The sequence below is a fragment of the Bos taurus genome, chromosome 5 (genome assembly GCF_002263795.3).
Source record: "Bos taurus isolate L1 Dominette 01449 registration number 42190680 breed Hereford chromosome 5, ARS-UCD2.0, whole genome shotgun sequence".
NCBI lineage: Eukaryota > Metazoa > Chordata > Mammalia > Artiodactyla > Bovidae > Bos > Bos taurus.
This window is the reverse complement of record NC_037332.1, coordinates 113515467-113585683: the sequence shown is the minus strand read 5'-3', so window position 1 is coordinate 113585683 and position 70217 is coordinate 113515467. Positions and strand designations below refer to the sequence as shown.

General features: G+C 49.3%; 2 protein-coding genes and 1 long non-coding RNA gene across 17 annotated transcripts; 1 reads left to right on the top strand and 2 right to left on the bottom strand.

Moving 5' to 3' along the window:
• Window positions 1–16124: 16124 nt before the first annotated feature.
• Window positions 16125–21901, bottom strand: LOC132345364 (large ribosomal subunit protein uL22-like). The gene has a single exon (XM_059887188.1). It carries the CDS (start codon window positions 21858–21860, stop codon window positions 21291–21293), a length of 570 nt encoding a protein of 189 aa, XP_059743171.1. The 5' UTR covers window positions 21861–21901; the 3' UTR covers window positions 16125–21290.
• A 3300-nt stretch (window positions 21902–25201) lies between these two features.
• On the top strand, window positions 25202–50418 carry A4GALT (alpha 1,4-galactosyltransferase). 14 transcript variants are annotated; one of them, XM_059887184.1, is made up of 5 exons: window positions 26639–26712; window positions 27446–28895; window positions 37516–46811; window positions 46966–47107; window positions 48563–50418. In XM_059887184.1, the coding sequence occupies exon 5, from the start codon at window positions 48603–48605 to the stop codon at window positions 49668–49670; it is 1068 nt and encodes a 355-aa protein (XP_059743167.1). In that variant the 5' UTR covers window positions 26639–26712; window positions 27446–28895; window positions 37516–46811; window positions 46966–47107; window positions 48563–48602; the 3' UTR covers window positions 49671–50418. The 14 variants fall into 14 exon arrangements, with proteins under 14 accessions (XP_059743170.1, XP_059743167.1, XP_059743165.1 ...); XM_059887182.1 differs by lacking the exon at window positions 37516–46811 and adding an exon at window positions 31928–32005 and having other exon boundaries at window positions 46966–47040; XM_059887183.1 differs by lacking the exon at window positions 27446–28895.
• A 1731-nt stretch (window positions 50419–52149) lies between these two features.
• LOC104972597 (uncharacterized) lies at window positions 52150–68046 on the bottom strand. Of its 2 annotated transcripts, none has more exons than XR_001500423.3 (3): window positions 67854–68046; window positions 57314–57408; window positions 52150–53844 (listed from the first exon to the last, which is right to left on the bottom strand). It is a non-coding gene; the product is annotated as an uncharacterized lncRNA (long non-coding RNA). The 2 variants fall into 2 exon arrangements; XR_001500424.3 differs by lacking the exon at window positions 67854–68046 and adding an exon at window positions 59315–63625.
• Between the last annotated feature and the right edge of the window lie 2171 nt (window positions 68047–70217).

Genomic DNA, 70217 nt, shown 5'->3' with positions numbered 1-70217 from the left:
GCCAACAAAGGTCCGTCTAGTCAAAGCTATGGTTTTTCCAGTGGTCATGTATGGATTTGAGAGTTGGACTGTGAAGAAGGCTGAGTGCCAAAGAATTGATGCTTTTGAACTGTGGTGTTGGAGAAGACTCTTGAGAGTCCCTAGGTCTGCAAGGATATCCAACCAGTCAATCTTAAAGGAAATCAACCCTGAGTATTCATTGGAAAGACTGATGCTGAAGCTGAAGTTCCAATACTTTGGCCACCTGATGCAAAGAACTGACTCCTTAGAAAAGACCCTGATGCTAGTAAAGATTGAAGGCAGGAGGAGAAGGGGACAACAGAGGACGAGATGATTGGATGGCATCACTGACTCAGTGGACATGAGTTTGAGCAAGCTCTGGGAGATAGTGAAGGACAGAGAAGCCTGGCATGCTGCAGCCCATGGAGTTGCAAAGAGTTGGACACGACTGAGTGACTGAACATTTCAGTTCTCAGAGTGTGTGCGTGTGTGTGTGGTTTAAAGTCACATGTTGTTGAACTTAATCTGGAAATCCAGAGAGCTCACACTGGGGACTTTTCCCTCTAAAGAGGACGTGTGCCTGCTTCTGCCAGGAGCCGGGTTCTTGGATCGTCACTAACCTGGGACTTCAGTGCCCTTTGAAAAGCCCAGCTTTAAGGGCCTTTGTTGCTGTTGATTTTTTTGTTTTGTTTTTTTTTTTTAAACTGTTTATTTATTTTTGGCTGTGCTGGGTCTTCATTGCTGCGTGGGCTTTTTCTCTAGCTGCAGCAAGTGGGCTTCTCATTGCAGGGGCTTCTCTTGCTGTGGACAACAGGCTCTAGGACCCAGGGCTTCAGTAGTTGTGGCGTATAGACTTAGTTGCTCTGAGGCTCATGGGATCTTCCCCTACCAGAGATCTTTCTGGGGGAGCAAACAAAGACCAAATGACAGAAAGAAGAGGGGCCCCAAGAGTGGAGGGGCCAGGTGGGTCTCCAGCCAGGCTGTTTCCCGGGGCCAGGCCTGAGCCTGGCTCCAGATGTCTGCCCCCCACCTCACCAGGGGCTTCCTACCCCAGCCTCTGGGGGTCTGTATCAGTCAAGGGGCCCCAGTGCCCTCCCCAATCCCTGTGGAACCCCAGTAGGAGAAGTGAGAGGCAGCAGGTCAGGGGGCAGAGCTGGAGTTCCCTGGAGGCACTGACATAACCAAAAATGAGTGTCTGTCCTCTGAGAGGTTGGTCAGCAGCCTGGGACTGAGGTCATTCTGGCCCCAGCACCATCTGAGGGTCCCTGCCCGAGACCCTTACGGCTTTTCCACTTCCTGCCACACTAGATGGTCACTGATGGGGAGGGTCTTCCCAGAAGGAGGGGACACTCTGATCAGCCATCGTGTGTCCAAACCACAGACAACTGGCCAGGAGGACCAGTCAGGACCTGCATCGGGGATTTTGCAAACTGGAGCCAAGGAAGAGAATGCAATGTTTCCCTGGGGCAAGAAATGTCCCAGGTGGAAATGGAAGCCTTTGGCAGGGCCGTTTCTGACCACATGAAAGGACTTGATCTACAGGACGGGGAGTATGGGGTGGGGGATGAGAGAAAAGTCAGAGGGGTGGGGGGAGAGCCCTCTGCTCCTGATGGGCAGGGGGTGGCATGGGGCGGCACGTGAGCCCCAGGCTCAGGGCATTTTTGCCTTCCCCAAGATTTGTTTTTGTTTTGTTTTGTTTTGTTTTATGAAAGTGATTTTTATTATCTTGGCAGTGGTGTCCTATTATAGGTAATTACAGATATAGAATTTTTAAAATTTGGTATATCAAACAAATGCTATGTCCCCACAAATCTATTTCGTTACAACCAAGTATTATAGTTGCTGTGTACAGATGGAAAGCATACATGATAAATTACAAAAGCAAGAAAAGGTTAAATAAGAGGTTATCCTTGAAAAGATTTGGTTTTGAAGGGGTTCAGAACATGCTACCCCCAAATACACTGCTTTGGAACATTGATTACTCTGAGCTGAAGATATTTGAGAAATAGAAGATGCAGGAAGGGCTCTCCCCTTCCCACCTAAAGGCAAGTCACACATTTCCCAAGAGAAGCGTGCCCTTCTGCACCAGGAAGAGAGCGTCTTGTCACCAGAGACTGGGTGGAGAGAAGAGAGGGGGGTAATGCTGAAAGGGATCTGTACAAGCAAGCTGCTAAAACTATCCTGATTTTCTATTAGTTTCTCCCACGTATTTCCTAGTCACTGACCCACAATTTACTGCCCCAGCCCCAGCCCCTTCATCCCATCACATCTCCATAAAGTTCATGTAAAAAGATATATAAACTTTGGGACCTAAGATCTTCCTGGGGTCATCATTTTCCTTTTGAAAACTCCTGTGAACATGTAAAAATATTAAACAAAGCATGAGTGCTTCTCTCCTATTGATCTGCCATTGGTCAGTTTAATTCTCAGGCCAGCCACAGAGCCTAAGAGGGAACCAAGATATTTTTCCTTCCCTACAATTTGGAATCTTCTACCTACTCCATTGGTTTTCCCGGTGAGTCAGCGGCAAAGAATCTGCCTGCCAAGCAGGGGACTCGGGCTCAATCTCTTGGTCGAGAAGATCTCCTGAAGATGGAAATGGCAACCCACTCCAATATTCTGGCTGGGAAAACCCACGGACAGAGGATCCCAGTGGGCTACAGTCTACAGGGTCGCAAAGAGTGGGACACAACTTAGCAACTAAACAACAGCACAGTAACCTATTCCACCAGCCAACAAAGCCCCTGTGTCTATGGGAATGTGAATTGGGTTTCTGACACTTAGAACCCAAAAATCAACCTGAAAACAAACCAAACAAGAAACAAAGCTTGCTCATCCCCTTCTGGCTCCAGGTCATCCCTACTCCCCTTTGCTAGCCACACTTTTCAGGAGAGCTGTGGTCTACACTTCCTGTCCCCTCTTCCTCCCTCCAGCCTCTCATCTTGGGTCCCATGCTTCTGGGATCCCTCCTGGACCCCTGCAGGGTCCGATGCTGCCCACAGCCTCCTTGCCGCCTCTTTTCCGCAGACCTCTCCCCTGGTCTGTTTCTGCATCACAGGAGGGCTGTCAGCTCCCCCAGCCCGGCCTGGCCCGGAATGTTGCAGGGCCCTGGAGCTCAGTCCAACCTCTCATCTTCACAGGGAGAACTGCTCCACACCATTTCCAGGGCAACAGCATCCCCACGTCCTTGTCTCCAGCCCAGTGACTCTGCTGACCTCCGTGGACCTCTCCCACAGGAGGTACCCCAGGTGTGACATGTCAAGACCGAGCTCATTCCTTCCCCAGAGCCCTGCCTCCGGGCCTCTGGACTGGCTGTCCCCTCTGCCAGGCGCATCCTTGCCACTCTGGCCCCTCAAGATGAAACGCCTTTCATGCTTCGAAACCGGTCCTAGAGGAAAGATGGTCACTCCCTCCTTTGTTATCGTTCGGATTTCAGCATTGCTGGAATTCACCAACTCAGGCCAGGCTTTTGTGGGAGCTGGAGAAGCCGAGTGCAGGGAGTGGCAGGAACCCCGCAGGCCTGAGTCAGTCACACCCCATCCCCACCTCCATCCTGGGACAGTCTGTAGCGCGGAGACAGTGACCTCCAGCTCACCTGCCTCCTGGGCTGACCTGCAGGTCAGGTGAGAGGTAAGACTCCATCATTTCATAGGAGCAGCGTGGTTTCTCTTTCTTGGACACCTTCAAGTGAAGCGAAGTCGTTCAGTCATGTCTGACTCTTTGCAACCCCATGGACTGTAGCCTACCAGGCTCCTCTGCCCATGGGATTTTCCAGGCAAGAGTACTGGAGTGGGTTGCCATTTCTTTCTCCAGTTGGACACTGTAACGGGGGTCAAAACCAAACCACTTAGAGGTAAAAAGGCACTTTGAGCTGAGATTTTTGGAGAAGCCTCACTTCATTTATTCACTCATTCATTCATTTATTATTCGGTCATCCAACACTGCCTGAGTGTCCAGCACCTTCCAGGCCCTGGGTTTGAATGAAGCCTGGGCCTGCCCTCCAGAAGCCCTTGGTCAGTGGGGCCAAGAGGGAGAAAAGTGGACTAAATCCCTACCCTGTCACCAGGCCGAGTTGGGGCAGGTAGAGGCCAGGCAGGGCAGAGAACAAAAACCCCCAGGCATCCCAAGAACTTGGGTGCTGGCCCACTGCCATCCGCATATTGGGAGGCAGAGCCGGAACACAGAGCCAAGCTTCACCTCCTGACCCAGAGCTGCCCGAGGCAGGGGCCTCCTCAGCACTGTCCAGCAGCGGCCCATCTCCTGGGGCCAGGAGCTCTCTAGGCAGAAGAGGATCACGAGGCTACAAGGCCTCAAGGTTACAGCAGAAGAGGATTCAAGCTTCCGGGACCCATCTGATGGGGAAGCATCCACACCAGGCAGCAGCCAGGACAGGGTAAGGGTGGAAGCTGCCAGTCCCGTGTGTTGCCCACTACCCTCCTCGGACAGAGCAAACAGGTGCCCCAGGAATGGGCCCCATCCTCATCTCTATTTCTGGGGTGGCCAAGGTCATCGTGAGCTGAGGGCAGGCTTTTGAGACCAGAGTTCATGCATGGGCACTCAGTCACTTCAGTCATGTCTGACACTTTGTGACCCTACAGACTGTAGCCTGCCAGGCTCCTCTGTCCATGGCAATTCTCCAGGCAAAAATGCTGAAGTGGGTTGCCATGCCCTTGTCTAGGGGATCTTTCTGACCCAGGGATCAAACCCACATCTCCTGTGTCTCCTGCATTGCAGGTGGATTCTTTGCCCACTGAGCCACCTCGGAAGCCCCAGGCCAGAGCCCAGCATTGCCCAGTGCCAGGCCGCTGATGCCGGTACGAACCAAAAGATCCTCCCCAGGGCTTCTCAAAGTCGGCTTCTCAGATCAGCAGCAGCAGCACCTCCTGTGGGAAATGCAGGTACTCAGGCCCCACCCCAGACCTGTCAGAAACTCCAGGGATGGAGTCCAGCCACCTGTGTTGTTACAAGCCCACCCAGGGATCCTGGTGTCCTCTCGTCCTAGAGTCCACAGGACTGTCCATGGAGATGGTAATCAATGTCTGGCATGTGCTGGGTGCTCTGCCTGCGTTATCTCAGACAACTCCTCCGACAACACACGCAGAGGGGCCGTGTGTGGCCTCCAGCATGGCCCGCAGAGGCTGGGGAGAGTCACGTAGTCAGCCCAGGGCTGTGTGATCACTCAAGTCAGGTGGCTGGTGGCTTCAACTACCAGACCAAACTCTGTGCAGGACTCAACATGCACGCAGCAATGGGCAGGCTTGCAAAGGCCCTTTGCATGCCTCTGCTGCTGTTCCCAACACCTCTAGGTGCTCCAGCGAGGCAGACACCTCTATGCTCTGCTGGGTTGGTTAACAAATTAGTCCTAACTAGGGGCTGCTGAGCAAACTCAAAAAAGGAAGGCAGATAAATTTGGTACTGTATCTGGTACACTGTGCAATCTCAAAACCACAGAATGATCTCTGTTCGTTCCCAAGGCAAACCATTCGATATGACAGTAATCCAAGCCTATGCCCCAACCAGTAACGCTGAAGAAGCTGAAGTTGAACAGTTCTATGAAGACCTACAAGACCTTTTAGAACTAACACCCAAAAAAGACGTCCTTTCCATTATAGGGGTCTGCAATGCAAAAGTAGGAAGTCAAGAAACACCTGGAGTAACAGGCAAATTTGGCCTTGGAATACGGAATGAAGCAGGGCAAAGGCTAATAGAGTTTTGCCAAGAGGATGCACTCGTCATAGCAAACACCCTCTTCCAACAACACAAGAGAAGACTCTACACATGGACATCACCAGATGGTCAACAGCGAAATCAGATTGATTATGTTCTTTGCAGCCAAAGATGGAGAAGCTCTATACAGTCAGCAAAAGCAAGACTGGGAGCTGATTGTGGCTCAGATCATGAACTCCTTATTGCCAAATTCAGACTTAAATTGAAGAAAGTAGGGAAAACCACTAGACCATTCAGGTATTACCTAAATCAATCCCTTATGATTATACAGTGGAAGTGAGAAATAGATTTAAGGGACTAGATCTGATAGACAGAGTGCCTGATGAACTACGGACAGAGGTTCATGACATTGTACAGCAGACAGGGCTCAAGACCATCCCCATGGAAAAGAAATGCAAAATAGCAAAATGGCTGTCTGGGGAGGCCTTACAAATAGCTGTGAAAAGAAGAGAAGTGAAAAGCAAAGGATAAAAGGAAAGATATAAGCATCTGAATGCAGAGTTCCAAAGAATAGCAAGGAGAGATAAGAAAGCCTTCCTCACTGATCAATGCAAAGAAATAGAGGAAAACAACAGAATGGGAAAGACTAGAGATCTCTTCAAGAAAATTAGAAATACCAAGGGAGCATTTCATGCAAAGCTGGGCTCGATAAAGGACAGAAATGGTATGGACCTAACAGAAGCAGAAGATATTAAGAAGAGGTGGCAAGAATACACAGAAGAACTGTACAAAAAAGATCTTCACGACCAAGATAATCACGATGGTGTGATCAATCACCTAGAGCCAGACATCCTGGAATGTAAAGTCAAGTGGGCCTTAGAAAGCATCACTACGAACAAAGCTAATGGAGGTGATGGAATTCCAGTTGAGCTCTTTCAAATCCTGAAAGATGATGCTGTGAAAGTGCTGCACTCCATATGCCAGCAAATTTGGAAAACTCAGCAGTGGCCACAGGGTTGGAAAAGGTCAGTTTTCATTGCAATCCCAAAGAAAGGCAATGCCAAAGAATGCTCAAACCACCGCAGAATTGCACTCATCTCACATGCTAGTAAAGTAATGCTCAAAATTCTGCAAGCCAGGCTTCAGCAATACGTGAACCATGAACTTCCTGATGTTCAAGCTGGTTTTAGAAAAGGCAGAGGAACCAGAGATCAAATTGCCAACATCCGCTGGATCATGGAAAAAGCAAGAGAGTTCCAGAAAAACATCTATTTCTGCTTTATTGACTATGCCAAAACCTTTGACTGTGTGGATCACAATAAACTGTGGAAAATTCTGAAAGAGATGGGAATACCAGACCACCTGACCTGCCTCTTGAGAAACCTATACGCAGGTCAGGAAGCAACAGTTAGAACTGGGCATGGAACAACAGACTGGTTCCAAACAGGAAAAGGAGTACGTCAAGGCTGTATATTGTCACCCTGCTTATTTAACTTCTATGCAGAGTACATCATGAGAAATGCTGGGCTGGAAGAAGCACAAGCTGGAATCAAGATTGCCGGGAGAAATATCAATAACCTCAGATATGCAGATGATACCACCCTTATGGCAGAAAGTGAAGAGGAACTAAAAAGCCTCTTGATGAAAGTGAATGTGGAGAGTGAAAAAGTTGGCTTAAAGCTCAACATTCAGAAAACGAAGATCATGGCATCTGGTCCCATCACTTCATGGGAAATAGATGGGGAAACAGTGGCTGACTTTCTTTTTCTGGGCTCCAAAATCACTGCAGATGGTGATTTCAGCCATGAAATTAAAAGTCGCTTACTCCTTGGAAGGAAAGTTATGACCAACCTAGGTAGCATATTGAAAAGCAGAGACATTACTTTGCCAACAAAGGTCCATCTAGTCAAGACTATGGTTTTTCCAGTGGTCATGTATGGATGTGAGAGTTGGACTGTGAAGAAAGCTGAGTGCCGAAAAATTGATGCTTTTGAACTGTGGTGTTGGAGAAGACTCTTGAGAGTCCCTTGGACTGCAAGGAGGTCCAACCGGTCCATCCTAAAGGAAATCAGTCCTGGGTGTTCTTTGGAAGGAATGATGCTAAAGCTGAAACTCCAATACTTTGGCCACCTGCAGCGAAGAGTTGACTCATTGGAAAAGACCCTGATGCTGGGAGAGATTGGGAGCAGGAGGAGAAGGGGACGACAGAGGATGAGATGGCTGGATGGCATCACCGACTCAATGGACATGAGTTTGAGTGAACTCCGGGAGTTGGTGATGGACAGGGAGGCAATTCATGGGGTCGCAAAGAGTCAGACACGACTGAGCGGCTGAAATGAACTGAACTGAACTGGTACACTGACCTCAACATGTCCAGCAATTTCTTTGAGGTTCAATTTCTTTATCTGTAAAACAAGATGCTAATCCTTCCTACACAGCCTGGCAGCGAGGTTGAGATCTTATGTTGAAGAACCACCTCTCCCTTCTTACAAATCTCAACCAAAATGACAGAAAACAGAAGTTTTTAGAGGCGTTAATTCTCAAGGACAGAAGGGAAAATAGGAAAGAGATGGTGATAACACTTTGGAAGCTGAATGGCAGATAGATGAGAGGAACTCATCGAACAGACCCAGAGAAGATGAACCCTAAGCGGATGTGGCCAGGTCCAGAAGCTGCAGAATCCAGAGAGATTGACACCTCAGAAAAAACTTAGGGGACAGTGGTTGGATGTCCACTTGACAAGGAGTTGTGGGGATTTCTCTCTCTAGCTCTGATAGGGAAGTTTACAGAGCATCAGTGATACTACCAAGATCTGTGATCTGGAAAAGCCGGATGTAATGCCCAGTCAAACAACAGAACCACAAAAGCAATGTGTTTGAAGGCATTAAAAGCTTTGGAAGAAATCAAGTTTAAGGGGGACTTCCCTGGCAGTCCAGGGGGTAAGATTTTGTCTTCCAGTGCAAGGGGCTCAGGTTCAGTTCCTGGCCAGGGAGCGAAGATCCTGCATGCTCTTAGGTGCAGGGGAACCACCTCCGAGAGAAGCTTTGCCCTCTGGCCATCTGCTCATTTGGGAGTCTGGCTAGAAGCTGGGAATTGGGACAGCTGGAACAGACGGCCTCGGCAGAGGGCTACAGAGAAGACAGCAAAGCTTCTGACCATCTTGTGAGGCTGGTGAGCAAAACTTAGAGCCACAAGGGCTAGGATCTCAGAGAGAAGGGAAGGATAGAGAACTGAGCCCAACATCCCCTATCTGCCCCAAATATTTGCAGAATTCTGCATACAGGATATGAGGTGGAGAACCTCTGATAAACAGAGCAGAGGTTGGGTAGGCAGGGGAAAGGAGACTGGGTATTGGGGGGGACTAAGGAAGAGAGCTAAATCCTCAGCTTCCAAAAGTTATCTGTAACTTAAAAAATGGCAGTATTTATTTATAATTTTAAGTTATAAGGGATGTATCAGTTAGAAAAACCTTTGCCTTTAAAAAAAAACTGTAACAACAAAATCATAAACGCTAATTTCAAAGGCTTAAACTGTTTCTCTTCCTTTCTCTGCTCCATATAACAAGAATTACGGAAGTATGTAGCTGCTAGGATTAGTTTAGAGGCTCGATGCTGTGACAGCCAATGTCTTGAGATTCTCCTTGCCCTTTAAGCTTGATACCTCGAGCTACAAAATGACAGGTGCAGCTCCAGCCACCACATCCATATTCCAGCAGGAAGAAAGGAGAGAGGTAACATCTGTATCAGGAAATAAACCATCTTTTCAGGAACGTCATGGCAGACTTCTCTCTGTGTCTGCTGGCCACTTGCCCACCCTAGCTGGAGTGCTGTGAAAGAAAAGAGAGTTAGAAATGGGAGTTGGGTGGGCTGGCCACAGTATTTACCACAGAGCCACAGAGATAAATACCAAAGGAAACAGTTGAAAATGTCTGCTTCTGGGGAGCGACTACAGGTGACTGGTGTTTTAAATTATAAGTCTTATAGGACTAGTTTCCTTTAAGCTATGTATACATGTAACTTATGTATGTAACATGTAACTTAAAAAATGAAAATTAAATTTCACAAAAGAAAGGGCACACACGCACACATGCACACACACAAAAGAAAGAGTAAATTGTGTCCTGGGAAAAACTGATGCAGAATTCTCATCTTACTAATGTTACTGAAGTTTAATAAAAGAATTCTTTGAACATCCTGGCAAAAGGCTAATGTCACCCATAAGGATGACCTCAGAATTCTCCATAGCAACATCTGGTGCTGGAGCGAGCTGACGTTGTCCTCCAGGAAAGAAAGCAGGATCCAATAATATTATAGCCAGCCTGAGTGATTTAAAGTGTAAAGGCCATGGACACATATTCTGAAGCATGCTAGAACGCAAGGAATACGGTTTCCATGGTCTCTTCTTGTGTGTGTGTGTATGTCATTTATTGAAGTAAAGTTGATTTACAATGTTGGGTCAGTCTCTGCCGTACAGCAAATTGACTCAGTTATACACATATATAGATTCTTCTTAAATATTTTTTTCCGTTATGATATATCCCAGGAGATCTGATATAGTTCCCTGGGCTGTATCGCAGGACCTTGTTGTTTATCCATTCTAAATGTAATAGCTTGCATCCACCAACCCCAAACTCCAGGTCCATCCCTCTCCCTCCCCCCTTCCCCGTGGCAACCACACATCTGATCTCTATGTTGCTGTTGTTATTAAGTCACTAAGTTGTGTCTGACTCTTTGCGACCCCATGGACTGCGGCATGCCAGGCTCCTGTGCCCTCCACTACCTCCTGGAGTTTGCTTAAATTCAAGCCTATGGAGTCAGTGATGCTATCTCACTACCTCATCCTCTGCCACCCCCTTCTCCTTCTGCCTGATCTCTATGAGTGTGGGTCTGTTTCTGTTTTGTAGGCACGTTCATTTGTGCCGTGTTTTAGATTCTACCTATAAGCAATATCATGCGGTATTTGTCTTTCTCTTTCTGACTTAGTTCACTTAGTACGGTAATCTCTAGTGGCATCCACGTTTGTGCAAATGGCATTATTTCATCTTTTTTGTCTTGATGATTCAGTGTTCCATTGTATGCATGTACCACATCTTCTTTATCCGTTCCCCCAACGATGGACATTTGAGTTGCTCGCATGTCTTGGCTGTTGTGAATAGTACTGCTGTGAGCCTGGAGGTGTGTGCATCTTCTTGGATTACAGTTTTAATTCTGTGTAATACATACATGTCCCAGTATATGCCCAGGGGTGGGGTTACTGGATCATATGACAATTCCATTTTTAGTTTTCTGCGGAACCTCCATACTGTTTTCCATAGTGGCTGCAACAACTCACATTCCCACCAAGAGTATAGGAGCATTTCCTCTTTTCCACACCCTCTCCAACATTTGTTATATGTAGACTTTTTAGTGATGGCCATTCTTTTTCATTTTTAACTTTTTATTCTGTATTGGGACATAGTCGATTAACAATGTCGTGATAGTTCTAGGTGAACAGCAAGGGGACTCAGCCATACAAGGATGGCCATGCTGACCAGTGTGAGCTGGCACCTCACTGTGGTTGTCATTTGCATTTCTCTAATAATTAGTGATACTGAGCATCTTTTCATGTGTGTCTTCTTTGGAGAAATGTCCATTAAAGTCTTCTACCCACTTTTCAATTGAATTGGTTGGTTTCTTTTGTTATTATTGTTGAGTTGTATGAGTGGACTGCATATTTTGGAGATTAAGCCCTTGTTAGTCACATCATTGGAAAAGACCCTGATGCTGGGAGGGATTGCGGGCAGGAGGAGAAGGGGACGACAGAGGATGAGACGGCTGGATGGCATCACCGACTCGATGGACGTGAGTTTGAGTGAACTCCGGGAGTTGGTGATGGACAGGGAGGCCTGGCATGCTGCGATTCATGGGGTCGCAAAGAGTCGGACATGACTGAGATACTGAACTGAACTGAACTGAACTGAGTCACATCATTTGCAAATGTTTTCTCCCATTTCTTTCCTTTCCTTTTTTTTTTTTTTTATGGTTTCCTTTGCTGCTCAAAAGCTTGTAAGTTTACTTAGATCCCATTTGTTTATTTTTGGTTTTATTTCCATTGCCTTGGGGGACAGTAAATCACATCCCTCAAAGGTCCTTTCAGAAAAGTTTAAACAATACTCGAGGGAAACGAGGCCTTCTCCGATGACTCGGCAGTTGAGATCCTCCTGCAATGCAGGAGATGCAGGTTCGATCCCCGGGTTGGGAAGATCCCCTGGAGAGGGAAATGGAAACCCACTCCACTATTCTTGCTTGGAGAATCCTATGGACAGAAGAGCCTGACGGGCTGCAGTCCATGAGGTCGCTTAAGAGTTGGACATGACTAAGCAGATGACCGGAGAAGGCAATGGCACCCCACTCCAGTACTCTTGCCTGGAAAATCCCATGGACAGAGGAGCCTGGTAGGCTGCAGTCCATGGGGTCGCTAGGAGTCAGACATGACTGAGCGACTTCACTTTGACTTTTCACTTTCATGCATTGGAGAAGGAAACGGCAACCCACTCCAGTGTTCTTGCCTGGAGAATCCCAGGGACGGGGGAGCCTGGTGGGCTGCCGTCTATGGGGTCGCACAGAGTCAGACACGACTGAAGTGACTTAGCAGCAGTAGCAGCTGTTTATCCCAACTCCTAACTTATCTTTCCATAGTAGCTGTATCAATTTACATTCCTACCAACAGAGTAGGAGGGTTCATTTTTCTCCACACCCTCTCTAGCATTTATTATTTGTAGACTTTCTGATGACGGCTATTCTGACTGGAGTGAGGTGATACTGATAGGAATCGAATAGGATAGTTATACAGATAGTTGTAGCAGTCCCAGTAGAGGACTATAGATAGAGCAGGAAACCTAGGAGACTTTTTGGGAACCACTCTAAGCTAATGATCGCTCAAGAAAGCTATTGGAACACTGTTCAGTGAAGTAGGCTTGCTTAATGATAAAACCCTAAGCCAAACCACAAGATATGCCCGAAGCCATCAGATGGAAGAAAAACGTCACGACCCTTCTACTAATACAATAATCCTAGTTTGACCTCATAGGGTCAGACACTTTCCTGCCTAATATGAAGTGGGAGCAAGTGATGTATGTCTGCACCTGCGGCCACTTGAAAGCGAGACTGGAAAGAATTGGTGCCATTTCTTCTCCAAATGATTGGTAGAATCCACCAGTGATACACTCTGGGCCCAGGGCTTCCTGTCTGGGGAGGTTAGGAAGGAGAAACTTTCTACAAGCTTTTATTTAAATCTCTATGGTTGTTTTTATTTTTGGTAAGCCAGAGTCCCTGGGCTGTGACCTTCAGAAGAGTTTCATAGCCTGTTTTTCTCCCCTTTTGTAGGACCAGAAGGTTAGAGTGAGTGGAATTGACTACTTTCCCTTTCCTAGGTGGGATAAGGCTCTGGTTCCCCGGCCGAGGGCTGCCTTTGTTACTGAAGGGGCTCAGAACATCCCCCCACCCCCACACCTCACCACCAAACTTGCCACCCTGACATGCTATTTTGACTTCAAAGCACTTGAGAAACAGCATTTGAATGAAGGGCACATTCTGACTTCCTTTTTCTTTCTGAAAACAGGAGGCAAAATTTCCAAGTGAAAGATGTCCTCTCTGTTCCAGGAAGAGAAAGCATTCCTATCACCAGGGGCAGGGAATTAAGAGAAATCTGTGCAAACAGACCCTATTATCAATACAATATCTCTCATCTCCCTATAGTCCTCTCCGGAGAAGGCAATGGCACCCCACTCCAGTACTCTTGCCTGGAGAATCCAATGGACGGAGGAGCCTGGTAGGCTGCAGTCCATGGGGTCGCTAAGGGTCGGACACGACTGATCGACTTCACTTTGACTTTTCACTTTCATGCATTGGAGAAGGAAATGGCAACCCACTCCAGTGTTCTTGCCTGGAGAATCCCAGGGACGGGGGAGCCTGGTGGGCTGCCGTCTACGGGGTCGCACAGAGTCGGACACGACTGAAGTGACTCAGCAGCAGCAGCGTCAGCGGCATAGTCCTCCGGAGTAATTTCGCTGTGCTTTGTTGCTCAGTGGTATCCGACTCTTTGCGACCCCAAGGACGATAGCCCGCCAGGCTCCTCTGTCCATGGAGATTCTTCAGGCAAGAATTCCTGGGTTACTTGTCCACAACTGCTGCTCTTTCTTTGATTGAGTATGTAGAGCACTTCGGTCTCATCACTTCTCTGGGCCTTTTTGCTGTGAGAGCTCCCACTTCTATGTAAATAAAACTCGTCTGCTTTGCTACTGTTACTGTTTTATGTCAGTTCGGCTGGCAACCTTAAGAGGGTAGATGGGCCATTCTTACTTTCCCTACACTACAGACGGAATGTATTTCAACATGGCTCGTCTTTTTCAGAATGTGTTTCAAAATGGTTGGTTTCCTCTCTCCTTGCCCAAAGCGCCATGTGAGTTCCTTTGAGTCTTTAACTCCCAGGCTCGGCTACGCTGAGCTGCCTGCAGTGTAATTGTCTGGCTCCAGCTGCGGGCTTCTGTTCAGATACAGCTGTGATCCTCTGTATCCACCTCTCCCTCCGGTTTTCAGGCTGCTGCTTTGCCCTGCGACCTCAGTTCTCTGACGGATCTGAGAAGAGTTACTGATTTTCAGCTTGTTCAGATATTTTTTCTTATTGTGAGAATGGGAATGATGACTTCCAAGTTCTTTACATGCTTGACCCCCAAACTGGAAGTTCTCATTATTTCTAAGAGAGAAAAAAAAAAAAAACAAGTTACCACCCTGATGGCAAACATCCGGCAACTCTCCTGACGGACCTTGAACCTGATGTCCCTTAGGGTTAGGCCCGGATGTCCATCACTCTAAGCCAGTGACCTCTGACAGCCCAGACCCATGCGTGGGGCTCTACACCAATGTTCTTCTGCCTTTGCCCCCCACCTGGATGGCACCGGTGCCTCAAACACGCCTCACACACGAGTTAACTCAAATTCACCAGCTCTCTCCCCCAAACTAATCCACAGCTCGGGATTCCTGTCTCAAGCAGCCGGCACAAATCCCAGCTTCCTTTTGGATGCTCGTCTCTCCCCATCCCCACAGTACCTGTGAGCCACCGGGTTTCATCGAGTTTGCAGAGGCTGGTTCTCCCCCAGCCACCCCCAGGCGGCTCTCTTAGAGTCCTCAACGCCTCTTCAGTGGGTCGTCTCAGACACCTCCTCATCGACCCCTCTCAGACATACTCTACTGCTACTCACTGCTCCCTTCAGAGAGGGGAGATTTTCAGGGGAGATCTGCCCCCCAAAATGTTCAGTGGGTGCCTCTCCTGCCTGCGCACAGCCAGTGGCCTCCAAGTGTATGCGGGATGAGCTCTGTTTCTCCTGGCTGGCCACACAAGGTCAGGTGACCCTTGCACCTGCTCGGTCCTCCCACCAGAATCCCTTCTGCACTCCCAGCATTCTTCTCCTCTGAAACCTCTTACTTCCTTTCTAGGATAGACCAAGGGTTCTTGCTCACTTTTGAGTGAGCTGTAAGCAGAAGGCAGGTCGAATGTTCCAGATGAAGCTAACATTCACCCATCTCTCCCCCCACTCATTCTGCCAGGGTCAGCTAGGAAGTTGTCTCCTCCAGGAGGCTGTCTCCATCTCCCAGACCTGGATGAGCTGCAGCCGCGTGTTAACCACTTGCTCTGCAGGGAGTGCTGATTTGCAGCGTTTGCCAATTTCCTTGGTGTAAATATTCCCAGCATAGCCAATTTCACGCTACCAATGTGGTGTCACTGAACTTGAGCTGGGAAGAGATGCTGACATCCGTCAGCTCAAGCTTGTACCAGGTGGATAAGCCTCTTGGGGGTTCACATCACACCTTGTATAACCCTCCATCAAAGTAGGGCTCACCGGCTTCCCCAGTGGCTCAGTGGTAAAGAATCCTCCTGTAGTGTAGGAGACCCTGGTTCCATCCCTGGGTTGGGAAGATCCCCTGGAGGAAGGTATGACAACCCACTTGTTTTCTTGCCTGGAGAATCCCACGGACAGAGGACCCTCGAAGGTTACAGTTCATAGGGTCGCAAAGAGTCAGACACGGCTGAGCAAATGAACATACATGCATGCTAAGTCGCTCAGTCGTGTCCGACTCTTTGCAACCCTGTGGACTGTAGCCTGCCAGGGTCCTCTGTCGATGGGATTCTCCAGGCAGGAATACACACACACACACACACACACACACACACACACACACAAAGTATGGCTCACAAGAAAATGCTCAAAAACAAAAACTCTGGTGGTCCAACAGAAGGATAGGTCGAAAGGCTTAGCTCTAATCCCCACTCAATGCCTTCCTGGCTGTGTGACCAGAGGTAAGTGACCAAGCCTCTCTGAGCCTCAGATTTGTTGTCTATAAAATGGACAACATAACATGCTCTTCCTGTAGAAATTAAAACCTGTATAGAAATAAAATGAATGTAAACATGTAAAATCCTAAGAAGTTAGAGGGTCAGTCGAGGAATAGGGAGGGACATTCAGGGGGTGACGCCCTGCAGGAGAGCAGAGAAGCAGGATGTACTATCTTAGTTGGAGGCGACCTGGGAACCCTGGGTGGGAAGGCAGTGGGGAAGCCTGGGAGGGTGGTCTTTGGAGGGCAGTGTAAAGGGGCTGGGATTCATCCTCAGCCCTGGGAGCTTTGGGAAGCTCAGAAGAAAATTAAATCGGCCGTCTTAGAAGCAGGAGACCATTCGGGAGCTGCAGGTGGGCGAGGGGCACGGGGCTGGCCAGGCCAAGGCCCTTTCAGAGGTTGGGGTAAATGCCATGAGAGGGAAAGGGGTTGAGGCCGCTGCGCTTTTTCTTCTCCGGAAATGGGGTAAAGGCCTCGCACATCTTAGTTATCAAGTTCAGGAGGCAAGAGGCTCACTAAGCATCATGGGAAATTCCCCTATCCAGCCAGGAATAGGAGAAGAACCCTGTCGTAGGGAAGATCATTTGATGAAAGAACCCAGATGACTGCATTTGTCCTGGAGACCTTAACTGGGTCAGAAGAACTCTCCACCCCGGGCCCTCCATGGCCCTCTGCCCACACTCTTTGGCAAGACTCAAAACCCCTGTGTAACCCGGGACCTTGTTAGTCAAAGAATAGGTCTGGAATCACTAGCAGCAGCAGCAGTACCTGGGAGCCTCTTAGAAATGCAGAGTCACAGGCCCCAACTCAGACCTGTAGCACCAAAATTTGCATTTTAACCTGTCCCCAGGAACTGGTGTGCTCAGCGAAGTTTGAGAAGGGCTGGCATAGGCTCCGAATGGCAGGACCTGGTCCATCTTGTGTTTCTAGGACCTTAAACACTGTGAGGGCTCACAGAGTACCGAGGGATGGACTGACAGCTGTCTGAGGGCTGTTGTAGGGGGACAGAAAGGAGAAGGCTTGTTTGAAAGAGTGAGAAGGTGAGTTCAGCGAGACTGAGTGAGAGACGAGGGCCCAGGGGGTTGATGCTGCCTTTTCACGAGGCTGACCAAGCGGATGCTCTGAGTACCTACAACTCCTTTGCGGTCTGAACAAGGTTTCAGCTTTGGAAGGAGGCCAGGGTGAGATGGAGGTCCGGCCACAGCTGTAGGAGACACCTGGCCAATGCGCAAGGCCAAGGGAGAAGGGGCCAGAAAAGGGCCCAGGGGCTCCGGTGTGTGGCAGGGGTAGATTGAGAAAGAAAAGTCCACCAGAAGATGACCAGTCCAAGGGGCAGGAGGCCAAGGGTACAGAAAATTCATGGTCAGCTATCAAATGCCACCAGGAGAATCAGAGAGGCAGCCTATAAACCACCCACTGCATTTATTGATGCAATTGTTGCTATCAAGACGTCTCATTCCCCAGATCTAGGCAGACGTGAAAGCTCTTCTATCTCACAAATAAAGTTTAAAAATCCAATTTTTCTTGGGTATCAAATATGATTACAAACTCGAGTAAGTAACCCTCTGTCGATTTAAAGTGCAATTACACAATTTTTTATGGCTGCATCCAAGAACAACACTGTTATAACAATTATACTTAAAACTCTTGTAAAATGTCAAGACCACGAGCATCATTTCCATCCTGGCTTTTATTTCTTCCTAGGGATTTTGCCATACTTGTGGTTTCTCTCCAGGGCTTTGTTGATGAAATCTGGATACCCTCTCATGTTTGTGATAATCTTCCAAAACTAACTGAGGTCACTGTACCCAGATGTTTGACCTTGGTCTTTGGCTGGGACACTAGGGCTTGACTGCCTTTCCTGGAGAGTGTGCATGTGTGTGTGTGTGTGTGTGTGTGTGTGTGTGTGTGTGTGTGTGTGTGTTTGTGTTCAGTTGCCAAGTCATGTACGACTCTTTGCGACCCCATGGACTGCAATATGCCAGCCCTCCCTGTCCCTTACCATCTCCTGGAGTTTGCCCAAGTTCATGTCCATTGAGTTGGTGATGTCATCCAATCATCTCATCCTCTGTCGCCCTCTTCTCCTTCTGCCATCAATCTTTCCCAGTATCAGGGTCTTTTCTAATGAGTTGGCTGTTTGCAATAGGTGGCCAAAGTATCGGAGCTTCAGCTTCAGCATCAGCCCTTTCAATGAGTACTGAGGGTTGATTTCCTTTAGGATCAGCTGGTTTGATCTCCTTGCTGCCCAAGGGACTCTCGAGAATCTTCTCTAGAATTCAAAAGCGTCAATTCTTCTCCTCAGAGTGACACTTGGCTAATTAATCATTGTGGATATTTTCTGTGAACCTTTCTTTCCCGGGGCAACTGAGACTGACCCCATGTTGTGAACCTAAAGGAGCCTCACCTGTCTGAGGTTCTGTGCGGTCACATGAGTTACCCCTGTTTCTGTGGTACAGTTCCTGCCTCCCCTACTCCTTCAAGATAATTACAATTACCTTGTAATTGCACATACAAAGTAAACATATCTCTCCAATTAGTTAACACTAATAAAAGAAAGAAGATACACAAAGTAACACATCCCAACTTAATAAGCTCCATAAAAATCCAAACAAGTCATACAGCAGTGTTACAGTCATGTTTCACTTTAAAGTGTCATTATAGTCCTGGCTTTTCAAGGAGTGAATTTATTCAAATTAACTATAATTATTTCCATTAACAACTTTGATGCCTGTATTGCTATGGGTTGACTAGCATTGGGGGAGACTTCTAATTGTTCCCTCATCTTTCCGTTGCTTCCCTAATATTTCTGAGAGTGGCCTTCCTTCCTGCCACAACAGGGCATTCTGGATCATTAATATATACATATATATATGTATATATTTATTTATTTGGGCTTCGCTTGTGGCTCAGCTGGTAAAAAATCCTCCTGCAATGCATGAGACCTGGGTTCAATCAATGGGTTGGGAATATCCCCTGGAGAAGGAAAAGGCTACCCACTCCAGTATTCTGGCCTAGAGAATTCCATGGACTGTATAGTCCATGGGGTTGCAAAGGGTCGGACATGACTGAGTGACTTTCACTTTCATATATTTATTTATGTTCCAAGGAATCCATTTTCCTTTGGTGGAGAAGGTCTTAGAAACCAAAGTCTCACCATTGGGGTGCCCCCTGAGACTTGGGGGTGGCAGACCAGAGGCTACTGTGGCTTTTGGGTCATTCTTGTCAGAAATAAGCCTGGAAATATTTTTTAATTTTGAGATCTAATTTGACAGTCAATTCTTTCAGCTTGTTGTTTTGTGAACAAAAGTTAAGGATACTGTTGTTGATCCTATCTTGATGGGACTGGGCTACAAGCAGGAACCTCCATCCTTAGTAGGAATTCAGTTCAGTTCAGTCGCTCAGTTGTGTCCGACTCTTTGCAACCCCATGAATCACAGCACGCCAGGCCTCCCTGTCCATCACCAACTCCCGGAGTCTACTTAAATCCATGTCCATCGAGTCGGTGATGCCATCCAGCCATCTCACCCTCTGTTGTCCCCTTCTCCTCCTGCTCCCAATCCCTCCCAGCATCAGAGTCTTTTCCAATGAGTCAACTCTTCACATGAGGTGGCCAAAGTATTAGAGTTTCAGCTTTAGCATCAGTCCTTCCAATGAACACCCAGGACTGATCTCCTTTAGAATGGACTGGTTGGATCTCCTTGCAGTCCAAGGGACTCTCAAGAGTCTTCTCCAACACCACAGTTCAAAAGCATCAATTCTTCAGCGCTCAGCTTTCTTCACAGTCCAACTCTCACATCCATACATGACCACTGGAAAAACCACAGCTTTGACTAGACAGACCTTTGTTGGCAAAGTAATGTCTCGGCTTTTGAATATGCTATCTAGGTTGGTCATAACTTTCCTTCCAAGGAGTAAGTGTCTTTTAATTTCATGGCTGCAGTCACCATCTGCAGTGATTTTGGAGCCCAGAAAAAGAAAGTCTGACACTGTTTCCCCATCTATTTCCCATGAAGCGGTGGGACCGGATGCCATGATCTTCGTTTTCTGAATGTTGAGCTTTAAGCCAACTTTTTCACTCTCTACTTTCACTTTCATCAAGAGGCTTTTTAGTACCTCTTCACTTTCTGCCATAAGGGTGGTGTCATCTGCATATCTGAGGTTATTGATATTTCTCCCGGCAATCTTGATTCTAGCTTGTGCTTCTTCCAGCCCAGCGTTTCTCATGATGTACTCTGCATAGAAGTTAAATAAGCAGGGTGACAACATACAGCCTTGACATACTCCTTTTCCTATTTGGAGCCAGTCTGTTGTTCCATGTCCAGTTCTCATTGTTCCTTCCTGACCTACATACAGGTTTCTCAAGAGGCAGGTCAGGTGGTCTGGTATTCCAATCTCTTTCAGAATTTTCCACAGTTTATTGTGATCCACAGAGTCAAAGGCTTTGGCATAGTCAATAAAGGAGAAATAGATGTTTTTCTGGAACTCTCTTGCTTTTTTGATGATCCAGCGGATGTTGGCCGTTTGATCTCTGGTTCCTCTGCCTTTTCAAAAACCAGCTTGAACCTCTGGAAGTTCACAGTTCACATATTGCTGAAGCCTGGCTTGGAGATTTTGACCATTATTTTACTAGCGTGTGAGATGAGAGCAATTGTGCGGTAGTTTGAGCATTCTTTGGCATTGCCTTTCTTTGGGATTGCAATGAAAACTTTTCCAGTTCTGTGGCCACTGCTGAGTTTTCCAAATTTGCTGGCATATTGAGTGCAGCACTTTCAAAGCATCATCTTGTAGGATTTGAAATAGCTCCACTGGAATTTCATCACCTCCACTAGCTTTGTTCATAATGATGCTTTCTAAGGCCCACTTGACTTCACATTCCAGGATGTCTGGCTCTAGGTGAGTGATCACACCATCGTGATTATCTGGGTCATGAAAATTTTTTTTGTACAGTTTTTCTATGTATTCTTGCTACCTCTTCTTAATATCTTCTGCTTCTGTAGGTCCATACCATTTCTGTCCTTTATCGAGCCCATCTTTGCATGAAATGCTCCCTTGGTATCTCTAATTTTCTTGAAGAGATCTCTAGTCTTTCCCATTCTGTTGTTTTCCTCTATTTCTTTGCATTGATCGGTGAGGAAGGCTTTCTTATCTCTCCTTGCTATTCTTTGGAACTCTGCATTCAGATGCTTATATCTTTCCTTTTCTCCTTTGCTTTTCGCTTCTCTTCTCTTCTTTTGTTTTTACTTTTATTTGCATTTATTTTTTGCGGCATTTATTCCCGGCCGTAAGTGTTTGTTTCTTCAGTTTCTTCTGGGATGTCTTTTTCTTCTGTGCAACCTCCTCTTCTGGTTTAGGAACAATCTGTTCTTTTTCAGGAAGGATTATCTCAATGTGGCAGGGAGAGCTCCTGTAGGGGTTAATCCGACCATGAGCTCTGTAAGTCCTGCGCCGCATCCTGGGGGCTTTGTTCACTTGGATGTGCTCAATGACCAGAGAATCTACATCTAAGCCCTTAAGTTCAGCATTCCTCTCTGCATTTTTGAGCATGCGTAGTAAAAATTCAGCACTCTTTTTGAGCCACCGACCCTGCGTCCAGCCCCGCTGTTTGGCCTGTGCACACCCACCAACTCCACCGTTGTAGCGACAGAATGGCACACATTGCTTCTTTAAAGTGGCATCCTTCGGATACTTGGTGGCTTTTCGGATATGCATACCCTTTATGGCCTGGGCAGTTTCACGAGTGTTCTTAAAGTGAACACGAAGATTTAAACCTCTGGATTTGCATGATTTTGTGGGGTTTTCTGGATCAAGTGAATAGCGCACCATTTTTAGGGGTCACCTCAGGCCGCTTACCGGAAAAGGCTGCTTTTCTTCTTCTCACAGCTATTTGTAAGGCCTTCCCAGACAGCCATTTTGCTTTTTTGCATTTCTTTTCCATGGGGATGGTCTTGAGCCCTGTCTGCTGTACAATGTCATGAACCTCTGTCCGTAGTTCATCAGGCACTCTGTCTATCAGATCTAGTCCCTTAAATCTATTTCTCACTTCCACTGTATAATCATAAGGGATTTGATTTAGGTCATACCTGAATGGTCTAGTGGTTTTCCCTACTTTCTTCAATTTAAGTCTGAATTTGGCAATAAGGAGTTCATGATCTGAGCCACAGTCAGCTCCTGGTCTTGTTTTTGCTGACTGTATAGAGCTTCTCCATCTTTGGCTCCAAAGGATATAATCAATCTGATTTCGGTGCTGACCATCTGGTGATGTCCATGTGTAGAGTCTTCTCTTGTGTTGTTGGAAGAGGGTGTTTGTTATGACCAGTGAATTTTCTTGGCAAAACTCTATTAGCCTTTGCCCTGCTTCATTCCGTATTCCAAGGCCAAATTTGCCTGTTACTCCAGGTGTTTCTCGACTTCCTACTTTTGCATTCCAGTCCCCTATAATGAAAAGGACATCTTTTTTGGGTGTTAGTTCTAAAAGGTTTTGTAGGTCTTCATAGAACCGTTCTACTTCAGCTTCTTCAGCGTTACTGGTTGGGGCATAGGCTTGGATTACTGTCATATAGAATGGTTTGCCTTGGAAACAAACAGAGATCATTCTGTCATTTTTGAGATTGCATCCAAGTACTGCATTTTGGACTCTTTTGTTGACTATGATGGCTACTCCATTTCTTCTAAGGAATTCCTGTCCACAGTAGTAGACATAATGGTCATCTGAGTTAAATTCACCCATTCCAGTCCATTTTAGTTCACTGATTCCTAGAATGTCGACGTTCACTCTTGACATCTCCTGTTTGACCACTTCTAATTTGCCTTGATTCATGGACCTGACATTCCAGGTTCCTATGCAATACTGCTCTTTACAGCATCGGACCTTGCTTCTATCACCAGCCACATCCACATCTGGGTATTGTTTTTGCTTTGGCTCCATCCCTTCATTCTTTCTGGAGTTATTTCTCCACTGATCTCCAGTAGCATATTGGGCACCTACTGACCTGGGGAGTTCCTCTTTCAGTATCCTATCATTTTGCCTTTTCATACTGTTCATGGGGTTCTCAAGGCAAGAATACTGAAGTGGTTTTCCATTCCCTTCTCCAGTGGACCACATTCTGTCAGTAGGAGAGGAAGCAGAAAACAAGCAAGGGAGACTGGGAAGGGCAGGATCAGAAACAGCACGTGGAGGTGACTCTGGACAAACCTGGTTGGAGGCGGCAGAGAACTGGAGGTAATGGGGTAAGGGGCGGGGGCAGACTTGGCTTTTTGTTTTCTTGTCCTTTTTATTAAAATGGGAGAGGCTCCAGGTGGAGCGGAATGTGCTGCAATTAAGAGCTCTCCTAATTGAGAGCTGTATCAGTTAGGATTCTTCTGTGTTCAAGTGGGAAAGAATCCAGCCCATCTGGCTAAACCAAGCTGTATAAAGGGGAAGCCGAGGGCCAATCAGATCGAGCCCTGAAGGACGCAGAGGCTTCAGGGATGTTCCCCGGCCTGTGTCTAGCCTCCCTGGGGATGGACTCTGTTCTGAGATGGACCCTCCCTTCTTGTGGTGGCCAGGCAGCAGCACAGCTGTGGTCTCCCCACTCCTTCTCCAGAAGAAAGAGAGTACACCCCACACCCACACAGAAGAAAGGATACCCTTCTCTCCCAGACTTCAACAAAAGCCCCTGGGGGGCCAGGCTGTACTTCTCAGGTAGCACTTTATAGATGGGTAAACTGTAGCCAGCCCTCTCAAACTCCCCCAACAGCTGCCCCAGCAGCCAGGTCAGATCAAATGAGAAGAGACTTGGCCTTCGAGGCCACTGAGGACTTGGGATCTGGCAAACTCAAATTCTAGTCTCTGTCCACCTTAATATGCTCTGTGAGCTTGGGCTGGCTTCCACCTCGACCTCAGCGTTCTCCTCTATAAGATGAGGGGGGTGATGACGGCATGATCTCAGAGGGCTGTTGTTCAATTAGTCAAGCTGCAAGGCGGTAGATTCCCTGGGGACATCTGAGCACAGCACTGGAGATGGCTTCCAGGAGAAAGCCATTGCCTTCTCGAGTCTGGACTTTTTTTTTTTAATTCTCTGCTAAGGTCCAGGTCCAGAGTTGGTGTCTACTAGGTACTGGCCTGCCTTCACCGCCTTTCTACACCTTGTGAACCTCATTTTTTCACAGGAAGAGGGCAGGAAGTGGCTCAGCCCTTAGACAGGCGATGGGACCCCCAGAGCCTTAGAACACTGTTATTCTCATGTTTAAGCTAGTGATAGAAAGCATTGGCACCCCACTCCAGTACTCTTGCCTGGAAGATCCCATCGATGAAGGAGCCTGGTAGGCTGCAGTCCATGGGATCGCTGAGGGTCGGACATGACTGAGCGACTTCACTTTCACTTTTCACTTTCATGAGTTGGAGGAGGAAATGGCAACCCACCCCAGTGTTCTTGCCTGGAGAATCCCAGGGACGGGGGAGCCTGGTGGGCTGCCGTCTATGGGGTCGCACAGAGTCGGACACGACTGAAGCGATTTAGCAGCAGCAGCAGTGGTGCTCCACCTAGGGCAGTAACATAAAGTTTCCTTTTAAAATACGTTTATTAGAATCAAAAGGGGCTTTCCAGGTGGCGCTAGTGGTAAAGAACTTGCAGGAGACATAAGAAACACAGCAGATTCTATCCTCGGTTCAGGAAGATCCCCTGGAGGAGGGCATGGCCACCCACTCCAGTATTCTTGCCTGGAGAATCCCCATGGACAGAGGAGCCTGGCGGCTATAGTCCATGGGGTTGCAAAGAGTCAGACACAACTGAAGCAACTCAGCACACACACAAAGCCAACATAAAGGAAAAGTATTATAATAGCAGCGGTGAGGGGGTACAGGTTGATCCATTCCACAGACATTTGCTGAGTTGCCCAGTTACTGTTCCAGACACCGTTTCAGGAGGAAATCACAGCAGGGAACAAGTATAATAAGTCAGCAGGAACCCCCTGCCCTGGGAACTCACATTCTAGGGCACGGGGTTGGCAATAAAATAAGTGCAGGAGAGAAACAGGAAACAAGTGTCACACGGTGGTGATGCTGATATGTGTGGTGGGGGAGAGTCAAGGAAGAAGGCAGTGGGGAGTGCAAGATAGGTGTGTCTGGAGGTCAAGGAAGTCTCACAAAGGAGCTGAACACGAAGCTTGAACATGGAGAGAAGTAGCTGCAAGGATATGTGGTCAAGGCTGTTCCAGGCAGAGGAGTGGCAATAGCAAAGGCCCTGGAGGGGAGAGAGCCAGCAGGGAGGCAAGTGTGGCTAACCCGACCCATGGAGAGGAAGGGGATGTGGCTAGAGGACAGGGGTAAGGTGCTTCTTCGGAGTTCAGTGAGGAGCCTGAGGTGGACTGAATTCACTGGAGGGAGTGGGACAGAGGAGAGATGTGAGCTGGATCTGGTTCTGCCATCATCCCTCTGGCTGCTGTTTGGACAGGGGGCTGGGGGAGGCAGGTATAGGAGTGTGAAGAGGCCCCTGCACTGGGCCTGGGGAGGGGGCAGGTGGCTTGGACAAGAGGGTGGGGCGAGAATGTCAGCTTCTGGGTGTGTTTTCAAGGTGGAGCCCATGGGATTCGCTATTGAGTGGATGTGGGGTGTGTGGTGGTGGGCAGAGCGAGGAAGCCAGGGTTTTTTTGCCAGTTGTTTTGTTGTTCAGTTGCTCAGTCGTGTCCGATTCTTTGCGACCCCATGGACTGCATGCATCCCTATCCTTCTCCATCTCCTGGAGCCGGAGTACCTAGAAAATGGGCTTCCCAGGTGGCTCAGGGGTAAAGAATCCTCCTGTCAATGCTGGAGATGTGGGTTCAATCCCTGGGTTGGGAAGATACTCTGGAGAGAGAAATGGCAACCCACTCCAGTATTCTTGCCTGGAGAATCCCATAGACAGAGGAGCTTGGTGGGCTCCAGTCCACTGGGTCACTCAAGAGTTGGACAGAACTTAGCGATTAGACAACCGCCACCTAGAAAATGGAGTTTTCATTAACTGAGAGGAAGATGCAGGATGCCAACTCTGGGGAAAGAAGACAGGGAGGTGGGATGGAGCAAGATAAGGGAGGTCTCCAGCACATGGATCTTTGAGCTTCGGAAGAGGGCCAGGCCGCCGGGCGTCCTCAGCAGCTAGAAGCCGCTGGTTGGGGTGACATTTAGAAGCTGGGGGCTGCTACAGAGGAGAATGGGGGTCACCGAGGAGGAGGAGGACAACCAGGCAAGTGTGGTGTTAGGGCAGCCAAGAGAAGAGGGTGCATCAGAGAAGAGGGAGTGGGCAGCAGGCACAAATCCTGCTGGAGGGACCACACGGCGATGGAGGAAGGGGGTACAGAGGCAACAGGCAGGCCCGAGTCCAAATGCCGCTACTGCCCTTGCCCAGCTGCTTGACGTGGAAGTCACCGCTCTGAGCCTCGTTTGGCTCATCTGTTAAATGGGGGAAAGGCAGGGAGGCACGGGGAGTGCTCCATACCTGTGGGCCCGCGGGCTGATGGGGGTCCAGCCCCGGGCGCTGGGAGCGGTGTGGACTCGCAGGACCCCCTCGGGGCGGGGCGGGGCGGGGCAGCGCTGACGCAGCCCCGGGACTGAGGAGCGGCGCTCCTCCCGCAGGCCTCCCTGCCCTGCCCGTCCGCCGCCTGCCGCCCGCCGGGCCCGCGGGGCCGCGTTGTCCGCCGGCCGGAGCCGCAGGAGCCAGAGGTACGAGTGGCTGGGCTCCGGGGCACTGACCGGGGGCCACTCCGGGCCCGGGCGGGGAGGCGCGCTCCGAGAGAAGGAAGGGGTAGGGGCTGCGGAGGGTTCGGCCGCCGCCCGCCGGGACCACCTGTTCGGGAGGGTCGCTCTCGTGCACACCGACTGTGCGCGCTGGTTCCCGACCGCCGCCTCCGCCCCAGAGGCACCCGAAGTTGAGCGCGGCGGCTGGGCTGGGAGCCCAGCCCGAGAAGGGAGCGCGCGCCCCGCCCGGGAGCCCTCCAGGCAGCGCCTCCCGGGCCGTGGTCCCCGCGGCAGGAGCAAAGTGGCCGTGGGGGCGAGAAGCCCGGGTCCGAGGGCCGGCTCCCCTGGCCCGCGCTGTGCCCTTGGGCGAGCCGCGCCGCTCTGCCTGGGGGCGCGTAAAAGTCCCGGAGGCCTCGCCGCCCGCCGCGATCGCCCTTGGCCCCGAGGGGCGCCGCTGGGGAGAGGGGTCAAGGGGAACGGCCAGCTGCGGGGCAGGGAGTAGTGGGGCGGGGGGTAGTCTGCCGGGGGATGGGAGGCGTCCCCCTGGGCCTTTGAGGATGCTGAGGCTTTGGACGGCGAAGAGGGGAAGGGCTCTCTCCAGATGGAGGGACCACCCGGGTCGGAACTGGGAAGTGGGGAGAGCAGGGTCTAAGCGCTCCGTCCTGGGGATCCGGATCCGCAAACCACCCCCTCTTTCCGGCGTGCTTCTCTCCTCCAGATGGGAAACGTCGAGTCCCAGTGGGAGCTGTGGTGCCCTGGCAGAGGCTCTTTCCGGGAATGTCCAGTCTCAGTCCACGCCCCTGGGCTCTAGCCGAGTCCCCGGCCTCAGTTTCCGCTTCTGACACGTGCGGGGCAGAGGTTCCCACCTCCCGGCCGGACGCAGCCGAGCCCCCAGCTCTGAGAGGGTTAGGACCTCCCCTGACCTCGCTGCCCTCTCTCTGGAGGACACCCTTTTGGTCTCCGCCAAATACGGAGTGAGCGACGGCTCCGTGGTGGCCCTTTGGGGGTCTCTGGGCTCCTTCGTGCCCTCCTCCATCAAACCCCCCGGGGCACCTGGTGTGCTACCCCTCTGGCACCCCCTCCAGCCCCACCCCAGCTGCCCAAGGACTCTGCCTTTGTTACCACCTCCCCAAGATGGGGGAATCACCCTGCCCAGAGGGACAAAGCAGGGCCCAGGCTGGCGGCGACTGTCCCCTCCTGCTCGCATCCCTGTTCCCACAGCCAAAGAGCCCAGCAGCCAAATCAGGCCCAAATAAAAAAGGAGAGTCAAGATGGAACCTTCTCAGTTGCTCCTTTTCCTTCCAAGCCTGTTTCCAGTGCCCCTCATGCCTGTCGCTGCTTGTCCACTGTGGCCGCCCCGTATTAGAGCACAAACACCGAAGTGGAAATTCTTTACCATTTTGTTTTGCTTCCTTGTACCCGTTGAAGCCCTAGAGCTGCCTAGGCTAGTGGACTTGCTCCTGCTGTGTGCGAGGGCTGGCAGCGTCTTTCAAAGTGAATTGTGCTTGGTTGCTCATCCAGATCCCAATTCTTTGAGACCACCATGGACTGTAGCCCACCAGGCTCCTCTGTCCGTGGGGATTCTCCAGAAAGAATACTGGAGTGGGTAGCCTGTCCCTCTCCAGGGGAACTTCCCAACCCAGGAACTGAACCAGGGTCTCCTGCATTGCACGCTGATTCTTTATCAGCTGAGCTGCCTTGGGAAAGTGACTTACTTGGAACTTAAGGAAGTTGTGACACACCGCATCATCAAGTTGGCCCCCTTCAGCCCCTTCCATGGGGCCATGGAGGTCCAGCTCTTCAGGGACCCAGGGCAGCAGAGAATGCTGTTCCCTGTGGGTCTGAGTTGGTACCAGGGCAGAGTGAGACAAGGTGGCTGCCAGGGGCATTTGTAACCAGATGGGAAGAGAAGTGGATGAGAAAAGGGGAGCTTAATCTGTGAAAATAGCTCTTCCCCGCCCCGAACCCCTCCCCCTCACCCCACCAGCTGCTGCACCTCCCGGCGGGGATGGTTCCACCTTCAATCTGGCCACCAAAGCTGTGCTCATTACTATGCTCAGAGGTGCGCCCTTACCTCCTGTTGACTGACCTGCCCTGCATTCTGTTGCCTTCCTCCTCCTCTCCAGATTGGAAGCTCCTGGAGGGAGGAAACTTGCAAGCCTGACATAGTAGGTGTTTACTGCCTTTTGCTTGAATGAATGAACTGAAAGTAGGGGGGGAAATTCCATATTCACATCACTTGGAGATATGCTGTGCTTAGTCACTCAGTCATGTCCGACTCTGTGACCCCATGGACCATATATACGCCAAGCTCCTCTGTCCATGGGGATTCTCCAGACAAGAATACTGGAGTGGGTTGCCATGCCCTCCTCCAGGAGATCTTCCAACCCAGGGATCGAACGACCATCTGAGCCACCAGTTATCACCTGGATATAACTATTGTTAAAATTTGCCAGACTTTTTAAAAAACACATTGGTACATATTTGAATGGGCTTCCCTGGTAGCTCAGTGATAAAGAATCTGCCTGATAATGCAGGAGACTCAGGCTCCATCCCTGGGTCAGGAAGATCCCCTGGAGAAGGAAATGGCAACGCACTCCAGTACTCTTGCCTGGGAAATCCCACAGACAGGGGAGCCTGGTGGGCTACAGTTTATGGGGTAGTAAAGAATCAGACACGACTGAGCGACTAAACAACATATTTGGATACCTTGTTTATACAAACATTGCAAATTCCTCGTCTTTCTCTAATTCTTTTTTCATATTTTTCAATGCTTAGACATTGTGACGTCATATTTAGTCAATGAGTTTCATTTGACATTTAGGTTTTGTTGGGTGTTTTTTTAATATTTGGCTCTTTTAGATTGTGTTACATTGAGTTCATAGATAAATTTATGCATTGCCAGATATTTTTTTCTGGAGAGGGAATTACCTGGTAGTCAGCGTCGCATCAGCTGGCTCTCCAGAGGAACTGTGCCGTTGTGTACTTCCTTAGGCTGTGAACGTGCATTTCCTGTTATTTCCTGGAAATGAAATTACTGGGGTCAAAGAGTATGAACATCTAGTATCTTTGGGTGATTCCTATTCACTTGTTTGAGTTCATCAGTGAGACGTTTGCCCCTTGTCTGGTCTCTTGGTGGCAAAGATCTTCTCCCAGGTTATGACTAGGCTATTACTATTTTTGCTGCTGATGGTGTGTGTATTTGAGCAACACATTTTAAATTTTTATTTTGCTGTATCTGTGCTTTTGGATAAGGGAGACTTGGCTGCATTTATAAGCTGATGGGAAAGAGCCAGGCGAGGGAGTGGCTGAAGTCCCTGAAGAGGGAGGGGCAGGTCAGGAGATGAAGTCCCAGAGGATGCTGGAGGCGGGAGAGGGCTGGAACTGGTCCAGAGGGGGGCCTTCTGAGCGGGTGAGGACAGAGGGTGTGAGGGAGGGGCTGGGAGGGCATCTTATGAATCGGCTTTGATCTTCCCAGAGAAGAAAGTAAAAAAAGCATCATCGGCGGGTTCTGGACCTGAGGCCCCCAGCACCCTATGCTGTTTGCCAACCTCATTTCCCTTGAGTCCTCCTTGTTTCCCTGGGAGGTAGGAGGTGTTATCACCCCCATCGACATTGAGGGAGGAGAAGTGCCTTGAAGAATTCCCCCTGCACTCACCACCTGCCCTTGAGAGTCCTCCCCGAGCCTCCATCTCTAGTAGCTAGCGAGAAACAGTTCCCATCTTCCTGTGTCTAGAGCTTGGTGAGTGAGCATCCCTTCCTCTCCTGCCTGCCTCTGTTTGGACAGACCCCAGTGGGGCCAGGAGCTTCCAGTTCTGCAGAGCTGGCCACAGGGACTAGGAGGGCCCCTTCCACTCCGGGCAGTGCCCCAAACTCTCCTCTCACCCAGCAGGAACCAGGTGCTGCAGGGGCAGCAGGGCCTTCTGGATATCACACCTGTGCAGAGTCTGAGTTGCTGGGTAGACGTGAAGGTAAAACAGAAAAGTAGTCCTTACAGTCCATGAACAGCTTGATTTCAAAGTGCAGACACCATCGTCCCAGATACAGCTATGGAGCCCAGAGACACCCCCACCCCACCCTGGGTGTCTGTAGTCATCAGTTGCTTTTTTCCAGAAGCTTCCAAGGCAATCTCCTGATGTGATGGCGGGCTACTGTCTCAGACAGTAAAGAATCCGCCTTCAGTGCAGGAGACCTGGGTTCGATCCCTGAATCCAGAATATCCCCTGGAAAAGGGCATGGCAGCCCACTCCAGTATCCTTGCCTGGAGAATCCCATGGACAGAGGAGCCTGGTGGGCTACAGTCTATGAGGTTGCAAAGAGTCGGACACGACCAACACTTTCACTTTTCTTCCCATTGACCAAGCCCCCACCTGATTCCAGGGCTTTTGTTAACCTGATCTTTTTTTTAAACCCCATCAGCCCTCTTGAGCTGTCAGTCCCATCGTACAGATGAGGACCTGAATGTCAGCTGCCTCCTCTTGACCACAGCAAGATCTGAGCCCCTGGCCACAGTGCAGTCCCAGCTGAATGGGACTGGGCTACAGACAGAGTTATTTCACCTGGTAGAGGGTGTTTGAGTCCCAGCTGGGCCTAGGTTTCCAATCTTAAACTGTAATCGATGATAAGAGGACCTGCCTCACGCAACTACTGGGAAGATTACGTGAGTTACTGAAGGAAAAACCACTCTAACCGGTGGCTGTGCATGGTAAGCCCTCAGGAAATATACACCATTGTTATTATTAAACCACATAGCTCCATTCCTGACGGGGAGCTTTTAATAAATGCTAACTCGGCCACACCCGTCTCTCTTCTGATGAGAGGATGGGAAGGAGGACCAGCCGTGACACTGGAGAGAACTTGGACTTTTTAAGTTCTTGAGACCAGTGATGACCTGTATCGAGAACAGATTGGCATTTCCTTTGACCTAAGCAGTTCATTTCTAGGAAGGGTCCTGCAGAAGTAATTAAGGATGTGTTGAGAGATCTAAGTGCTAAGATACCACAGTGTTGTCTGTAAAAGCAAAAAGAAGCCACATTTCCAGCAGTCAAAGTGCAAAGTGAAAGTCGCTCAGTTGAGCCTGACTTTCTGTGACCCCATAGTCCATGGAATTCTCCAGGCCAGATTACTGGAGTGGGTAGTGTTTCTCTTCTCCAGGGGATCTTCCCAACCCAGAGATCTAACCTGGGTCTGTGCATTGCAGGTGGATGCTTTACCAGCAGAGCCACAGGGGGCTCAGCCACAGAGGGGCTCACAGGGGGAAGCCCCTCCAGCAGTCAAGGTGGGTAACCCTGGAGAGGTAGGGTGTGGAGCTGTGTCTACTGACATAATAGAGGAACAGCGTGTATTTCCAAAGGGTTTAATTGAGGTAGAATTTACAGCCCATTGCGTGCGTCCAGCTTGATGAGTTTTAGGAAATGGGTCTGGTTGTGTAACCACCACCGCCTGGTTTTAGGAGACAGGGGCCCCGCATATTTTTAAGTGAAAAATAAAACAAGGTGTAGAACAGTGTGGGTAAGGATCACTTTCTGTGCACCTCCTGGACACAGCCTGCGTAAACACTGCTCCGTGTGAGTGGAGGCGGCAGAAAAGGACTGGAACGCATATGCCAAAATGCTGACGTGCCACATACCCTCACCTCAAACCTTCAAGATAAAGAGCAAAGCAAGAGCTGTTCACTGAGAGTGGTGACTGGACGTCCCCTCCTCTGCCCCCCAGGCATGCACGCGCACACACACACATACACACACATCCCTCTAGAAAAACTGGGAGCCCCACCAACCATGATCCCACTGTTGGCTAAGTGTCTGTGTATACTCGCTGTGGAAACACAGAGGCAATACTCAAAGGTATGAAGAAAACCATGACAGTATTTTGATGGATTCTTGGCAAATGGCAGCTAGTCTTCCCCACGATGATTGAGAGGTTGCTGGGTCGGGAAGGTGGAGGGACATTTTGGGAAGAAGGAAGAGCTTGTTTCAGAAACTTGGTGTTCCCAGAGCCTGGTGCCTTGAGCAATAGAGAAGAGCTGGGTTTTCTTGCATGTTTTTAACCATCATTTTCAAAGGCATTGAGGATATATTGGGATGGCTGTCCTGTATCCCTCACCACTGTCAGGCATCACGCACTTATCGTGCACCTGCTGTATGCCAGGCCCTCCAGGATTTAATATCAGGCTGAGTGGGCAGCATCTGGCTTGGTGCCCACTTTCCTGCAATCCCAGTTCACTCCAAGACCAAATTCACCCCGGTGGTTCCCCCATAGGACTTGCTCAGGGGCTCTGAAGGTCTGCCAGGGGTCTGGGCTATGGGGGAGCACAGGGTTTGTGGTGAGTGCTGTTCACACTCCTTTGGAAGGTAGCCACGAGCTCCTCCTGGTGTGGATGTGTGCAGAAATGGGGGCCCAGCCACAGTAAGCGCCAATGTCTGGGTGGCTTCCTAGGTGAGGAGAGACGGGGGCACACATACCTGGGTGGTGCCTATCCCACCTCCCCGCTTCACTAGCCCAGCAGCCCCTTTGCTCTGCACCTGAGTTTTTCATTTGTAAGAGGGGCCACTGCGGTGGACATGGAGACCCAGGGCACGTGGTGTTCAGTGGGGTGCCTGGTAGGCGGTGTGTTCCAGACAGATGGCGAAACTTCCTTCGTACCTTTTCTGCTCAGGAAGTTCCTGGGCAGGGGAGCATGGAGGGATGTTTTGGGAAGAGGAAAGAGTGGGTTTCAGAAGCTTGGAATTTCCAGAGCCTGGTGGCTTGAGCAATAGGGCAGACGTCAGCTCGGCTAGTCTGGAGGTCATGCGCCCGAGCGGGCAGGGCTGGGGAGGCAGAGCTTGCAGGATCCCAGCACTGTGGGGTCTGCGGGCTTGTGTGGGGCTGCAGCGGGAGGCGGCCACGGGAGGTGGCTGGGATGGAGAGAGCTGGGCTGGGCTGGGCTGGGGAGAGGGAAAGAGGGGTAGAGGGGAAATCTGTTTAGCGGAGCTGTGTCCCCACTTCCCTCTCTCTACCTCCCTCTCCCCGGATCATCACAATAGCCCTGTGACACATTCCTGTTGCTACACATCCCCTGTGATTTAGACTCAAAAAGCAGCCAGATCTTAAAGATTTATTTAAGACATCAGTCACACTAGGGAATTTCCTGGCAGTCCAGTGCTTAGGATTTGGGGCTCTCACTGCCAAGGTGGGGAGCTAGGATTCCACAAGCCACACAGGGTGACCCCCCCAAAAAAGTCAAGCTATAACCCTTTCCTCTTCAACATTGCCCAATGGCACCCCCTGCCAATCAGTTGTCAAGTCCTCCCTGTGGCCCTCAAGCCTGCTCCCCACCCCAGCCCAGTGTCCCCTCTATCTCTCTGGCCTCTCCTGGTACTTTGGTGACTCCACGGTCAGTCCCTCAGGCACACATGCCTCAGGGCCTTTGCACTCGCTGACTTTCTTCCCTGGGCACCCTTTCCCCAGAAATCCATCCAGCTGGTGCCTCACCTCCTTCTGGCATCTGCACACATGTCAGCTTTTCAAGAGAAGCCAACCATAACCATCCTGCACCCCACCCCTGGTCCTCCCAGTCCAGGGTCTCTAAGAGCAGATGTCTGGGTGTCCAGATCCGTGGTGAGTTACCATTCCCTGCACTGAGCAGAAGGTGACTTCACCCTGATCCTGAGAGCTGGAGCCCAGGCTCTACTGCAGAGTGACCCTGGGGGGCCGGGATGGCCTCAGGGAAGAAAAAAGCCTCTGAGACTTTCAGATGCAGACATACCTGAGAGTAGATCCTGGCGCCACCCCCCTCGACCCCTCCCCCCGACAGGTACTAGCCATGTAGTGTTGGGAAGGTCACCTTTCTCTCCTGGGACAGGTGCATACTCAGGCACTTGAATATGAAGGGACACGGCATGCAACCATATTTTGTGCCCTTGGATGGTGAGGCGGGATACGTCAATTATACATCCTGACCGTTGTCCTCTGCGGGCTCAGGGTTTGCCGGTTTGCAGATGCCACTCCCCTAGATTAGTTGCTCATTTGATCCTGGCTTTCTGGGCAGTTTAGGGATCATTCATGCATTCTTTCAGAAAATATGCATTAAGCACCTTTGATGTGCTAGGGTCTGTGCGGGCCATGTGATGAGTCAGAGTGGCCTTGTTCCTGGCCCCCTGGGAGCGGACATTGTTTTCCAAGATATCAGGGTCACTGTGTGCTTAACCAGTTCCTTCAAGGAAGACCTTGGGTTGTTTCTAATCACTTGCGGTTGCAAACAAACTTGTGACTGGTACAAATACCACTTATCTGTAGGATAAATTCACAGAGTGGGACTGCGAGGCGAAAGGGTACGTGAACGTGTAATTTTGATGGATGTTGGTCCCTTACCCTCCACCCCTACCAGCACTGTATGGATGCCCGTTTCCTCAGAGCCTTGCCTGAAGGATGTGTTGTGGGAGTTTTAGATTCTTGCAAATCTGATGGGTGAGAGATGCTATCTGACTGTTTTGACCTGCATTTTTCTTACTTACGAAAAGCGCCCCCATCTTGCTTATCTGTTTAAGCATCAGCGTGTGTGTGGGGGTGGGTGTGTGTGATGTGACCTTGGCACAGTTTCTTTTGGATTGTTCGTTTTTCCCCTTGATTTGTGGGATTGCTTTCTAAGTTAGAAAAATGAGATGTCTGGCATCTGAGAGAAACAAAAGCCATCCCAAGCTGTCACTTGTGTTTTTTACTTTCTCGGTATTTGGCGAAAGGTTGCAGGGAAATTTTTTCTTTTCATGACTTCTAGATTTCATGCATAATTAAGAAAACCGTCCCAACTCTGTTTATTAAGGAATTCACTTGTGTTTTGTCTGAAACATTTATTATTACATTTGGGATTTATCCTGGGCATATTCTGAGATATCAACTCATCTGGTTCTTTTTCCCTGCTGGCTTCCCTGCTTGCCCAACAGCTGTGTTAAAAGGTCCATTTTTACTGACGCATTTGTAGATGCTGCCTGTGTTGGATATGCAAATACCATACTCTTTCTGTGCTTTGTTTCATTCCCCTATTTACATGCAAAAACTAGGTTCTTTTAGTTATTGGTGCTTCATCTGTCAGTCTCTGAAAGACCAGTCCTTCTTCATGTCTTCCTTTCCTCAGAGTTTTCCTGTAGGTTTGTTGCTTACTTTTCTTTGTTCAATTTTATTTTATTTCTCTATTTGGCTGTGCTGAGTCTTCGTTTCTCTAGTTGCAGCGAGTGGGGCCTACTCTCTAGTTGCTGGGCTCAGGCTTCTCATTGCAGTGGCTTCTCCTGTTGCAGAGCGCAGGCTCTAGGTACATGGGCTTCAGAAGTTGTGGCTCACGGGCTTAGTTGCCCTGTGGTATGTGATCTTCCCAGGCCAGGGACTGAATCTATGTCCCCTACAAGAGCAGGCAGATTCTTTACCACCGTACCACCAGGGACGTCCCTTGCTTATTTTTTGATAAACTTTAGAATCAGTTTGTTGAACTGCAGAACCGAGTGCAGTTTATCCATCGGCTAAGATAACATCGACATCTTTAAAAAGCTGAATCTTCTGTCCAAAATCATGGTGCAAGTTTCCACTTGTTCACGTGTACTTTATATTGTCAGCGGCTTTAAATTGTTGTTCACATGAATGTTGAACACCTTTTGTTAAGTGTAACCCTAAGTATTGTGACGGTGGTTGTGAGTAGGAGTCTCTTCATTGTATCTTCTGCTTCTAGCTGCTTTTTTATATTTGTGTATGTGTCTGTTTCCTATCACCTTATGGTATTTCTTTATTAGCAGGAGTTTTTCAACAGTTTCTCTTGACTTTTCTAGGTATATAGTAGTATTGTATAAAAACAGCAGTAATTTTAGCTTTTTCTATTTGAGGTTTGGTGAGGGGGTTGGTTTGCCCCCTGTTTGTATCATAGCTTCACTGGTAGCTCAGACAGTAAAGAATCTGCCTGCAATGTCAGAGACCCAGGTTCGATCCCTGGGTCAGGAAGATCTCCTGGAAAAGGGCATAGCAACCCACTCTAGTATTCTTGCCTGCAGTATTCCATGGACAGAGGAGCCTGGCGGGCTGCAGTCCATGGGGTGGCAAAGAGTCGGACACAGCTGAGCAACTTCCACTTTCATTCAGTTTTTATAGTTCTAATTTCTCTCTCTTGTTGAGTTGCTTTGATGAACACCTCCAGTACCCGTGAGGGTGCTGGACACTTTGTCCTTTTCCTATCTTCAGCTAGAGTTACCTCTAGCTGAGTGTTCACACTCCTGTATGTATGTATGAAGCTGAGTGTTCACACTCCTGTATGAAGCTGGCTCTTGGCTTTGATGTTGATATACATAATTTTCTTAAGGAAGTATCCACTGATTCCTAATTTATGCAGGAAGTATTGGAAACCCTGTCAAATTACTTTAGCATTTCTGGGGGATAGTATGGTTTTTCTCCTTAGATCTATGAATATGGTGAATTATATTAAAGACATCCTAATATTGAACCATCCTTGAATTCCAAGAATAAAACCCACTTGGTTTTGTTTTGTTTTGTTATGGCATGTGGGATCTAGTTCCCTGACCAGGGATTGACCCAGGGCCCCCTGCGTTGGGAGTGTGGAGTCTTAGCCACTAGACCACCTAGGAAGTCCCAACCCACATGGTTTTGATTTTTCATTGTTTTGATGTGCTGTTGAATTCTGTCTGCTTTTTTTATTTAGGATTTTTACAGTAGTATTCATAAGTGATATTGGTCAGTAGAGTGTCTTGTGCAATCTTTGTCAGGTTTTGATGTCTATATTATACTAATTTAAATTCTTTATACTTAACTTAGACTTCTCTGGTGGCTCAGTCAGTAAAGAATCCATCCATCTGGCAATGCAGGAGACCTGGATTCAATCCCTGGGTCAGGAAGGTACCCTGGAGAAGGAAGTGACAATCGACTCCAGGATTCTTGCCTGGAAAATCCCGTGGATGGAGGAGCCTGGTGGGATACAGTCCATGGGATTGCAAGACTCCGATATGATTTAGTGAATAAACCACCATACTTAAAATTTTTAAAAGTGTTCTTTCTTATATTTTACTATTTAACACCTTTAAAAGCATTGGGATCTTCTGTTACGTAAATTCGTAAAATTCCTCTCTAAAAATGTCTTGTTCCTTTGTTTCTTAATGATCTTGTATAATTCTATTTCTTATGTAAAAGTTGGCCTGTCTAGACTGACTGTTCTGGGAGCAGTCTTGATTTATTACATTTGTCTAGAAATTATTTTTTTCAGGTTTCAGATGTTATTTGCAAAGCACTATCTTACGATTAAAAAAAAAAAAAAAGTTTTCCTCTGCTTCTTTGGTTCCTTTGCCATTTGGCATGACTTAGTTTGCACTGGGTGCTCACTCATCTCCTCAGTTCTCTTGTCTTCTTAATTAGGTTAATTGTGATTTATATATTTTATTGAATTTTTTCCCAAAGAGCCTGTTTTTTGGCCTTATGTCTTAGTTCTACTGCTTATCTGCTTCCTGACTTTTTTCTACTGTAATTTTTCTTTCCTTAGTCTTCTTGTTTATTTTCTAACATTTTAAGGAAATGTTTAGGTTCTTTTTCTCCCATTTTTCGCCTGCTGCTTGCTTGCTTCTTATCGGCCCTGTGTTACTTGTCACATGATTGGAGGCTATAAACATTCTTCTGATAAATCTGCAGCTGTGTCTTGTAGATTCAGATTCTTGGTATCTTGATATGGTTGTTTTCTAGAAATGCCACAGATCCCGTTTGTACTTCCCTTTTGGCTCAAGAATTGTCCAAGAGAGAGGTTTTGTTTTTAAAAAAAAGTTCCTAACTTTCACGTTAATTTCTCGTCACACACTGCTTTGCATTTATAAAATGTATTTTTTATGTTTATGGGTTTTGTTGAGGTTTTCAGTTTTCATAAATGTTCTCTTGAAAGTGAATTATTTATTATTAGGATCAAGAATTTGATATAGAGTAGTACTTCTTGATTATTTTGTAGATCTGAATTATTTTGTGTTTGATCTACTTGTTTCTTGGACTCAGAAAGGTGAATTACAGTCTGTTACTAGTGTGTTGCCGTCTGTTTATCCTGACCTCCCTGTAATTTCTTCTGAAAATTGCTGCAGTATGTTTGACGCCTTGTGGATTATACCAGTTAGCACTATAAGTGGCCTTTCTTTGGCTCATTTAGAGATTCCTGGCTTTAACTCCCATTGTCAGATACTAAGATTATGGCTTCAGCTTTGTTTTTGTTTGTATGTGTCTTTAAACGTTTGCTCATTCTTTTACTTTTAACCTTCTAAATCACTTTTTTGATGTATGTCTCTCAAACACAAGATAGAGTTGGAATTTGCTTGGATCTAAACTAAAAAAACCTTTTCCTTTGTATAGATAAGTTAAATCTGTTTATATTTATTGATATGGCTTAGGTCTATGATCTTCCCAGTCATGCTGTGTCCATATGTATGCATGCCTTTGTGCTTGCGGGAGGGCTACATTCCTTTTTGTATATAATATATACACATATGTATTTACTTGTTTGGCCCTACTGGGTCTTAGTTGCATGAGAGATCCTTTGTTGCAGCATGTGGGATCTTTCGTTGTGACATGTGGGATCTTTCATTGTGACATGTGGGATCTAGTTCCCTAACCAGGGACTGAACCCAGGCCCCCTGCCTTGGGAGCACAGTCTTAGCCACTGGACCACCAGGGAAGCCCCTGGGAGGGCTATATTCTGATGAAAACAAACAAACAACCCAAAACAAAAAATAGGAATCTTTCTGATATTTGGGAAAGCTTGTAATTTGTTCGAGTGGCTCCATTTTTTTATATTTATCCTTCATATAATCCTCTTAGTCCCTTCTTTCTTTAGATGGTGTCTATTGTTTCTCTTCTATGAATAACAATACATTTAACTTGCTTCTTCTCCATCCTCCCCTTTCTCTAGTCACTACTCATTTCAGCCGATACTGTGCTGAGTAAGGCGTATATTGTTTCCATCCAGTGCTTCTGGAAGCTCTCAGTCAGGCAGTGTTCCTGACATTTGCCACTTCCTGCTCATTCGGTGACATGACCACCTGAAGAGATGTCCGCAGCTCGGAAAAAACCTCTTGAGGCACGAGTGAAGCGCTCTGAAGAAGTGTTGTGCCGCCCACAGTTGATGGAAAGTGTGAGCCAAAGATTAATATATGGTTGCCCCTTAGTATCCATGCAGGGAGCCCCAGCAGCTACCAAAATGCTCCCCCACTCAAGTTCAGTCATGTAAACTGGACCGATGCTGCCGTGTGGGAAAGCACAGACAGTGACACTGAGGTGAAATCGTTCAGAAGAATCGGGTTTTACGTGTGGTGAACTTCCAGTAACGCCTTACTCAATTTATTTCACTTATATTCCTTCCTTTGGAATTCCTTCCTTCATACCATTCCTTCCTTCCTTCCGTCCTATGTATACACAGATGTGATAGGTGATTTAAAGATCTAACTTAAAAAAAAAAATTCTTGCAAAAGAAAAATCCTACATAATGAGAAAGCAGAGTGGTTTTGCTTAATTGGCAGCGTTTTTATTTTTTAGTGGTTCATGACGGTTCATCTTATTAGATGCAATAACATTGGGTAGTATTATCCTTCTTTGTATCACCTTTGCACTCTAAATATGCTCAAACTTTTACCGCTTTAGTTTTTACCCCCTAGCAGTTAGAGATGAGGCAACCAGAACTTGTTCTACTTTCCACCTTCCTTTTGCCTGTCCTACCAATTTTTTTTTACATTCTTACATCGTCTGACTAGACACCACTGTCGTTCCATCCTGTCATCCTTATTCCTGCCTTTTGGGGGGATGGAGAGGAGCTGAAGTTAAATATATTCAGTGCTGTTACTAAAGTTAGCCCAGTCACCATTCGGTTTGCTGTGCTTATTACTCATAATACATTATTGCCCAAGTCCTTATACTTTGAAACTTGGTGTGTAACCTTTATATTTAAAGAACAGCTTGGCTATACACTCAACCCTCCAAATCTCTGGGTTCCACATCCACAGATTCAACCAACTGTGGGTCTAAATTCTTAAAAGGAAAAAAATTCCAGAACATTCCAAAAAGGAAAACCTGACTGTGCTGCACACTTGCAACTGTTAATGTAGCATTTACATTATTGAGTGACTGACACTTTCACTTTTCACTTTATATTGGGTATAATAGATAATCTAGAGATGATTTAAAGAATTTAGGAAATGTGCCTAGCTTATATGCAAATACTACACTATTTTATGTCATGGACTTGAGCATCTGTGGATTTTGGTGGCTGTGGGAGTCCTGGAACCACTTCCCTTCGTGGATATGAAGGGATGACATATATTACTTTTTGGCTCACAATTTCTTTCCTGGAGGATCCTGTAGATGTTGCTCCACTATCTGTCATTGAGTGTCTGCTGAGAAATCTGATACCAGCCTGACTCTGTTTCCTTCGTAGGTCTTTCTGTGTGCATGATCCGTCACTCAATCGTGTTTGACTCTTTGTGACCCTACGGGACTGTATCCCGCCAGGCTCCTCTGTCCCTGGGATTCTCCAGACAAGAATACTGGAGTGGGTAGCCATTCCCTCCTCCAGGGGGTTTTACCAACCCAGAGTTCGAACCTGGGTCTCCTATGTTGCAGGCAGATTCTTTACCATCTGAGCCACAGGTAGCTGCCCAAAGATTTATTCTTGTGTCTTTATAAAGCTCATTCATTTTGCTAGAAAATGTCTTGAGACTTACCATTCTGGGTCACTGATCTCCAGTACTACATGGAGTACTGTTTCGATTCACGAAATGAAATCTTCCCTTATTTCAGAAAAGTTTTCCTGAATTATAATTTTAAATGTTTCTTCTGGTCCATTGTTTTCATCTTCTTCTTTAGAAACCCTAGTTATGCATTTGTTGTATCTCCTTTACATCTTTTCTCCATCTTCTTGAATTCTTTCATCTCTTTATTTCTATCTGGTTTTGTTCCCTTTTCTCATTTTAAGCCCTGTGCCTCTTACTGTACTTCATGTCTGCTCTCCCTGGGTTTCGTGTAGTTTGGTCTTGATTTCTGAAATGTTTTTGTCTTTTTCTTCTAGTTCTTTCCTGAGGCCTATCAGTTCTCACCTGTTGTCTTCATATCTTTTTCAAGAACTTCCCCAGTTCTTGTATTTCTGCTTTCTGGTCTTCCTTCAAGTGGGAATTACTTTTTTCTCAGGGTTTTTTATTTTAATTGTTTTCAGTTCATGCTGCCATTTTGGATTAGAATTTTTGTTTTGTGGCGATATTTTTATAGTGACTCATCTTTTTACATAAGGGAACACCAGTGTTCCTTTCCCTCTTCATTCACGTAGCATCTTTGGATGGATGTTGTGTTTATGCCTTTAACAATTTTTTTTTTCCCTCTATTTGAATTAGCAGAATTTTCCTGGACCAGCAACTAACAGGAGGTTTTGATGGAAATTGGGAGACAGGCCAGGATCGTTCTCTAGATTTCTCTACTGAAAGACTCCTTCTGTTTTTACAGGAATGGATTGTTCCTTTAATATACGATCTTCCTCTGCAGCTTCCCTTCTGTTGCCTCTCAGAACCCAGCCTGATTCAAGAGGCCACCACCTCCAACCTTGAACCCTCCTGGTTCATTAAGCCCTTGGCTCCTGTCTTATTTGTCTTCCTTTTTTTAATTTGTTTATTTTTTGGTCACACCGCATGGCACGTGGGATCTTAGTTCCCCAACCAGAGATCACACCCATGACCCCTGCATTGAAAGCAGAGTCTTAACTACTGGACAACGGGGCGGCCCTCGTCTTCCTTTTAGAAGTGGCGATTGCTATGACCCAGCACTACTGGGCACCCCCGGTACCACACTCCTCCCCACCCCCACTGCCATATCTGCTGGTCTCGGGTGCCTTGTGCAACACTTACATGTGACTTGGAGTTTATGAGTTTGTCCTGCTCCTGGTCTCTTTCCCTAATGCTGTAGCTTGTGGTTTATTTTTTTCCTTTCCCTCATGGCTCAGTCTGACATCAGTAGAAGAGGGAAGACTCAGAACTAAGAATGTGCCTCGTTCCTCTTGGAAACAGAGGGCTCCTCCTCCTATTTTTCCATCTGTCATAACCCCCCAAGAGCAAGACGCTGCCTGCTGGAGTCTGGCTTCAGGAATTTCTGTCCTCGGAACAATTTAGGGGCTTTGGAGGGGGAACACTTTGTAACCTCGGCTCTGAAAACAGCCACTTGTACCAGGATCACTGCCTTTTAGTATCTGTCAGTCTTACTTCTTGAGTAGAAATCATTTATGCCCTGAAAGAGTGGGGATGGGGTCTGCGGGAGGACCGGACAGCAGATCCTCCAAGTAGGGTTTGGAAGCTGGAGATATTGATTTTTCACACCAAGGAGGGTCTGAATTCTAAGACCAAAAGCCCACCCCCCTCAATTTTATTAATGTAAAGGGCATGGGGGCAGGCCCAGGCCCAAGGTCACAGAGCCAATCAGTGGTGGAACAGAAGCTGTCAGCAGGGACCTGGGTTTGAATTCTATACTCCATTTCCTAGCTGGGTGACCTGCCCCGGGATCCCTCGGTGTATAGCCTCCATATCTGCTCAGCCATTAACTTATCAGGGAGGTAGATCAGCACAGGCCCCGTGTTCCCACAGTTAGAACTTTCGGTCAGTCCGGCTCTCCCCTCCCCATGGTGCAGGAGGAACCTGACGCCCAACAAAGGAAGGGGAGTTGCCTAAAGTCACAGAGCAATTCGAGCGGGGCTGGGCAGACCTGCACGCACCCTCCCGCCCCAGTGCCTCTAGAATGGCCCCTTGGACAAGTCCCTTTCATTTTCTGAAGGTTAAACAGGGGAGCGGGTGCAGGAATGAGCTGGAATGACCCTACAGCCCTCACTGGGGATCAGGCTGAACTGAGAAACACGCTGGCCCCTGGTCTTAGGGTGACCTGTCGGGGACTTCCCTGGTGGTCCAGTGGCTAAGACTCCACATTCCCGATGCAGGGAATGTGGAGAGGGGCCCAGGTTTGATCCCTGGTCATAGAACTAGAGCTCACAGGCCACAGCGAAGATCAAAGACCCCACGTGCTGAGACCGAGACCCAGCACAGCCAAATGAATAAATGAATAAAATAAATTAATAAAAAGAAGAGAGGACTTCCCTGGCAGTCCGGTGGTTAAGACTCTGCACTTCCACTGCAGGTGGCTCAGGTCCGATCCCTGGTTGGGGAACTAAGATCCCGCAGGCCATGCGGCAAGGCCAAAACAAAGTATTTAAAAAATTTTAAATCATTCTTTTTAAATTAAGTGACTGTCACAGAAGTGGAGGACAGGTAGTCGCTTGCATCTGCTGAGTCCAGAGCTGCGTCCTGGCTCCCAGGGCCAGTGGGAGGGAAACACTGGAGAAATTGCAACCCTGATGTCTAGTTGCATGTGGGCTGGTGTGAGAGCCGAGTTCTAGTCCTGCCTCGACTGTGATTCTCTGCGTGGGACTGAGCATCACTAAGCCTCCATTTCAACCCCTCTTGTGTGAGGGGCTGGGTGAGTCGCCTCTAGTTTGGGACAGTCGGTGGCTCCTAAGCCCAGTAAGTGCCAGAGAGCTCCCATCCCGCATTTACCAGGTCTTGTCCTCATCTTCCCCCGATGAGCAAGCCACCAGCATCCATGGCGCCTTCCGCACTCTGGGAGCAGAGTGTGGGGCCATCACTGTGGCTGGCGAGCACTGCACAGCCAGTGCCCAGACCCGAATCCCGTGTCCACCCCCAGAGTTGGGAGTGGAGTCTGTGGGGCAGGGGCGGTTCCCCAAAGGAAATCGGGGTGCAGTTATCAGAAGTGGGAATGGATGCTGGACCACCCAGACCAGCAGACGGCCACCCTGTCTCCCCTGGGGACCCCAGTTATACATGACTTATAACCCTTTTCTCTGCCATGGGCTGGACGCAGGAGCCCAGCGAGGGTCAGAGGTGGAGACTCCCTACTAGGGGGCAGAGATGGGTGTAGGCCATGGTCAGGGGTGATGAGCACCAGGTCCCAGAGCCTTTTCTAGACATATGAGCCTGATGCCATGCTCCTGAGGTAGGAGCCACAGAGCTGGTGCTAAGGGCCAGCTCAGATGGGGACTGGTCGGACCTTCAGCCTTCTGTCTCTGCCAGCCCTGCACTTCTTACCCTTCCTTCCTCCCTGAGCTGGACCACAGTGGGTCTTGATGATGGAGAGCCACAGAAGGACTTAGAGCTGGGGCATGACTGCAGTTAAGTGCTAACGGGGAATATCTCCCCAGGGCAGGGCTGGAGGTGGCGGCCGGGAGACAGGAGAAGGTGGCAGGAACGCACCAGGCAGGACTGACAAAGGCCAGGACTTGGGCTGTGAGGCTCTCCCGGGGACTGGAGAGTGCTTTGGGCCTGAGGTCACACGGCTACTGGGCTGTGGCCAGCTTCGCGTCATAAACGGTTTCCATTCCCGAGTCTTGGGCTCCGGCACCAAATACGGTACTGCTGCTCGAGTCTGGCTCCTCAGCCACAGCCAGCACATCCTGCCTCCTCGACAGGCTCCTATCCCCACCCCGAAAACACACCCCATGGGAGAGCCAGGACCCTCTGGGCCCCCACACAGCCCCGACCTCGCTCCATCCGCCGCCCGTCTGTGTGCACTCAGCAGTGTGGTTCACAGAGGATTAAAAATACTCAGGACCAAAATAGCCTCTCTCCCTGTAGGGGAAAACCAGGGCCCGGGAACACAAGGTTACGGGTTGACATCAACGGCTCCGCCACTCACAGCCCAGCTGGGGGATCCCAGGCAGCTCTCTCTGACCCCCCAGTTTCCTCCCCTCATGTGCTCACTGACTATTTCCTCACTTGTTGATTTGCTAACTCATTCATCTGTTGATTCATTCATTCACTGATCACTCATTGATTGGCCCCTTCATTCACTCGCTTGCTCTTTTACATAGGTACACACCCACACGCTGAGTCACTCACTTACTCAGTATTTATTTATTACATACCAAGACCCAGGCAGTATTCTAGACACTAAAAAAATAAATAAACCTACACCAGACATACGAAAATACCTGTCCTCATAGGGGTTATGTTCCAAATAAATAACCAAACTGACAAGTACACAAAAGTACCGTATATTAGAATAAGTACTAGGGAGAACAGACCAGAGGAGGAGGCTGTGGGGTCGGGGGGAAGCTGGGATCGTAGAGGGGCCAGGGCGGCGGGGAGGACGTGGGAAGATGAAGGAGCCAGCCCTGTGAACATCTGCAGGAGAGCATTCCGAGCAGAGGGAATAGCAGGTGCGGAGGCCCAGAGTCAGCAGTGTGGGGGGATGGGTTTGAGGAAGAACCAGGAAGCCAGGTGGTGATGGGGAGAGAAGCGGGTGTGAGGTCTGGGTTGGGGGACGTGCCACCCCCTCATGAACTAGGCCTCCCACCTTACTCATCATCTGAGCAGAGAAGCAGCCTGGCCACACTTGTGTTTTTAAATCGTCCCCCTGGCTGTTGCCTGGAAAATCCCATGGACAGAGGAGCATGCTGCTGCTGCTGCTAAGTCACTTCAGTCATGTCCAACTCTGTGCGACCCCATAGACGGCAGCCCACCAGGCTCCACCGTCCCTGGGATTCTCCAGGCAAGAACACTGGAGTGGGTTGCCATTTCCTTCTCCAATGCATGAATCTGAAAAGTGAAAGTGAAGTCACCCAGTCAAGTCCGACTCTTAGCAACCCTATGGACTGCAGCCTTCCAGGCTCCTCCATCCATAGGATTTTCCAGGCAAGAGTACTGGAGTGGGGTGCCATTGCCTTCTCTGACAGAGGAGCATAGTAGCTTACAATCCAGGGGGTTGCAAGAGTCGGACACGACTTCACTTTCTTTCTTTTCTTATCTGGCTGTTGAGTGAGTGAATCAGCCCATGAGTCCGTTTCCTGTGTGACTTCTGTGTACCCGACGCTGAGCCGGGCCCTGGGGAGAGAGGTGTGCAGGTCTCCTCCACGCTCATGGCTGACTCCCTTCTCATCAAGTGTCACCTCCTCCAGGAAGCCGCCTGCTCCCGCTCCGCTGTCAGTTCCGCCATCATTGGGTTCATTGCCTCTCTCCACGTGATCTCCCCTTGAAGCCGAGCACTCCTCCACGGTAGAGCTACACCTAACTCTTCTCTTCTCCCCAGCATGTTCCCCCAGGGGCCAAGCGAGTGGAGGACCGAATGAACAAGTGAGCTGCAGGCCCGGCCTGCCTGGCCCCTGTGGCTGGGAACCAGCCTCACTCTGTCTCTCGCCATCTTTTGCAGATGGATTTGCGGGCATGGAGAGCATGGGGAAGGACCCGGTTCCTGCTGGCAGAGAAGGCTGGCTGCTGACCCAGGGTGTGTCTCCAGGAGGCCGGCCAGGCTGCCCGGTTCCCCATCTCGCCACCATGGGCCGCCCAGGCTGGTCAGTTTCCAGCCCATGCCATAGCCGTGGTTCCTGGCCTCAGCCTTGGGGAGGGACGGGCCCCACTGGGCAAGTCACAGCCTCCTGGGACCCCACTGTGACCACAAGACCCCTCTGTCCTGGGGAAGGGTTGACGGTGGCTCCCCAGGTTGCACCCAGTGCCCTGCCGCTTGCACCCAAGCTTCCTGGCCTCTAAAGTGGAAACTACACAACTGCGCCCTGGCGTTACTGAGGCCTGGATGGATGTGGATTCAGGACAGTAAGCGCTGGCCAGGATTCTGTTCATAGGACTGTCCGGGTCGACATGTACCGAGTCCCCAGGCACCAGCACATTCACATGGCCGCGCCATCTGTCTGCAGGGCAGCATGTCTCAGTGGTGAGAGCACAGACCTGGAGCCAGGTGGATTGGGTTCAAACCCCCTGCCCTGCTACCAGCCAAGCAGAGGACTCTGCATGAGTTACCGGACTTCTCTGTGCCTCAGTGTTCTCACCATGTAAAAGAAGGATGATTCCCGCCCCGCAGGGTAGCCGTGTTTAATGACTTAATATGTTTGAAGTGCTGAGAAGGCCCCCTGACATGTGCATGGTGGGCAGTCAGTATTCGCTGAGTGAATGAATATAATCCTTGCTCCAGTGTGACCGTCCTGCAGCTGGTTCAGGCAGACACAGGTCCCATGTGTCCCAGGATTCACACGATCCCACTGCAAGCCTCTCTTGTTCCTCCCAGCCTCCTGCAAGACACCCAGGAATGTTCCTCCTGCCGGCCAGCCACAGCCTGGGCATCAAGAGAGAGTGAGGGTCCGAGGGCAGCGGTGCTAGTTAGGTGACAGAGTGACAGCTTATATAGCACAACCTCCCTGTCCCCCTCCCTCCAGGTGAGGGCTGGGAAAGCCAGGGGCCCAGGAGACTCTGTCATGCCCACTCCAAGGGCTTGGGGACCCAGCAAGCATGCCCACGTGCCTAGAGTCCGCCTGTCCTGCCTCTGAGTGAGCTTGCATGCCGGCATCTAGCCCCCCAGGCCTCCTGCTGAAAGTCCCTGTGGCTGCGGGCAGCCCTTCCTCTTAGACCAAATCCAGGCCCAGCTGGTGGAACCGAATGGGGCTGAGAGATGCCTGCATTGGGTCTCAAAACAGAGGCTGGCAGTTCAAAGGGGACAGACCTTGCAGAGAGAGGCCAGAGCCTGCGCTGGGCCCATGCTGGCCTCACATTGTGGGTGGCACTGGCCCAGCCCTTGGGGAACTCACCAGTATATCAGAGTGGAAGGGCCTCTGCCCAGATCTCAGCCCATGGCCTGCTGCTCCCACTGTACAGCCGAGGTCAGACAGGGGGCCCTGAGCATCTGGCCAGCCCGTGGGGTCTGGAAGCCCGGGTCAGCCATGGCTGGTGTCTGTGGGCAGTGTTCTTGGGTCGGGGAAGCCAGCAGGCTGCCTGAGTGTGGTGCTCATCTCTTACAGACCAGCCGATTCCTGCTGGAGGCTCCTGACATCTGGGGAGATGACTTCGGCGCCCCCCGACTGCCTGCTGCGGCTGCTCCGGGACACCCCGAGGCAGCGGGTCTGCACCCTGTTCATCATTGGCTTCAAGCTCACCTTCTTCGTCTCCGTCATGGTCTACTGGCACGTCGTGGGAGAGCCGGGGGGCCAAGGACAACTCTCTAACCTGCCTGTGGACGTCCCCTGCCCCCACATGGTCCCCCCGACCCCCCCGCCCTCCGGCATCCCGCCTCCAGGCAACATCTTCTTCCTGGAGACCTCTGACCGGACGAACCCCAACTTCCTGTTCATGTGCTCCGTGGAGTCAGCTGCCAGGGCGCACCCCGAGTCCCCAGTGGTGGTCCTGATGAAGGGACTGCCTGGCGGGAACGCCTCCCGCCCGCGGCACCTGGGCCTCTCGCTCCTGGGCTGCTTCCCCAACGTCCAGATGCGCCCCCTGGACCTGGGGGAGCTCTTCCGGGACACGCCCCTGGCCGCCTGGTACGCGGCTGTGCAGCGGCGCTGGGAGCCCTACCTCCTGCCGGTGCTCTCGGACGCCTCCAGGATCGCGCTGCTGTGGAAGTTCGGCGGCATCTACCTGGACACGGACTTCATCGTCCTCAAGGACCTGAGGAACCTGACCAACGCGCTGGGCACCCAGTCGCGCTACGTCCTCAACGGCGCCTTCCTGGCCTTCGAGCAGCACCACGAGTTCATGGCGCAGTGCATGCGTGACTTCGTGACCCACTACAACGGCTGGATCTGGGGTCACCAGGGCCCGCAGCTGCTCACGCGGGTCTTCAAGAAATGGTGCTCCATCCGCAGCCTGAGCGAGAGCCGCGCCTGCCGCGGCGTCACCACACTGCCCCCCGAGGCCTTCTACCCTATCCCCTGGCAGAACTGGAAGAAGTACTTCGAAGACATCAGCCCCCAGGAGCTGACCCGGCTACTCAATGCCACCTTCGCGGTCCACGTGTGGAACAAGAAGAGCCAGGGCACACGCTTTGAGGCCACGTCCAAGGCCCTGCTGGCCCAGCTCCATGCCCGCTACTGCCCGACGACGCACAAGGCCATGAAGATGTACTTGTGAGGGGGCCTGCCAGCTCACCTCCCTGCACCTGGCAGAGAGGAGCTCTGGGGCCCGCCTTCCAAGGGGAGGTGAGATGGGAGGGCTGGAGACGGGGAGGCTGGGCCGCTGCAGCCCCAGGGTCTGGGGCAGGTGGTGGGGAGGACGGGGAACTGTTGGCCAGAGAGCTGTTACTGGAGGGTGCGCTGCGGCCCCTGGGGCCTGCTCTGGTGAGCCAGAGCCCTGGGCCCATGTACCGTCACAGGGTTGAGACAACCAGGGGTGGGGGAAGCGTCTCCAGACAGAATGAGCTGGAGTGGGCCGGGTGAGCACACCTGGGTCTTGTTCACAATGGGCAAGCCCGGTGGATATGAAAGCACCTTGCAGGGTGGCAGGCTAGGCTGAAGTGCCCACGAGGTCAGGGTGGGGCGGGGGGAGCACGGAGAAGCGGGTAGGAAGGAGGGGGAGGAGGCAGCTGGTAGCGGGGCTGGGCAGCAGACCCAGCTTCAAGAGCCCATGGGGTGGGGTGCTTTGGGGTTTGGTTTCTTTTTTCCGGGGTGGGTGGGCAGCCGGCAGAGTTGGCCTGGGGAGCTCTTGGGGAAAGCCCTGCCTGCCCACCCCGTCCTTTCTCCCAGAGACGTTGCAGGAGTGACTCGGGCCAGCTGCCCACTCAGGGGCAAGGGGCCTGGAGTCCTTTTGGCTCAGGAAAAGCATTTTAAAGAAAACACCCCCTACCCTGCCCGCAGTAAACAAATAAAGTGAGTCACCCACATCCAGCGCTTTCTGGTGGCTGAAATGCATTCATTCGCATCGCTCTTGTGAGCCCCACCCTGCAGCTGCGGGCAGGCATCTGGGCGGGCGTTGGTGGTGACTCGCCTGAGCGTACACAGCCTGCCTTGGTCAGAGGGGTCCGGGGGCCTGGCTGCTGGGTGGGCTCCGGGCCTGGGTGCTGAGAGTGACTGCGGTGGGCAAGGGGAGGAGACTGTCTTCCCACCTCATTTTTCAAGGCTCAGACAGCCTCGGTTGGGTCCCCCCAGCACCCCCACCTCCACCCCATAATCAGCCTGATTCTGTTCTGGCCTGAACTGAGCCAGATGAGGAACCCACCACCCGGGCATGTGCCTCCTAGGTTAGAGGAGCCCCAGGGAGAGACGTGCGAGGCCTATGGGTTCCTTCCTGGCTCACGCTGGCTGGCTGGCTGAGAACCTTGGAGAGACTGCAGTGCCATGCTGGCAGCTCCAGGGATGGGCCAGAGGAAAATCTCGCAGGGTGAGGCCCCAGCTGGTTTGTATTGAGGAAGAAGGCTTCCTGTGAGAGCTGGGCCTTCCAGCAGGCTGGAGAAGCCTTCCCTGTAGGACAGAGGACTGGAGATACTGTCAGGAACTCGGGCTCAGCAGGCTGCTCTTTGGCAGCCAAAGCAGAGGTGTTTAGAGGCCTCTGGATCCTGCCAGTAGAAGATCGTGGGCAGCCTGGTAAGGAGGTGAGGTCCCTGGCTCTAGGGGTAATCAAGAGCAGGTGATTTTTTTTTTATTAAAACAATGGATGTATGAGGTAGTTCTCCAGCCATCATCTCACCTGTTTTTAAAATCTTTTGAAAATGAGTAGATTTTACTTTTAATAGTACAGCCTGAGGTGAGAGCTTGCTTGCCCTCCTCATCACCTGTGGGTGCAACACCCACAGTCCAGAGCCCTTCCTGGGCCCCTGGGCCTGGACTGGATTCCAGAGAGATCCTCTGCTTCCTTCTGCCCATCCCAAGTTCACCATCGCCTGAAATCGACAGCGTCAGTCTGCTGACCCTGTCAGAACCTTTGTTGGGCATTCGCTCTTAAATTCTCAGAAAGGAGAAGGAAGGGAGGGGTGGGCTCCCGTGGAAGGCCGCCCTGGCGACAGTAATCAGATCCTAGGAATCCTGTTGTTTGTTTCTGGCCGATGTTTTTACAGATAATTTTGTCTGGGGGAGATGAGGTCCCATCCCTCCACTGGGGGGCAGTGTGTGGTCCAGCAGGGGCCTGAGTCAGGTTTCCTGTCAACTGTTTAATGAACCCTCCAAGCAAACCAGTCACAGGCAAGCAAGGAGGTAGCATTTCCAGCAGCTCTGGGGTAGGGGAATAATTCCCCCTTGCTGCTGTATCAATATTCGACTAGTTTAAACATTCAATTGGAATGTCCTCTATCTGAGAAAAAAGATGGGGGATAATTTAGGACTCTGTTCCTGGAAGTCTGGTTTCATGGTTTACTTGTTCCTAAATTTCTGTTTGTCCTAAAGTGAACCAGCCAGAGCAAGGCATGCTGGGAAGTCTGCTGTGGACCAGCTAGTGCAAGGCATGCTGGGAAGTCTGCTGTGAGGTGGACAGGGCCAGACAGGCCTTCAGGACCTGACAATGGACAGAAGACTCAAGTGCAATCTAGGCTCTGCAGTGGGGGTCGGGGAGGTCATCCCCTTCCCTGGGCTGGGAGCAGAAGCAGGAGGGAAAGGTGGTAGGTGAGACTGCTGGGATGTCGGGAGGAGGCACCCTCAAACAGGAAGACATTCCTTGCAGATGTAGTCCACCACCAACAAAAACTGGAACTCAGCACCAGCACCCACCAACTTCCAAGGAAGAAAGATCAGAGAGGAGGTCCTGGCTGCTAGAAACAACGCAGGTGGCTGAAATCAGGAGGGCACTTTTTTTTTTGCACAGTGTTTATTTATTTGTTTGTTTGGCTGCATTAGGTCTTAGTTGCAACACGAGACATCTTCGTTGTATCGTGTGGGATCTTTCTCTGCAACACACAGACTCTCTAGTTATGGTACACGGGCTTAGCTGCTCCAAGGCATATGGGATCTTAGTTCCCCGACCAGGGATCAAACCCATATGCCTTGCATTGCTAGGTGGATTCTTAACCACTGGACCACCAGGTAAGTCCCAAGAGGGCATTTATTATCCCACATGATATATTGGCTAAGGTACTTGAGAAGCTACTGTAACAAAAAGACCCCAAAATAAAGTCACTTAAATAAAGTAAAAGATTGTTTCTCTCTCAAATCATTGCTCCAGGGTGAGTGTGCCAAGGCCGATGGGGCTTCCAAAAGACTACATGTATGCTAAGTCGCTTCAGTCAATGTCTGACTCTGCGTCCCCATGGACTGTAGCCCACCAGGCTCTTCTGTCCATGGGATTATCCAGGCAAGAGTAGTGGAGTGGGTTGCCATTTCCTCCTCCAGGAGATCTTCTCGACCCAGGGGTCAAACCTGTGATTCCTGCATTGCAGGCAGATTCTTTACCACTGAGGCTCCAAAGGACTCTAGCTGTTGCAATTTTCCAGCTAGTGGGAACAAGGGAAGAGAGTGCCCAAGGCAAATGTCTTTTTTTTTAAAGTATAGTTGGTTTACAATGCTGTGTTACTTTCTGCCTGCTAAGTCTATTCAGTGGTGTCTGATTCTTTGCAACCCTACGGACTGTAGTCCTCCAAGTTCCTCTGTCCATGGGATTCTCCAGGCAAGAATACTGGAGTGGGTTGCCATTTCCTCCTCCAGTGGATCTTCCTGACCCAGGAATCAAACCTGCATCTCTTATGTCTCCTGCACTGGCAGGCGGCTTCTTCACCACTAGAGCCATGTGGGAAGTGTTAGTTTTACTGCACAGCAAAGTGAATGAGTTGTATACATAAGCATGAAAAGTGAAAGTGATTCTTTACTGTCTGAACCACGAGGGAAACCCACATATACATATATCCACTCTTTTTTAGATTCTTTTCCCATGTAGGTCATTACAGATTATTGAGTAGAGTACAATAGGTCCTTATCAGTTGTCTATTTTATATATAGTAGTGTGAAGGCAAACATCCTTAAGGAAATAATACAGAAATTGTAGGAATCACTTCTGTGTATGTCCCATCGGCCTGGACTTAGTCACATGACCACACCCAACTGCCAAGGATGCTAGAAAGGGTAGTTTGCAACTGGGGCTCCCAGATGTCCAACTAAAACTCAATACGTTTTATTACTAGAAGGATGACAGGAAGAATGGTCACGAGAGGACAGTTAACAATGTCAACCACAAGCAACAAGGAGTCTGGTGATAGGGTTTCTCCAAGGTTGATTAATTCAGTAGCTCACCAATGTCTTCATGTCTTCAAGGATCCAGTATAGTCTCAGGCTTGTTCCCTCATGGTCTCAAGATGGCTGCCACTACTCCAGCATCACACCCTTAGGCACTAAAGCAAAAAGGCAGAAAAGAGAATGTCAGAAATCCCGTTCTCCAACTGACTTCCTCTAACTCTCCTTGGCCAGAATAGCATTACGTGTCCATTCCTGCTCCAATTATTAGCAGAGGGAGTGGAATGACCAAAATTGACCTATAAGACCTGTTGAGAATCACCCTCAGGGCATGTGATATTTCTACTTCTAATCATTTCTAAGAATGTAGAGGACAACTTAACTAAAGGAAAAGCTGAACTGTGATGCAGTCCCTTTACAAGGCTCAGGCAACACTCTGATGCTGAGATGGACTTGCAGAGCTGTCCTGAGCTGGGGCAAGTTTCTAGGTCCTTATGGTCCACATTGATCTGTCACTGGAGACAGGCTGTCCCTGAAGAAATGACCTGGGATGAGCTAGTTTCTTCAGCCCAGGCAAATGAGCTCTTCTGGTGTTTCTGCCTCAGGAGCTTGGAGGAAGGATCTCATTGACTCAGCCCCAGGCCTCTGAAGATGGGCCGCCAGTCAGCTGAGGCCAGAGTCTGAGGAGGTGGGATGCAGAGTTTGGAGAAAAATCTACAACTGGGACTAATCGTCACTGCTGCCTGAAGAGCCCAGAAATAAACCCTTATACTTATGCTCAATTATTTTTACATGGGTATCAAGACAATTCAATGGGGGAAAATAGTTTTCTCAACATGTGGTGCTAGAAAACTGGATATCCACATGCAAACGAGTGAAGTTGGACCTCCCCACACACATCATATTTGAAAACCAATTCAAAATGTATTGTCATGTAAGGGTTAAAACTATAAGACTCAGAAGAAAACAGGATTTAATCCTTACCAGTTTGGATTAAGCAGTGGTTTAAATATGACACTAAAAGCACAAGTGACTAAAGAAAAAAATAGTTAAATTGGGCTTCATTAAAATTAAATTTGTTCTTATGTTTCAAAAGGACACCATCAATGAAGGGAAAAGACCAAACTCCCTGGCGGTCCAGTGGTTAGTCAGGACTCTGCACTTTCACTGCTGAGGTCCCTGGTCAAGGAACTAAGATCCCACAAGCTGCCTGGTGCAGCAAAAAAAAAAAGAGAACCCACAGAATGGAATAATTTATTTTTTCAGTGGAGGGGGGCAGGGCTTGTAGGTTCCTACTGCATGGCTTGTAGGATCTTAGCTCCTCGGCCAGGGATGGAGCTCTGTGCCCTGTGCGGTGGAAGCACAAGCACTGGACCAGCATGGAATTCCCTGGAATCGATTATGAATTTTTATCAATCATATATCCGATAGGGCACTTGTATCTGGAATATGTAAAGAATTCTCACAACTAAAAAGCAACAGTAAAAAGCAATTAAAAATGGATAATGGAATTAAAACATTTCTCCAAGGAAGATATACAATGACCGAAAAGTACATAAAAAGACGTTCAACGTCATTAATCATTTGGGGAATGGAACCAAAGCCACAGTGAGATACCAGCTTCACACCCACTCCAGTTCAGTTCAGTCGCTCAGTCATGTCCGACTCTTTGTGACCCTGTGAACCGCAGCACGCCGGGTCTCCCTGTCAATCACCAACTCCCGGAGTCCACCTAAATCCATGTCCACTGAGTCGGTGATGCCATTCAACCATCTCATCCTCTGTCGTCCCCTTCTCCTGCCCTCAATCTTTCCCAGCATCTGGTCACCTGATATGAAGAACTGACTCATTAGAAAAGACCCTAAGTATTGGAGTTTCAGTTTTGACATCAGTCTTTCCAATGAACACCCAGGACTGATCTCCTTCAGAATGGACTGGTTGGATCTCCTTGCAGTCCAAGGGACTCTCAAGAATCTTCTCCAACACCACAGTTCAAAAACATCAATTCTTCAGTGCTCAGCTTTCTTCACAGTCCAACTCTCACATCCATACATGACCACTGGAAAAACCATAGCCTTGACTAGACAGATCTTTGTTGACAAAGTAATGTCTCTGCTTTTTAATATGCTTTCTAGGTTGGTCATAACCTTCCTTCCAAGAAGTAAGCATCTTTTAATTTCATGGCTGAAGTCACCATCTGCAGTGATTTTGGAGACCAGAAAAAGAAAGTCTGACCGTTTCCACTGTTTCCCCATCTATTTCCCATGAAGTGATGGGACCAGATGCCATGATCTTCGTTTTCTGAATGTTAAGCTTTAAGCCAACTTTTTCACTCTCCTCTTTCACTTTCATCAAGAGGCTCTTTAGTTCCTCTTCACTTTCTGCCATAAGGGTGGTGTCATCTGCATATCTGAGGTTATTGAGATTTCTCCCGGCAATCTTGATTCCACCTTGTGTTTCCTCCAGCCCAGCGTTTCTCCTGATGTACTCTGCATATAAGTTAAATAAGCAGGGTGACAATATACAGCCTTGACGTATGCCTTTTCCTATTTGGAACCAGTCTGCTGTTCCATGTCCAGTTCTCACTGTTGCTTCCTGACCTGCATATAGGTTTCTCAAGAGGCAGGTCAGGTGGTCTGGTATTTCCATCTCTTTCAGAATTTTCCACAGTTTATTGTGATCCACACAGTCAAAGGCTTTGGCATACTCAATAAAGCAGAAATAGATGTTTTTCTAGAAACCCCCTAGGATGGCTATAATTAGAGAGATGAGACAATGACAAGTGTCAGAGAGATGTCATACATGGCTGGGGGACATAAAACAGTGTAGCCACTTTGGAAAACAGTTGGGAAATTCCCCAAAAAGCTAAGCATGGAGGCACCTCATGACTCAGAAACTCCCTTTACCTGCATATACCCAAGAGAGCTGAAAACATGTATCCACACAAAAACACGTATATAAGTGTTCTTTTTTTTGGCTGTGCCGGATCTTAGTTGCAGCACATGGGATGTAGTTCCCCAACCAGACATATAACCCAGGCCCCAGGCATTGGGAGCACAGAGTCTTAGCCACTGGACCACCAGGGAAGTCCCACATACATGACTGTTTATAGCAGTATCATCATTATAGCCAAAGGTGATAACAAGCCAAATATCCACCGACTGATGAATGGGTAGGTCCATACAATGGAATATTATCCTGCAATAAAACGGAAGGAAGTACTGCCACATGATATAACACAGATGAACTTTGAAAACATGAGGAGTGAAAAGAGCCAGACAGAAAAGGCTTTAGAATCGTTATGAATAGATTCATATGATTCTAATAGAATCATATGATACTATTTATATAGAATGTACCAAATAGGCAAATCCATAGAGACAGAAAATAGATTAGTGGTTGCCAGGGGCTGGAGGGAGTAAGGAAGGAAAGTGATTGCTAATAGAAAGAGTGGTTCTTTTTGGAATGATGAAAATGTTCTAAAATTAGTAATGATGGCTGCCTAATTCTGTGAATATACTGTAAAAAAGAAAAAACAATGGGGCAAATGCTAAGGTAATAATAATACTATTTTTAGATATATAATTTATGTTTTATATGTTATATATATTTACTTTATCTGTTTACCTTGGTCTCAGGGATGAGAGTAGCAAGGCCTTGTGGCAGTCCCAGCTTCCAATTTAGTGAAACCATTGATCTGTCCACTGTTGGAAACACTCCCCCTGCAAGTTGTAGGAAAAGCAAACAAAAATTCTGTGAGCGATTGCCGGGTATAGTCATGATTCCTGACTGTGTGTTTTGTTACAGGATATGTTGGTCTCTGATTCACAGACAGTGTAGCCTCTAAAGTCAGGACCCCGTTTTTCAGGGGTTGCTTCCCAACTTGTCATCCCTTGAATCTTCATGGTATGGGTCATGCCCCACTCTCTTTGACCAGCTGTTTCTTTTATATTTTAAAAAAATTTTTTATTTATTTATTTTTGGCCATGCTGGGTCTTTGCTGCTGTGCTCGGGCTTTCTCTGGCTGCAGAGAGTGGGGTCTTCTTATTGCAGAGGCTTCTCTTGCTGCAGAGCACGGGCTCTAGAGCATGCAGGCATCAGGAGAACATGGCATACGGGTTTAGCTGCCCCTGGGATGTGGGATCTTCCTGAACAAGGATCGAACCTGTGTTCCCTGCATTGGCAGCTGTGTTCTTAGCCACTGGACCACCAGGGAAGTCCCGAACCAGCTGTTTCTGAGTGGCAAAGTATCTTAGAGACAATAGGTTGCTAAGGGCCCAGTCCTCCCTGGCTTGTAGATGAAGCATGCCCAGTCTTTCTCGCCCAACTATCAAGCAGGACAGGGGCAGGGGAGCAGCAGCTGTGACCCCAGCTTGCTTTAAAGTCATGAGTGAGACGGGAACCCCATCCCCACCTCACTCCCACCCCCACCCCAGCTGAAATGTTTAGGAAGAGTTCATTTTACTGGAAAGGAAACAAGGATTGAATAGTGATGGCTGAGAGAGAGAGAATTTTACCGTCAAGATCCTGCAAGATAATATTCAAAACGGAAATGATGATGAACCAAAACAATGTGAATGGACTGAAAAATTATTGCTGTTGTTCGGTTGCTGAGTCGTGATGAGTCTTTTGCAAGCCCATGGACTGACGCCCACCAGGCAAGCTCCTCTGTCCATGGGGTTTTCCAGGCAAGAATACGGGAGTGGGTTGCCATTTCCTTCTCCAAGGGATCTTCCTGACCCAGGGATTGAACTCGAATCTCCTGCATTGGCAGGTGGGTTCTTTACCACTGAGCCACCTGGGAAGCCTGTACCAAACATCCCCGAACTTTATACTTAAAAATGCCTGAGAGGGGACTTCCCTGGTGGTCCAGCTGTCAAGACTCCACGCTTCCAATGCAGAGGGAGTGGGTTCAATCCTTGGTCCAACTAAGACCCCATATGCCTTGCGGCCAAAAAAAAATTATTTTTAAATGTAAAAACATACATTATATGTTATGCATATTTTACCACAATTAAGTTTTTAGAAATGATAATAAAAAAGGTGATGGGAAGTGTGAGGCCAGGTCAGGAATTTGAAAGCCATCCAACAGATATGTGTCAAGGCTGACTTGTGCTTAAAGGCCAGAAGTCCCAAACCAGAAGGTCCTCAAACTTCAGGGAAATCGAAACAGCTCACTATTTGCCTTTAGCAATTCACTGTTTTTAAAGCAGCATGGAACTCTCTCATGACAAAACTTTCTTGGTCTGAAAGACCACAGCTGACTCCAGTGAATAACTGTCTGTTTAACCAGGGGCGGGGGAAGGAAGGATGATGACAATGATAATGGTATGATTGATGATGGTAGTGGCAGTGGCTGCTAACATTTTCCAGCCCTTGTTCTCAGCCAAGCACTATCATGGCATGCTAAGTCACTTCAGTTGTGTCTGACTCTGCAATTTATGGACTGTAGCCCTCTAGGCTCCCCTGTCCATGCGATTCTCCACGCAAGAATACCAGAGTGGGTTGCCATGCCCTCCTCCAGGGGATCTTCCCAAGCCAGGGATCAAACCCGCCGTCTCTTACGTTTCCTGCACTGGCAGCAGCTTCTTTACCACTAGCGCCACCTAAGCACTTCTTATACGCTACCTCATGTACTCCACATTCAGCCTTTGAGGAAGGGTGTATGTTGACCCCACTTCGCAAGATCTGGAAACACCTTCTAAATCGGGATGATTCATTTGTAGTCAATGTCATTTTGACATTCGTCTTTCCACTTCCGTGTTTGGCCAGTCTGACTCCTGATGAAGCATGCGAGGTGAGTCCCCCTGGATAAGATCAGAGAAAGGCCAGCATGGGGACTGTGCCCCTGGAACCAGCTACCTGGCTTCCCTGCCCTCAGACCTCTGTTCTCAGCCAATGCTGCCGTCACCCTCTCTTCCATTTCTGCCTCTGCCTTAGCCTCACCATGCTGGGGCTCCAGGCTCCATCTCCTGGCAACCCCACCTCCCCTTTCACATCTGCATTCGTCTCCCCCAACCCCTGAGCCTCCCCATTCTGTTCCCTGTCCCAGGAAAGTCCCCACCTAACCAGAAACCTAAGAGAAGCCAAATAAACCTGACTATTTCTTCACCAGGAAACTCCACATCCTAGCCATACTGGAAAAACAAACATTTTTTTTTTTTTTAAATCAGAGTTCATGAAACCTCCAATTACTTTGCAATGTTTTGGCAGAGAAAAAAACAAACAAAAACCAGCATTTCACAAAATAGATTTCTGGCTATTGCAAAATGATCATCAACTGTCCCTACTTCCCAGAGAGACTGAAAGGAAAATTCATTTGCAAACAGCTTCTTACTTTCCATTTGGGTTTTAAATATATTCCAACCCCTAGTTCAATTACAGAAGGTCAGAACCGAGGTTGAGAGAAAATATTCACACAAAGAAAAGGAAGACAAGATCAGCATCCAGTCCAGAGCCAAGAAACTGCTGGAAGCCTTCAGCCCAGCCCAACCCTTTCTCATCAAAAAGCCACAGAATTTCAAGACTGAAAGTTACTGTAGACCTATTGGCCCAGCTGTTACATCCCTGGACAAGCATTTTCCCTTCCATTTGGATTGTCTATAAATTACCATGATTTGATATGTGAAAAAAAAACACTGGCGTTAACAATGGCTTAAAGAAGGTAAACTCTTGAGAAACCCTTAGACAGCAAGGAGATCAAACCAGTCCATCCTAGAGGAAATCAACCCTGAATATTCATTGGAAGAATTGATGCTGAAGTGGAAGCTCCAATACTTTGGCCACCTGATGTGAAGAGCTGACTCACTGGAAAAGACCCTGATGCTTGGAAAGATTGAGGGCAGGAGGAGAAGGGGACGACAGAGGATGAGATGGTTAGATGGCGTCACCGACTCAATGGACATGAGTCTGAGTACACTCTGGAAGATGGCGAAGGACAGGGAACCCTGGCATGGTGCAGTCCACAGGGTCGCAAAGAGCTGGACACAACTGAGTGATTGAACAACAAAAGAAGGCAGATTTTTTTCTCTTAGGTAAGAGGCCAGAGGTGGGAAGTTAGGGCTCAAGGATTTACCCACTCCCCAAATTCATTCAAACGGCCCAGGCTTTGGCTACTCTGTCCATTCACACTCAGTTTTCATCTCGCGGTCCAAAGCAGTTGCTCCAGCTCCTGCCATTGCACCCATACTCAGCCAGCAGACCTGACCCAGAGATCACTCTCATCACTTCTGCTCTCAAGGGGAACTGGGGGAAAAAAAAACACAAAAACAGTTGTTAGTTGGGAAGCCAGGTGCCCAACCAAAAAATCTGTTGCTATATAAGATAGAGAAATGGGTATTAGGGAGGAACTGGCCATGTCTGCCACAGAGGGCTCCTATGGAAAAATGCAAGTCATTTTATGACACAGATGTCCAGAATTCATTGTGCTGAAGCATGAAGAATGTCACATTTTGTTTTATTTGGAACTCGCTAGCATCTTGGGCACAGTTCCACTTTGTTGTTAATGCCAAAATCACATCTCAAGAAAAAAATGTAATGGCTTTTGGACTTGGCTGTTGGTGGACTCTGGACTGCTTAGGCTTGATTCTGCGCTCTCCTCTCACAAGGCAAATGGCTTTGGGCAAGTTACCTACCTGCTCGTGACTCAGTTTCCTCATCTGTAAAATCAGAGATGTGGTAGTCTCCAAAGATGACCCCAAACAGTCCCAGCCCCCAATACACACAGGCCCCTCCTCCATCAAGACCTGAAGCTTACATCTAACCCTTGAGTCTGGGATGGGACTAGGACCCAGCAGAGGCGCTGGGCATGCCACTGTGGGCCTGACGTTTAAGAAAACAGGCAGTTTCTACTTTTCCCCTCTTGTACCTGAATGCCATGCTGTGAGGAAGCCTAAGCAGCTGCCTGGACAGGCCCGCACGGATGATAACTAGGCTCCTAGCTCATCCAACAGTCTCCACCGAGCTCCCAGCCTCGTGAGGGAGTCCTGTGGGAAGGGGATTTTCTGGGCTATCCCTGTTGATGCCATGTAGAGCTGAGGGATGATCCTGCCGAGTCTATGAAATCGCAAACTGTGAGCAAGAAATGATTGCTCTTTTAAGCTGCTAAATTTGGGGTGGTTTTTAATGCAGCAACAGATGTTGTTGTTTAAGCACTAAGCTGTGTCTGCCTCTTTCGTGACCCCATGGACTGTAGCCCGCCAGGCTCCTCTGTCCATGGGATTTTCCAGGCAAGGATACGGAAGTGGGTTGCCATTTCCTTATCCAGGGCATCTTCCTGACCTAGGGATCAAATCCCCATCTCCTGCGTTGTAGGCAGATTCTTTACCACTGAGCCACCAGTGAAACACACAGCAATAGATGACCAGAAGGCAAATTGATATGTACAACTAGGATGCTGTTGAAATAAAAACTTTAAACATGTGGCACTGGTTTGGGAACCAGATGGTAGGAAGGGCCTCGAGGAAACTGTTAGTGAAGCTTAAAGAACCGTGAGGAGATTGCTATTGGATGCTGAAGAAAATAGGACCCCAAGAAAAACAAACATCATATATTAACACATACATGTGAATCTAGAAAAAGGATGTAGATGAACTTATTTGCAAAGCAGAAACAGAGGCATAGACATAGAGAACAAACATATGGACACCAAGAGGAAAGGGAGTGGGGGAAAGAATTGAGAGCTTGGGGTGACATATATACAATAGTACGTATAAAACAGTAAGAACGGCCTGTGCAGCCTGGGGAACTCTACTCGGGCTCTGTGGTGACCTAAACGGGAAGGAAATTAAAAAAACAGGATATAAGTATAATATGCAGAGCTGTACAGCAGAAGCTAACACATTGTAAAGCAACTATAATCCAATAAAAATAAAAATTAATTAACTGAAAATAAAATCTGAAGAAAAAACTAGGACCCCAGTAGGTAGCCAAGGTTGGATAAAAGCAGACACTTGTGAGTAGACTGAGTGAGTAGGTGGCCTCAGTTTCCTCATCTGTGGAATGGTGGTAATATAGCCGTCTTCCTCCCAGAGTGGTCGAAGGAATGGATGAGTTACGGTATGTGCACAGTGTCAGGCAAATAGCAAACATTCTCCTTTCATCATCAGCCGAACCATCTAATGAACAGATGAATGGGATTCATTGTAAAACCATAAGGTAGACAGAAAAGGCTATAATTAACCTCATTTTACAGATGAGAAAATTGAAGCTCAGAGGTATTAAAAAGGTTGCCAGAGACAGAATGGGTACAATTATTCTCATTTTACAGGTGAGGAAACTGAGGCTCAGGAAGTTAAGTAACAAACTCAAGGTCAAAGGCAGTGTCAAAGGCAGGCCCAGGCTTTCTCTCTGTCCTCAGTCACATCCCCCTCTTTAGGATTCTGCCCCAACCCAGCAGGATTTCACAGAAGGCACAGGTGGCCGCTGTCACCAATGGCCAGGAGGACAAGTGGCCTGAGATGATGGGAGGTTCTGCAGTAGCTTGAACCTTCTGGCTCAGGTCTCACCTGTTCAAGCGTTGCAGTGAGTCCCCTGGGAAATGTTGGCTCAGGCACGCCCCACTCTCCCAGTGGGCTGGGCACCTGCACCTGCCTAGGAGGATGGAGGTGGGGGTAGAGGGGGAGTGCGGGGGCAGGGGGGAAGGCTGGACTTGGAGACCCTCAGGACCTCACCCCCAGCTGGCTGGTGCACCATTATTGGGTCCTTTGGGTTTAAGGTGCTATATGGCTGGAATTTCGTCAAGAAACAGGAATTGCCCGGAAGGGAGTGTTAAAAGTTCCTAATGGGTAGCAGACAGCAAGGGCTGGGTGTCTTTCTGGATTTTTAGTCAAAGGATGTAGTCTGTTTGGAAGGAAGGGAAGTGGAAAGGCATGGAAGAAAAGTCCAGAGTGTGGAAGTCAGAGGCGGGGTGGACTGGCACCTACGGGAGGTTTTGGGGCGGGGGGGGGGGGGCGGCGGGGGGAGATTGCAATTCGGAAAGGCTCACGCGGATGAAGAACGTTCTTTGTGCTCGGCTCTGAGCTACATGAACCCGCCAGGTGGGGACGCCCAGCGGCGAGCCGTCCACAGGTCCCGCCCCGCGGACCCCAGCGCGGCCTCCGTGCAAGCTCTCCATCCCACCGACCTCCGGAGAACCAGGGGCGCAGAACTAGGGGGACCCGGCTAGACGAGCTGAGCGCAGCGGGGCAATAAACCGGAGAAAGGCCGACGCGGGAAGGAGCTGGAGGGGTACAGGACGAGGATTTTTGTCTTGAGTGCCGGGGGGCTCAGTGCTGCCTCCTGGGAGGCAGATGAGGGGTTTCGGAGGCGCCCGGGGACACCCGCCGCCTCCTGGGGAGTCTGCGGGCGCCCTCGACGACGGCCGCGGGGCGGAGGACGCAGGCCTCGGCAGGAGGACCCCTGCCCCTCATCGGCGCCCCAGCCAGCCTCTCCCGCCCTGGTTTAGGGCCCCCCGACCCCCAGATCTCGCAACCTCAGGGCTGTTCCCCCGGCCTGGAACCCTTCCTCCACGTATTTAACCCGCGTCCTGCCAGAGCCCCACAGCACTCGGGTCCAGCGTCCTCTCCCCTCCCCATCGAGAGGTCCGCAGGCTCCGACAGACAGACGCTGAACGAACCGGAACAGCTGGAGCGGCGGGGACCTGGGGCGCGGCGGGTCAGCCCCATCCCCCCTATGGACCCCCCACCCCCCGCCCGCCCCCAGGGGCGGCCACGTGGGTGGAGGCAAAGACCGCAGGACCCGGCGTGGCTGCAGGGAGCCCTTTCCTGGCCCGAGGCCGCCCCCTGCAGGCCAGAGCCTCCCAGCGGGCACGTTCCCTAGCTCGAAGCGCCCCTAAGTCTGATCACTGGCTGGGTGCGCCCCTGAGAGCCCCCCGCCCAACTTCTTCCCAGAATCCACGACTGTAGGTCTTGAATCAGACCGGGCGCCTCCTGGTGAACACTGGAGAAGGAGCGGCCGACCGGGAAGGCAGATGTGAATCTGCCAAGATCCGGCCTTTTGTCTCTGACCGCCCCCCCACTCCCCTGGGTGACAAGCGCACACTCTGGGCACCCACAACAGGCGCCCACACACATTCACCTGTGCCTGCTCAAACGCGTCCACAGCGCCCTATCTGGAAGTATGGCCCACCCTTCTGCCCACCTCACCTCACCTGGGTCATCCCCAGATGGTGGTCCCCAGGCCTTGCCTCCCCCCTCAATCCCTCTTGCTGCTCAGGTTAGCTGCAGGGCAGGGGTGCACGCCTGCTCAGTCCCTCTGTCCTGTCTCACCCCAGGGACTGTAGCCCACCAGGCTCCTCTAACCAGGGGATTTCCCAGACAAAGATACTGGAGTGGGTTGCCGTTTCCCCCTCCAGGGGAATCTTCCTGACCCAGGGATATAATCAGTCTCCTGTATCTCCTGCATTGGCAGGTTCTTTATCCCTGAGCCACCTGGGAAGTGAGGGCAGGGGTAGTATTGGTATTTCCCAGAATCCTCCAGGGATGCCCACCTTGCAGACTAGGCCCTTCCACTGCCTACTCACACATAACCCACTCATGAGCCAGGCCCCTGGCAACAGACTACGGAATAAGTTAGCACTGCTCTAAGAGTGGGGTTGATAATGACTAGCGTGACTGCTCCCTCGTCCCTGGCATTCTCCAGGCAAGAATCCAGTGTTCTTGCTGGAGAATCCCAGGGATGGGGGAGCCTGGTGGGCTGCTGTCTATGGGGTCACACAGAGTCGGACACAACTAAAGCGACTTAGCAGCAGCCGCAGCGTGACTGCACCTTAACTCAGCGAGAGGGGCTATGTTGGGTGGAATTTTAGGTCATGTGACAGACTGTGGTGGGGGAGGAGATCTCAGTAATGTCCCCCAACCTCTTTATTGACTAATTCATCATCTTTCCTCCTCGATTTGAAATGCCACCTGTATCCTTTGGTCTGTTTCTGGACTCTCAAATGGTTCCATTGATGTCCACTCTGCATTGGACAGGGCTTCCCAGGTGGCGCTAGTGGTAAAGAACCCACCTGCAATGCAGGGGACATAATGAGAGGCAGGTTCGATCCCTGGGTTGGGAAGATCCCCTGGAGGAGGACATGGCAACCCACTCCAGTGTTCTTGCCTAAAGAATCCCAGGGATAGAAGAACGTGGAGGGCTACAGTCCATAGGGTTGCAAAGAGTCGGACACGACTGAGTGACTGAGCACACATACACACACATAAACACAATTTACAAGAGTCCACACTTGGTGTTGCACAGTGCTGAGCTAGACAAATGCGTGTCAGGGGTCCACCATTATGGAATCACACAGAACACGTTCACTGCTCTGAACATCCACTGTTCATCCTTCTCCCTGCTCCCCTAGGACCCTAGGCCTTGATCTTTTTACTCTCTGTGTAGTTTTGCCTTTTCCAGAATGTCATATAGCTGCAATCATACAGTAAATAGCCTTTCCAGACTGACTTCTTTAACTAATTGATAGTTTGAAGTTACTCGACATCTTTTTTGCGGCTTGATACCAAAATTTCATTTTAGTGCTGAATAATATTCCGCTTTATGGATGTATATTTCACTACCATTCACCTATGGAAGGACGTCATGGCTGCTTTTTAGGTTTCAACAATTATGAAAACATTATGAAATTAACAATTTAATATTAATAAATTATGGAATCATAAAACTGCTATAAATATCCATGTACAGGTGTTTGTGTGGACATAAGTTTTCAAGTCCTTTGAGTAAAACCTTGGCATGTGATCGCTGGGGCTGCTTTGCATTCCCTCCAGCAATGAATGAGACTTCCTGCTGCTCCACCTCCACATCCGTGTTTGGAGCTGTGGGTTTTGTTCTGTTTTTCTGTTTTCTTGGATCTTAGCCATTTGGATTTTAATAGGTATGTAGTGGTATCTCACTATTTTAATTTGCAATTGCCTAAACTGAGGGACTGAACTGAATATGCATTATATTGGCCATCTTTTCCTATGCTTACTTGCTATATGTGTATCGTCTTTGGTGAGGTGTCTGCCTAGATCTTTAAACCATTTTAAACTGGGTCATTCTTTTTTTTTTTTCTCATTGCTGAGTTAGAAGCGTTCTTTGTATATTTCGCATATAAGTTATCAGATATGTGTTTTTCAAATATTTTCTCCCAGTGTCTGACTTGTCTGTTCATTCCCTTGATGGAGTTCTACTTTAAAAAGCCCGTGGTGGCTCAGTGGTACAGAACTGGCCTGTCCACGCAGGAGACACGGGTTCAGTTTCTGATCTGGGAAGACTGCAAATGCCGTGGAGCAACTAAGCCCGTGTGCCACAGCCGTTCAGCCTGTGCTCTCGAGCCCAGGGGCTGCAACGACCGAGGCCACACGCCCTAGAGCCCCGCTCCACAAGAAAAGCCACCACAGTGAGAAGCCTGAGCACCTCAAAGAAGGGTGGCCCCCACTCGCCACAACTAGAGAAAACCCATGCACAGCAACAAACACCCACCACAGCAAAAAAAAATTCTTAAAAAAACCAAAAATGCAGACACTTCCCTGGTGATCGAGTGGCTAAGACTCCATGCTCCCAATGCTGCCTGAGTTCAGTCGCTGATCAGGGAACCAGATCGCATATGCCAAAACTAAGGCCCAGTGCAGCCAAATAAATAAACATTAAAGAAAAAATAAGCCCATTGTTGGCCCTGCCTCTGCCTTAGCCTCTAATCCAGCTTCTATCAGTAATAAGGATATATTGATCCCTGACTTCCTTGTCTTCTTCTCAGTGGATCTGAACCTTTGCAGGAGAAAAGGGTCGCTGTGTTAAGCCCCTACTTCCACAAGTGTTGTAATGAAGATCGAATGCTTTTGTCTTTATAAAGCGGTTGGAACAGGGCCTGAAACATATTAAGTGCTCAATTGCTGTGGAAAATTATAATAACAAGCATTGCATCTTTTAACAGCGAATAGAGTCAGTCCTTCCCTTCCTCATTACTCTTCCTTTTCAGAATTTTCCTAGCTGTTTTCACACATTTACTCTTCTAGATGAGTCATTTGACTAATTTTTAAATATCCTATTTGGATTTTTTAAATGAGTAAGTGATTCAAGAAAAAAAAAAGGGCATTTTAATGATGTTGATTAGATTTCTCATTCAAGAATAAAGCCTGTCTTTTTACTTAAGTCTTTCTTCACATAGGACTTACACAATCCTTACCTGGGGTTATCCACGGGGGTGGTGGTGAAGGAGGAAACAGAACAGGCTCCCTCTTGAAAGCAGGACTCCATCTTGGGCTGGACTGTGGACTCTGAGCTATATGCCCAGTATCCGTGGAAACGACTTATCAACCGGAAAACCAGACCCCGCCTCTGCCCCCCAACATGGAAGAGCCCCAGGGCTCATACCTAGACTCTCTGTCTCCTATAAGAATACCCTAATCATCTGTGTAACCTAATAGAATCATACATTCTATTATGGTTATTGGGGTATGACCACAGGCCTATTGATAATTGTCCACTGTTAACTACCTAGGCTTAAGGCATATGAATCATGGATTAACTTTGTATCTTTCTTTTCTTTTGTTCAGACTAGTTTCAGGGAATTTGGGGAGGTGGGTTTGGGCACATACACTTAGGGTATATAAGGTTTTTACAAAAACTGGTCGGGGTCCTTGGCTAAGAGGAGACTCTGCCTTGGGCCTGCCAGTGTAATAAACTGCACTCCGCTATCTGCATTGTCCTTCTGAGTGAGTTTGTTTCCCGGAACATATGGCTACAACAGTGTCAGGGGTGTTAGTATTCCAGCCTTCTGCAGACTTTCTGGGACCTGAAAGGTCACATTTGTCATCCTGTCCACAGGCGGGTAGGGATAGCCAATTAGCTGATGACCTCCTGGGATTGAATCCCACTTTACAAGTGACAGAACTGAGAATTCCAGTGGCCTGCCTAAGACCCAGAGCAGGTAAGAGGTGGAGGGATTCAGAGGGGTTGCCTGTAGCTGTTCCACGTGGAAAGGGAGGGCAATGCTGGTTTCCTGACCTTATTTCAGGATTTTCTGTCATTCTCATATTGTCCACCTGGGGGCGCCAGATAACAAGGTTGTGAAAGCAGCTTGCAGAGAGCTCTAGGGCCCCCTGTTCCCTCTTGCTTCTGCTCACCAGCTCCTCCTCCACGCAGGCCCAGGGGCCTGGAGAGACACCCCAGGTGACATCTTTTGCCCGCCCTCCCCAGCCCTGAGTGCGAGAGACCTGGCCTGTGCTGATCAAGGTCACACATCAAGACGCGGGCGGTCTGGCCCCATCACTGGCCTCTCACCGGGCCAGCCAGGCCCTGGGCCCTGCCTCCTCACCTCCTGATCACCAGAACTCCTTTTTCCTCTCCCCTTTTCTCCTCCATCTCCTTCTCCATCTTTGCCTTAAATCCGAGGCCCCACACAGGTGACCTCCAGGGCCTGCCTGGCCTTCCCTCCTCCTTGGTGCCCACCCCCGCCATTTCCTTCTGTCACACCTGTTTCTGGGCCTGCACCCCATCCCTGCAGCTCCCGAAGGCAGGCCTGCAGGGGCCTCCATGCAGTGTGCAGGGCACACCAACAGCAGGAGGTCCCCTGGGGTAGAGAAGTGTTTCCGGACAGGACAGGGCTCTGCAGGACCAAACCTCAGAGGGGCTGCCCTGGGGTCCTCTGCCCCTGGCATTCCCAGCAGGGTTGGACTGTGGGACTTGACTTTCTATTAACCAGACCCCAAGCAACTGACCAACCAGAGCGGCCAGGTCTTAGTCTACAGAGAGGACACCCGTTAGTTTACACAGAGGGACTCACCTGAGTGTGGGCATGTCCCACTGGGGCCAGGGGGTCCTTGAGTCAGAATCTAAACTGTATATTAAAAAGCAGAGACATCACTTTGCTAACAAAGGTCCGTATAATCAAAGCTATGGTTTTTCCAGTAGTCATGTACGGAGGTGAGAGTTGGACCATAAAGAAAGCTGAGCGCTGAAGAATTGATGCTTTTGAACTGTGGTGTTGGAGAAGACTCTTGAGAGTCTCTTGGACTGCAAGGAGATCCAACCAGTCCATCCTAAAGGAGATCAGTCCTGGGTATTCATTGGAAGGACTGATGTGGAAGCTGAAACTCCAATACTTTGGCCACCTGATGCGAAGAGCTGACTCATTGGAAAAGACCTTGATGATGGGAAAGATTGAGGGCAGGAGGAGAAGGAACTGACAGGGGATGAGATGGTTGGATGGCATCACCGACTCAATGGACATGAGTTTGAGCCAACTCCGGGAGTTGGTGATGGACAGGGAGGCCTGGCGTGCTGCATCCACGGGGTCACAAAGAGTCGGACACGACTGAGCGACTGAACAGCAACAAGGGGTGGCAGGCATTCACTAACGTGGACTGTCATGGGGAGAAAGCGCCTACCTTTTCAAGTCTCTTTCCCACCTTCTGTGGAGAAGAGAGCTCAGTTCAGGGCGAGGACACCTGGCCGCCTCTGAGCACCTTCTGTCCAGAGGACAGCGAGCCCCCATGGGGCCTCTGGTCATCCCAGCACACAGCTAGAATGTGTTCCCATAATCTCCACT

Excerpts from the sequence above, each read along its gene's own strand:
- LOC132345364 (XM_059887188.1), bottom strand. The coding sequence starts at position 21,860 with ATGGTGCGCTATTCACTTGATCCAGAAAACCCCACAAAATCATGCAAA.
- A4GALT (XM_015471431.3), top strand. The coding sequence starts at position 31,932 with ATGCTTTACCAGCAGAGCCACAGGGGGCTCAGCCACAGAGGGGCTCAC. Across the intron at positions 32,006-46,965 it reads AAGCCCCTCCAGCAGTCAAG|ATGGATTTGCGGGCATGGAG; the intron begins GTGGGTAACCCT and ends CATCTTTTGCAG. Across the intron at positions 47,041-48,562 it reads AGGCTGGCTGCTGACCCAGG|ACCAGCCGATTCCTGCTGGA; the intron begins GTGTGTCTCCAG and ends CATCTCTTACAG.